Genomic DNA, 72,089 nt, shown 5'->3' on the forward strand with positions numbered 1-72,089 from the left:
AGGATTTGATTGCGACTCGTCCATTATGATCAAAAAACCTGTTCAAAGATCAGACTTGTAATAAAGCAGATTAGGGCAAAACAATAAATATCAAGATACGTCAATAATGAGATGACGGCTCAATAAATATCGATAGTTGCGGAAAAACCCTAATTGAAACCTTTTCACAGAAAAGATGTGTATCGATTACACAGCCTCCTGCTCTGATACCAATTGATGAGATTAAAACCTTAATCTTTGAAGATCGATTAGATCTTAAACAGGTAAGTAAATATAAAACTGTAAGAACACGAAAATAAGAACGAGACAAGAGTGAATCAAACGTGTCGAATGATTAAACAAAATCCTCAGAAGAGCTCGATTAAGAACATCAACTGTAGAGGATTGGTAGGTTACAAGAACGATTAAAGAAATCTGGAAATACTATCGTTATGCTCTAATCTATCGTTCTAAAATCATTCTTCTAATATGCATGCAAGCATATACTTATATAATAAACAAAATGGGCTTTCGGTTGGACAGGCCCAAACCGGAATACAAACTAAATGAATAAACAGCCGAGCCCAAATAACGCAATCTTCAACAAAACTTCAGCCCAACACTTCAGGAGATCGTGGCAAGGCGAAGGCGTGATCGTACCGCTCCTCATGTTTTACGATTTATGTGATGTGGTTCTGGGGAAATACTCTGATGTTTAAACTATTTTGAAAACGAATGTATGGACTTAATGGTTTTGAATGAATTAACATGTTTTAATTTGGCTCGAATTTTATGGGTGTTACATTACCCCTCCGAAACGCTATTCATATACATTATGGCCAAAGAAGGTTGTAGTCTTTGATAATTTTGTAACTTTAATTTCATTTAACTTTTCGGGGAAAATGACTCAGGAGGGTAACCAACTGTGAGTTTTTTCTCATTTGGTCTCTTTTTTTTTTGTACTCAATATCTCATAGAACTTGTTGTTTGTGTTCATCATAATCCTTTGACCGGCTATCACAGGTCAAAAGTCGGTCAAAAAGACTATGATGAATATGAAAACAAGTTCGATAGTGTATTGAGTAAAAAAAAAGACCAAATAAAAACAAAGGCAACAAATAGTTACCTCAACAGTCATTTTCCCATAAAACAATACAAAATCGTTTTTTGAAAAAAAAATTTCAAGTTAATTTAACCAGGAAAAAAAAACCCGGTATATTTTTGAAATTTATACATTAGGTAGGGTATTACTTCACTTCCAGTCTTCAATGATTCAGAAAACCAAAACCATTCCAGAATTTGTTCCGTTCTCTGGAGCAGACAAAAAATGGAATCAGACCCACGCAGGATACACGCTCGAGTCATCAAAACCTACAACGCCGGCACCTCTGAGTTCCGTTTCCAGCTCAACAATCTGATAACTCTCTACATCAACTCTCACCTCCTCCCCAACGCCGTTCGTCTTTTCCAACAAATCAAATCCCCCAATGTCGTCTCATGGACAACCTTCATCTCCGGCCACTCCAACACTCCCGCCGCTCTCAGCCACTTCGTCTCCATGCTCCGTCACCCCACCCTCCCCAACCAGCGCACATTAGCAATTGTTCTCAAAACCTGCGCTTCTCTCCATGCTCTTTCCTTTGGACTCCAGCTTCATGCTCTCTCTATCAAACTCTCACTTGCAATCGAACCCTTTACCGCCTCAGCCCTTATCCATTTTTACTCGAAAACCCATCTTCCCAATAACGCCCAAAAAGTGTTCGACGAAATTCCTCACAGAGACGCGGTTTGTTTTTCCTCTGTAATCGTCGGGCTCGCCCAGAACTCAAAACCCATCGATGCTTTATCTTATTTCGCTGAAATGAGAGCTTCTGGGTTTGACTCCACCGACTACAGCGTCTCTGCTGCATTGCGTGCGTCAGCAGAACTAGCTGCCTTAGAACAATCTAAGATGATTCATGCCCATTCTGTCGTCACCGGCCTTGATTCAAATGTGATTGTCGGAACTGCTTTGGTAGATGGATACGGGAAATGTGGAATGGTAAACGATGCACGTTTGGTGTTCAATGAACTTGTTTCAATCTTGAATCTCATAGGGTGGAATGCAATGATGTCAAGCTACGCACAACAAGGGGACAAAGATTCAGTCATGGAACTCTTTTCATCAATGGAGCATCATCAAGGTCTTGTACCCGATCAATACACTTTTCTCTCTATCATGACAGCATTTTGCAATGCGGGTTTGGTTGATGAAACAGAACGATGGTTCAGAAAGATGGAATCAGAATACAAACTGGAACCATGGATTGAACATTACACATGTTTGGTAGGTGCAATGGGTAGATCTGGGAGGTTACCGGAAGCTAAAAAGATTGCTTTAACAATGCCAAATCATAAACCCGATGCTGCAATGTGGAGGGCATTGTTGTCCACTAGTGCACATCATGGTGATATAGAAATGGTCAAAGAAATGAGTCAAAGGCTACAAGAACTCGACCCACAAGACGATTCTGCTTATGTGATTGCTGCAAATGCTTTTTCTAGTGTTGGAAAGTTGGAGGAAGTGAAAACTGTGAGAAAATTGATGAGAGAGAGAAGGGTGAAAAAGGAAGGTGGGTTGAGTTGGATAGAAGTTTGTGGACAAGTTCATGTCTTTTTAGCAGGAGATCGTAGACATGAAAAGACAAACGAAATTTACAGAAAGTTATGGGAGTTAATGGAGAAGATAGTGAAGTTAGGGTATGTGCCTGTTTGGGATGACATGTTGCATGAAGTAGGGAAAGAGGAGAAGATTGAAGCACTTTGGAATCATAGTGAGAAATTGGCGTTGGCGTTTGGACTGGTTGCTGATGTGGCGCCACGTGGCAAGGCGTTGAGGATTGTTAAGAATCTAAGGATTTGTAGGGATTGTCATGAGGCGTTTAAGTATATTAGTAGAGTGGTGGAGAGGGAGATTATAGTGAGGGATGTTAATAGATATCATAGGTTTTTTGATGGTGGTTGTAACTGTGGAGATCATTGGTGATTTGTGCATAGTTTTTTTTTTCAAAGAATTAAATATCTTTCAAGAATGCTTATGATATTGTTCGTATGGATTTATGGGTCTTTATAAATATATTGATAAGGAAAAGAGTGAGGGAACATCCCTGGCCCAGCCCAAGAATGGAGAATCCAATGAGCCCACAACCTGGAAGGTGTACAAGAGGAGGCAAAAAGAATGACAGCTTCATGGTGTCTCCACTATGACTAAAGAGAGAGAAAAGAGGGTAGTTTATTTGAAAAGAGCGCAATAGTATCTTTTCAGTTTTTGTCTTGTTTTATTTTGTCTGGTATGAATTTCGGCTTTTAAAGCTTGGGCAGGAAGAACCCTAGACTGATTATCCTTTCTATCATTGAATACAATTAAGCATTTGGCTCTCAAGCTGATATTTCTGATGTTCCATTGTTTCTCTTTCTGTTTTCCTTGGCTTGTTTCTTATCAATTTGGTTCCATTTGTTGGGAAATCAAACTCGTCTACCCTTCCTTCCACCATGGTACAACCCACCGAAACCCGGTTGCAAACCACAATCAACTCCCATGAAGGTCAACACCCAGATGAAGGAGTTAGCAGGCTCAGACTATGTAGAATCTACTGACCGACGTACCCATGTCCATGGAGAAGACGATGGAGAGGATGATAGCCAACATAAAAACCACATCTTCAACACCCTACAAGCAGACCGACGTGTCCGTCATCCGAAATCCAACCTTAGACTCCACCTCCGACACGACAGAAAATCCCCTTATCATCACCCCATGGCAACCCCACCCCCAAAAAAATGATGAATCATTATTCTCACTTCCCAAGGTCAAACTTCCTACCTTTGAAGGGATAGATGCTCGTGGCTAGGTAGGAAGACTGAACTATACTTCCACATTCACAAGACTCCTTTCGATCAGCAGTTGAATCTTTCCCAAATGTGCACGGATGGGTCTACATTTCATTGGTATACCAACCTTATGATTCGATACCCCGATACCACGTGGGAGTAGTTCTGATTGAAGCTCATGATCCTTTCAGTGCTACGAAGTATCGTAACGCGCATGAAGCACTTGGTTTGTTGTTCCAAGAGGAAGATGTGGAAGAGTATATTGAAGCTTTTGAAGCCATATCTATCTTAATTCCCGATCAATTAGAGGAACAATCGATCGGTTGGTTCATTAGGAGGCTGAAGAACGAAATTCGTAATTGAGTTCACACCTTGAGTCCTTCGTCATGCGATCAAGCTATGGAATATGGTAGAAACATCGAAGCGACAATGGTGTCTTTCCGTCAACGCTCGGGTCCTACTCAATTGGGCTCATCCATTACCAAGACTATTGACCGACTTTCCAACTTAAAATATACCACTCCACCCAACTCAAAACCCACTTCTATTTACGGAATCACCAATCCGACCCTTACCCGACCCTTATATAAACCTTTTGCTTCTATTCGAACCCCAAATACACACCATTTGACTTTGCAAAAGTAGGATGACAGGTGCAGGAAGGCATTGTGTTTCAAGTGTGGGATCAAATACTCTCCCCCATCACATGTGTGCAGATGGAGGGCTACGAGTACTCCTCCTTGCTGATGGTGAGGCACTCGACGATGATGGGCACGTATTTCACGTTGATGTCGTCAATGAGGTGGAAAGGAATCATCTATTGAAGGAGAGCCTCTCTCTCTCTCTCTCTAGGTGGATCTCCAACGATTCCAACCCTACCTTGTCCACAATCAAGTTTGCATAAGTAATAAATGACATACCAGTCTTAGTTCTAGTAGACAGTGGGGCTTCACACAATTTCCTCTCTAAACGATTGGCTATTTCTCTAGGGCTAATCATCCAACCTATTCGTCAGATTAGCATAAAAATGGAGGACGTTAGGAGGGTTTGGATGTCCAAACAATGTAAGGTGGTTCCAATCAAGCTTGGTTCTTTTTCTTCTAGTGTCGACGCCTTGGTAAATGAACTTAGCTCCTTAGACATGATCCTTGGAATTGCTTAGCTAGGAACGTTGGGCGATGTGCTATACAAATGGGCCTCCTTCCGGATACAATTTTGGAATAACGGTTCTCTCCAGGGGATCTCTCCCACTCATGTGGGACTATCCTCCGTTCTTACTAATATTAAGGCCCACTCCGACCACCTCTTTATAGCCGATGCATCATCGACATTATCTATGGCTCACCAAACCAACTTGATGAACTCATTTAGAGATTTTATGCTTTGTTTTTAGCTCCAAAAGGCATCTCACCATCCCGATCAATCGAACACTCCATCAATTTACTTGAAGGGCTTGGACATGTTTTTGTGCATCCATACGACACCCCCATCTACATAAAGATGAGATCCAAAGACAAGTCTAAGAGACGCTAGATCAGGGAATTATTAGACCTAGAAAAAAGTGCCTTCTCGAGCTTATGATCCTCATAAAGAAAAAAAGTCGCTTCTTAGAGGCTATGCATCGATTATCATGCCTTGAACCGAGCCACAATACTTGATAAGTACCCCATTCCCGTTGTTGAAGAGCTCATTGACGAACTCCACAATAGTTATTTCTTCTCCAAGAATGACCTCAAATCGGAATTCTTGTGAGTTTGTGAAAAGGACGTTGAGAAAACAACGTTTCGCACCTACAACGGTCATTACGAATTCCTCGTAATGCCGTTCGGGCTCACCAATGCCCCCACAACATTCCAAGCACCGATGAATAGCATCTTCCGACATTATTTCAGAAACGGAGTTGTGGTATTTTTAAACAAAATTCTAGTGTATAGTAGCACATAGGATGTGCATTTAAATCTTCTCTTTGAGGTTCTTTCAATTCTCCAGGCACATCAGCCGGTCATCAACAAGAAAAACAACACATTTGGAAATCATTCAATTGAGTATTTAGTGTTGAATCTATATGCCACAACCTTTTGGGAATAATTATTGTTTTGTGAAAATAATAATTATAAGAGAGTATAACTAATTATTATTTCATATTGTATGAATTAATAATTCATGCACAACCTTTTGGACTAGTTGAATCTTTTTTGTCTTTTACCTAAAGATAAAGTTTATAAAATTAAAAAAATCCTTCTTCTTTATCAAGGTATGGCCGCAACTTTGTTAGAGGTGTGGAGGTTGCTTGTCAACCTCTATACCTTGTCTCCCATGCTTATTCTACTAGTCATTACTTTAGAGTATTTTAATGGTTAGACTTTACTTTACATGAAGAATTTAAAGGAGTGCCTTGCATGAATTTTGATCTAGTTGTATTAGTCTTAGAATCACAATCTTATTCCCTCTTCTCTGTCACCAAAACCGTAAGATTCATGATGCATCTTCTCTTGTTTTCTTTTGAAGATTATTCAAGTCTTTGGTGGCTTAAAGTGCTTCTCCTTTAGTGCTTATTTGAGTTAAGCACTTAAAGACTTAAGAAGTACTTTATACAAGAAGGAACTAGCATACCAAGTGCCTTACTTTTTATGGTGGATACACATAGGGAAATTCTACTCTTGAATTTTTGCTATCTTCATCAACACCCAAAAACCAAATGGGTTCAAAGGCTTCAAAGGTTGTCATTCTAAAAACTGTTGGTTGTTTTTATTTCATTCTAACCTCTATAAATGGATCCTTGATGGTTTGGTTTTGTTATAAACTAAAAGTAAACTTGTTATTTTTATAAGACTTTCGTTGCGGGTTTTATGAAAAACAAACTTATATTTTATATCAAAACCCATCAGTGGTATCAAAACCATCTTTTATATGTTAGAATGATATTTTAGGTTTGATAATATTTGGTTTTTGGAAAACAAGCATGTATTTCTTTTGGTTAAGAAATATCCATATTTGTCTTCTTTGGCAACTTCTTGGTTAAAATTGTGTGTGTGTGTTTTTTTTTTTTTTTTTTTTTTTTTTTTTTTTTTGTATATAACCATTTTTCATGCATTTTGGTTATATAAAAGAAGCTTTAGAAAAAAAAATAGTTGTTTGTTATAATATTTGATATGTTGTGTATAAACAAGCCATTTAGACATTTGCGTTGTGTTTGGTTGATATTTATATATTTATAAGATGTAATAGATAAATATGTATTTTTTTCATTTGTTGATTTGTTGTAATAAATTACTTAGGTCCTGTTTGTTTACCTTTTAATTTTAAATTAAGAGGCAATGTCTTAAATTTTCAGATTCAGATTGTTTGTTTGCATATGATTTTTTACATCTTAAAATTATAAATGCCTCTTATTTTTTCAGATATCGAACAAAGTTTGAAAAATAAAAAAAGAGACGCGTTCCTTATTTGCCCTAAACAAGATCGACCGCCTCCTATTCTTTTCTTCCCTTCGTGTCTGCTTCTTCGCGTCTGTTTCTCTACACCTTCCGACGACGCCGCTGAAACGACGCCCGGCCACCCAAAACGTTGATGACGCTGCTCCTAACAACGTCGCAACCGCAAGTTCTTCTGTCTCCAACTCGTTCTTCCGCTGACGCAACAGGTTTGTTTCTCTTCTTCTTTTAAAATCGAATCCGTTGCTCTTCTTCTGTTTCTTCTTCTTTTCCCCCAAACTTGAAAATCAAAAATCCAAATCAGATCTTGATGTTATGTTATCTGTTTCTGATTTGTTCAATCAAAATCAATATTTGATGTTATGCTCGATTTTATGTGAAATCAGTTTTCAAAAATCAAAATCAATATTTGCGTTCAATAGATAGTTTATGTGAAATTAATTTTCAAAAAAATTTAAGTAATCTTTTTATCTAATTAAATTTTGATTTGAATTTGTTTGTATATTTGAAACTTCATGGATGGAATTGTCCATCGAGATCTAAAACCATAGAATCTCGTACTTTCTTGAAATGAGGGCAATTGAACACTGAAGATTTCAATTCCCGTGTGCCTTAAGAGAGTTGTTTGTGAGGTGTATTCAAATTATGTTTCATCCAACCAAACGGGCCCTTATAAGCGTGATCTGTGAAATCTGTTATATCCATTTCTATTAACTTTTTTTCTTTTCATTCTATTCATGAGATGTGAAATCTGTTATATCCATTTCATGATGTATTTGTCCCTATTTGTGGTTATGTAGTTGAGCATAAAGCTATTGCTGACAAGTGATATGATACCAGTAATTCCAACTCTGAAGTCCTCTGCAAAGGTTCTGATTCCAGCTAAAACAAAAGGAACCACCATCATTGATATGGGCTGTAATTTCAAATCTAGTTCATCGGAGATTATATCTCCAGTTCATTAATTGGGCATGTCTCTATGCCTTTTTGCGTGCTCTGTTTCCAGTTCATGAGTTACCACTCTCCTTGATACAACTTGTAAACTACTTTCAAGAATAACTATTAAGGGTTTTTTCTTTCAAGAATGTGTTTATACTTGTCATGATATGTAAGAAATAGCAATGTACTTTTATTGATTTCTTTATTATAAAGTCAAACTTTCACCTCTTTCTATTAGACCATTGTATTGTATTTTGAAAAAATCTATTTAGTTAAAGCAATGTCATCCAAAACAAAGCAACTATGATTGCTAATTGGATTAGATTTGTCAAATGTTTATGTTTGATTTTGATTTCTGTTTAATTTGGATTTTGTATGGTGTTTATATATATATATATATATATATATATATATATATATATATATATATATATATATATATATATCCAAGAAGTTGGTCCAGTTATATTCTAAACAAAAGCATTTTTTTAGAAAAAATAATACAAAAGGGTAAAATGATCATTTTTATAATTCAGACAACAATTCAGAGGTTCCAACCAAACAGCATGATAAAAATCCAGATCTTAAAAATTCAGATATCTTAGAAATTCAAACCTCTTAAAAATTCAGATCTTAAAAATTCAGATCCTACCAAACAGCCCCTTAGACCAGTTGTGTTTCTTTTTAAATGTAACAAGATGAAGAAATGACCTCCTTGTGGATGACTTAACCATTTAAGACCATAATCCTAACCATAAGCTTCTACTTTTGGTTTTGGGTTTAATAAGTAAATCATAGTCTTAATGGTTTATGTGTTGCAACTTTCACAACATGAAGATTTGAAGTCATTTTGCAAGCAAGAGTTGACTGGGCAAGTGGGAGCTTGAAGACTTTTTGAAGTGTCCCTTAAGTCCTTTAGGAAAGACTTTGTTACATCCCAAAAATCATAGAAATTTAAATTTTTTCAAAAACAACCCATTAACCATAATGTGTTTACAAAACCATTGTTTCAAAAGTGTAATCATAATCAGAGCATTCCAAGATCCAATACAATAAAAATAGAAGATGTTCACGATCACACATTCGCTTTTCCATGATCCTCTGAAGTACCTGAAACAATTAACTGAACCGGAAGCCAAAGCTTAGTGAGTTCCCCAAAAGTACCATCACACAACATAACAAACAATAGCATGCATATATGATCCTTCAACCCGACTGGACCGCCTCACAGGGCCTACAACCTATCTAGACTGCTCTACGGGCCTTCGGCCTGACTAGACCGCCTCGTAGGGCCTATAACCTATCCGGACCGCCCCTGGTATCCTGGCCTTCAGCACAAAGCAGGACCGCCTCGACCCCTCCATAATATGTCGACATATACAATAGATAAACCTAAACACATATCCAACAAATACATGTAATCATACAAATATACTAATCTATCATATAACTATCATAACATCATCCTATATACCAAGATACATAACCTAGTGGGCCGACATTGGTGCCTTCGATCCACAAGTACAGTGAGGAAAACTCACCTCACAGTCTAAAGAAATAGCTACACAGATCACTGCTCTAAATGTTAACTCTACCATCCACCTATACAATCACAATTACTTAAGCTCAAACTAGTAATCAAAATACCCAAAATGCCCCTATGTCAAACTTGGTTCAAAGGCAATGGTCAAATTCAACCTACAGCTGACCGCCACGTCATGGCTATCCAAGGCAACGTTATGGTCGCAATACAAAAAACCAGGCGTGCTCAGACCAAACACCATGCCGTGACAGCCATACGCCACATCGTGGGGATCAGTCAAAATGACTTAATTCATTAAGCTGATTTCCAGTCCATTCCATGAGTTCCCAAGCTCAAACTAGGTCTAAACCATAACCTAGATGGATAAAGTTTCCAGCTTTATCCTTTAAGCCTTGCCAAAAAGCTAAGATCCAAAGCCCTAAGTCCTTAATGAAGGCATAAAGCATATACTACTCATTAAGCACTTAATCCTTAGAGTTACTTCTCTAAAGTTTTCAGAAGGGTTTCCAACACCTTCTGGATCATAAAAATCACAGCTTTAGGGATATGCATGCCCTTTAAATTTTTAGGGAAAAACAAGGGCAAAAAGGGCAAAGATTCCATGCATGGCGTTAAAACTCAAGTCTACTTTTGATCCAAAGAGTCAAATGATCCAAATGGCCTAGAGATTCATAAAGTTGCAAGATTTATGAGATCTCACCTTCCAAAACCCACCAAGCATGAAGAAAAAGGACCAAAATCCAAGATCTAACAACCTAGAAAAGAAAAGATTGCGTCTTGAACACTCACCCAAGTCCAGAAGAGAAAATAGAAGATGAATATTTTGCTTGCAAGATGATAATCTTCACTAAAGGCTTCACTCCCTTCAAAAATGCCAACAAAGTATGAAGAATGAATTTTCAAGAGTGATGGAGGCTAGGGTTAGGGTTTCAATACTTGAGAGGTGATGGAGGTTGAATGACCTCGAAAACCTAGCCATAATGTCCTTTAAATAGGGCCCAAAGCCTAAGGGATTAGGGTTTCTTCGAAAATAGCTTCCACACCGTGACACCTTATGGCCACGTCGTGGCGAGTCATTCAAACCCGCGGTCAAATGAATTTTGCCATGTCATGGTGGGGATCAACCGTGCCTTGGCCACCTACAATAGAATTTAACATATAAAACGACTCTTTCCTGGAACGAGTGTTAGAGACTTAATAATTGTTGTGATGGATCACAAAATTTATTACTAGATATGGTTTGGTTTATATACATTAAAATGCATGCATGTGATGTTTATTTTTATGTTATGCTTTGTATATGAAAATGAGTTTTACATGTCAAACAACATTTTAATATAAGATAATATCACTTGGAGTTTGAGTAAAAAATATTTAAAAGATAACATAAGATGTTTACAAATGGATATTTATAAAAATATTTTTACCGGTTACTAGTTAAAAATCGATTTTTTTGTTGAATATAGTTTTATTGTAAAACTTATAAATACCTAAATTTAAAATATTTGAAATGATTTAAAAGATGTTTGAACATTATAAAAACTCCATGTCTTTATAATAAATAATTTTTTTTTTATTAAAAGGACTAAAATTGTTTTATAGCGCTATAATGACAAATAATAAAACTAGTGATTATTATTATTATTATTATTATTATTATTATTATTATTATTATTATTATTGTATCAGAACTTAATATATGATTTTAGTATTTTAAACATAACGCAACATGTTGATATTATGTTTTATGCATACCAAATGATATTTAAAACATCAGTATCATCACCCAAGTTTTTGTTTATCAAAATATGACTTTTATCATAAGATGCATAAAATTGAGTTAATAAAATAAAATAAGTTTATTCTATAAATTCATAAAGTCATAAGATTTTGATTGTTAAAAGGAGATTTAAAATTGTGATTTTAGAACTCTTCCAAACTCCAAGTCTTAAGTATAAAATGAAATTTTATTAAGACTATTACCATTTCTTAAAACCGATCTACGACTAAACTTTAAAATACCGAATTTTAATTTATAATTGATCGTGGTTAATGACAAATAAAATAAAGTTTTATTTGGTACCTAAAGAACCTTATAACAAGTGATATGAATTTTACAAAAGGGTACATGAATTGTTGGATGCATGCAATATTCATGAGACCATGTTTTTTATAAACTATAACTGTAAAGCATATATAAAAACTTTTTTAAAAATGCAAGTCATGGTCGTCCTTTTAAAGAACACTTGTTATCATTTGTATGATCTTAGTGGCACAACGTCACTTGGTCATTAGGATTGTCTTATAATGTTCGGGGTAGTTTTGTAGGTTCTAGTTTATATAGGGTCACCTTGTCACTAGTTAGTTACAATACTACAAGTCATTTCAAGTAGGATGACTTGATCATAATCTAGTGTGATAAAGGTAATCTAAGCATGAGAGGTCCGATGTATATCGTATGATCTCATAATCTAGGAGTTACATATTGGTAATCACTACTTAATAATGGTATCATTAAGTTGAATCTTAATGTTCACTATGAAACAACTTGAACAAATCAAAGGTTTCAACAAGAGAAAGGTTTTGCAGGGCGTAAGAGTATTAACAGTTATTATGATATCATACGATATCATAATCTTTTCAATCCATTAATAGATTTGGTGACAGATACTTAATCAATTTCACTGACGACTTTTATCCGTCATTATTGAAACCTTTGATTTGCTCAAGTTGTTTCATAGTGAAGATTAAGATTCAACTTAATGATACCATTATTAACCTTTCATTGTGATAAAGAAAATGATTTTTTAAAACCAAGTCTGTAACACCGTAAATTTGCAAACAAATTTTTCGTTTTTAAATCACCTAAAGCTCAATATCACATTTTCTCAAAAACCACAACCTATCATATGTCAAAACACAACTCAATGAAATAACTGAGAATATCCCAGAATCCTCATTCATGATCTCGAACAGGTGTGTACAATCGAACATCCGCCTTCCCGAAATCTACAGAAGTACCTGAAACACATATTACACAACACGGTAAGCACGAAGCTTAGTGAGTTCCCCAAAATACCACACACACAAATAGTTAGCCTCTCATGGTTATGTATCGATAAGAACCCTCTAGTCATGTGTCTCAGTGAAGACCCTCTGATCCCACAGCTTGGGTCGGACCCTCCAGTCCTAGTATCTCAGTGAGGACCCTCCGGTCTCACAACTCGGTTTGGAACCTTCGGTCTTAACTCAATAGAAGCACATAACAACATACCACATAAATCACAAGGACATAATGCATAATATCACAATACTCAATAATAGCATACAAGACCCTCCGATCATACAAATTACCACTCAAGGTAAGTATAGTGAGAAGACTCACCTCGCAGAGTAAAGCAATGTATCCCATACTCAAATTGCTGGTCAAATCTCCGCCCTTTCATGGCCTCCAAATCCACAGTTGACTAAAACCCTAAAGTTAACGGAAGTCAATAGTCAAAACTGATCCAACTTTAAAAGTAACCGGAAGTCCACACCCAAGTCAACAGTCCATGTTGACTCAACTCGCCAAGTACAACTCATGAACTCGTCGAGTCCCTCAGAACTCAGTAAATCGTGAAAACCCGGATCTACTCGCCGAGTTTCTAACCAACTAGTCGAGTCCATGCAGCGTCCAAAAGATCAGGATAACCCAACCTACTCGTCCAGTTGTCTCATCAACGCATCGAGTCCACTATGAATCCAAAGACGGGTAAAATCCTCTCAACTCGTCGATTTGTCTCATCAACTCACCGAGTCTGTCGTGCGTCCAAACCATCGGGTAAACCCTAATCGACTCGTCGAGTCTATTCAGTCCATTTCCTCATTCAGACGATTTTGGATAGAAATAAGGTCTCATACTTTGGATCTAGCCTCCAAAGGCTGATTCATCACGTAAAGTTGCAACCTTTACGTTCATGCATGACATATAGGGCTCAAAATGCCAAAACAAGCTCCGTAAAAGTCTTTGTGCTTGAAGACTTGCCCAAAGATTGATAAAGCTCGAATATTTGGGCTCATAGGTACTCATATAGCTCAGATCTGTAGTCTCAACTTCCATGACCAGCTCAACAACTCCAAACCAAAAGATGGATGGGATAAAGCCCTAAAACTCTCTAGAATGAGATCTAACAAAAGGAATGATCAAGTAGATAGCCTTTTACCTCCAATTGAAAGCTAGCACTGAAAGAACACTAGATCCAAAGCTTCTTGTCATTCCAAACCTTCTTGCTTTTCACCCCTCTTCTAAAAATGCACTTGAACACAAGATCTTTAGCCTTTCTCTCTCTCACAACTGCCACAGCTCGTCTAGGGTTTCTCTCAGTGTGTCTAAATGGTCAGGGAGGCGGAAATGAGGGCTTAATGTAACACCCGAAATCAGAAAGGTCAAGAAAGGAAAGGAAAAACCCTAGTTAAAGAGGGTTGACTCGGCGAGTCCAAAGAGGGACTCGGCGAGTCCGAGCGGGATCCGAGTTGAGGTGTAAGCGACCAACTCGGCGAGTCGGCCAAGGTGACTCGACGAGTCTGGTCTGAGCAAGGAAAACCGTAAATCCGGGACTTGGAGCTTATTTAAACGACTCATTCTCTCCCCTAGGGTTCCTTTACTGCCTCTCTACCACAGAACACAAAACCCTAGCCGCCATAATCGTTTTGGAGCAAGATCTACCCTTGGTGAAGCTTTTGGAGCTTGAGAGAGAAGATAGTCATTGTGGAGCAAGAAGGGGGGCCTTGGATCCAGAGTTGGTGGATCATTTCTGAGCATTTAAAGGTAATAAATCGTTACCTTCTCTCTTTTTCTTAATAGATCAACCTTGGCTATGTGATTTGGGGATTTTATGCCATGCTTAAGAACTATTTCAAGTTAGAAGCCTAGATCTGAAGTTGCTACTTCAGATCTGAGTGTATCTTGGCCTAGGAAGTCATAAAGCATCTGTTCTTGGGTTGATAGTGAAGCCTCTTTGTCTTAAACCCTAGTTTGGATTGTTTTAAGCCTAGATCTCTTGATCTACACGTAAAGTTTGCCACTTTACGTGGGGGATAGGCCTTAGAAGTATGGATCTATGAGTTGGAAGCCCTGTTTGGCTCAAAAAGCCACTGCATGGATTAAGGACTGAATAGACTCGGCGAGTTCTTCTAGTGGACTCAGCGAGTAGCTTGAAGATGAGAAGGAACTCGACGAGTGGGATGAACAGCTCGTCGAGTTGGATGAAGTTAGGCATGAACTCGACGAGTTGGAAGAACAACTCGACGAGTTGGTTGAAGATTGCCTTGGGCTCGGCGAGTCTATTCTTGGACTCGGCGAGTCAGGTCGTGAAACCCCAAACCCTTCGAGTTGAAACTCGAATCAGTGAGTCGGGTGGAGACTCAGCGAGTTAGACAGGTCAGGACTCGGAAATAGTTGACTCGGCGAGTCATGGACTGACTCGGCGAGTCGAGTCGCGAATAGAAAGACCCTGAGCATATGAACTCGGCGAGTTATTAGGTGGACTCGGCGAGTAGGGTTGACCTGGAAGGTTGACTTTGACCAGGATTTTGACCTTGACCAAAGTTGACCTAGTTGACCTTTGGAGGTCAGTTGGACTAAGTGTTATATTGACATTGGTAGCCCGAGGAGCTAGTGGAGCAGTAGTTCGGAGTCAGAGGTCAGGTAGCAGTCAAAAGGATTAGCAGCACCAGTTCAGTAGTCTCATGTGAGTTTCCTTCCAGTAGGAACGGGTCTAAGGCCACAATGCCGACCCGTTCAGTTAGCAGTGGTTTTTGGGCTTCGGTCCAATGTAGTAGTTAGTATGTTTGACGCCTCCGTGGCTCAGACAGGAGTTATGTGCCTATGCTAATTGATATGTGATGCTATGATCAGTCAGCTTCAGACTTCGGTCCGATGTAGAGGACAAGGTCCCAGTCAGTTAGCTTCAGACTTCGGTCCGATGTAGGGGACAAGGTCCCAGTCAGTCAGCTTCAGACTTCGGTCCGATGTAGGGGACAAGGTCCCAGTCAGTCAACTTCGGACTTCAGTCCGATGTAGGGGACAAGGTCCCAGTCAGTCAGCTTCGGACTTCAGTCCGATGTAGGGGACAAGGTCCCAGTCAGTCAGCTTCGGACTTCGGTCCGATGGAGGGGGCAAGGCCCCAGTATGTGCTTTATATGTTATTGCATGGTATGTGGTAGTTTGGGGGAGCTCACTAAGCTTCGTGCTTACAGTTTCAGTTTTGGTTTCAGGTACTCAGTTTTCAAAAGAGGAGCTCGGAAAGATTGCAGTGCACACACCGTTTGTTCAGCCTGGGATGTTTATATTCTGATATATTTGACAGTTGTTAAGATATTTTGAGATGAATTTTTTATGACTCTTATATGACGTTTGATGAATATGGTTTTATTACTTATTTTAAAACGAAATTTTCAGACTGTATTTTTTGGATGTTACACGTAAAGGCCTTTAAATAGGGTGCAAGTCCTAAAATTAGGGTTTTGTCAATGCAGACTCAACTCATCGAGTCCAGCCCTTCGACTCAACGAGTAGGCTTCATAACCCATGTGGACAACTCAACCCTTACACAACGAGCTAGGACCAACCAAATCGTCGAGTAGGCCATCCAAAGTGCATTATAACTCTTAAATTTCTCATCCAGGATTCGGGGTGCTACAATTCTCCCCCACTTGAATTAGATTTCGCCCTCGAAATCGCTCCTTGACAACACATAGATCAAACCCAATAACTCGAGAAGCACCACCAAAAATCTCATATCATACAACAATCTCCCTTCCAAGACACTCGAACCTAATCAGGAACTCCTAATCCCGAAACAGGACGAACCCCTCTGCCGTTGCGTACCATTTCTGACTCTCCAAAACCTGGAAACTCTAGTGGTCTGTCTCCCTGCTAGACCGCCCATGCAAGATATCATCATGTTACTCGCACACTGCCAACTCTGATTCTCTTGTTGCGAATGATGGAAACAGGTCGTTGACCAATAATTGGCTACCGATCGCTCATGTCAGATATGCCAATCGATCCACATCATAGCTCAAAAGGAACGAAAGGGTCACATCTAACCAAAGACCCACCACCTGTACTGCTATCAAAACCTATCTGAAAAATGAAGCTCTATACTATGTCCTCAGACACAATAAAATGATCATGCCCGCTCAGAACTATCCTCTGTCCAAGGGCTACTTGGTGCCTAAGTAAGGTATTAGGGTTTACACCTAAAAACCCTAGCAACCACGTCTATTTAAAGACCCTCTAGTTAGGATTTTCGACTCTAAGCATTCTAAGAAGAACCTTGGCCAATTTTTCTTACCTCTCTAAGTGTTCATTTGCATTGGGTGTTTGTGACTCCATTAAAGGTGAAACACTTGGGGCACTAGGCTTTCAGAAGTCAAGATCAAGCAAGGATTGTACTTGTTATTACAATATAACAAGTGAGGTAATGAATAAACCCTAATTTATATGTCAATTTCGAAATTGTGTATGCTAGTCATAGGGTTTATGCTTTGGATGATTATTTGCATGTATAACTTGAGAAAAACCTAGATCCAAAGCATTATGGTTGCATGTACACCATAGGCATAATGTAGTGCTCAAAACCCATCATAAAGGTGAAGAAAACCCTAGCCCCCCCCCCCCCCCCCCCACTTCCCTTAAATTGTTTCAAAGCCCGAAATTAGGGTTTCATGAAATCAGGTCTCACGTTGTGACACCTTAAAGATACAACCCGCACATTATGGCCATGCCACAACGTGAGGGTGCTACCTTCACATCGTGACCAGTCCTAAATCCGGAAAATGTATAATTTTTCATACCTTAAGGATCTGGATGTTACACTTGATGAGATAAAGTTTGAAACTTTATAGCTCACCTTGGTCCCTTGGTCTTATCTTTTGGATTTGAAGTTTGATTTTATATTGAGTTCCATGCATGGGATTTTGGTCTCATTTCACCATTTTGACCTAGTTGGAGTTCTAGACTTTCATTGGACATGAATGTCCATAAAGTTATGATTTTTATGTTGGAATAGAAGTAAGAAAGCCTTCTGGAAGTTATGGATTTTTGGCTTTGGTAATTAAGAGCTTAATGGTTGAGTTCATGCCTTAAGTTGTCATTAAGGATCTAGGTTTAGAGATCTAGATTTATTGGGATGTATTAAAGTTAAAGTTGGAAACTTTATCTATCAAGACCTTGGGAAAGACTAGATCTGAGCTTTGGAGTTCTTGAGGTTGAAGGAAAATAGCTTAATCCATTAAGTTATTTAGACCCAGTTCCCATGACGTGACATTTTGGCCGCCATGACATGGTGACTGGGGGATGCCCGACTATTTTGTCACTCTTTCTTCCACAACGTTGCAAATGGGAGGCCATGACCTGACGACCTGCTAAGGTGGACTTTGACCGTTGACTATTTGACCATTTTGACTTTTGGTTTAATTTGGAGAGGTGTTTAGCTATAGTATGAGATTTAGCTTGTGATTGGTTTAGGAGGTCCGTCTAGTTGATTCTACGGGACTATGAGTAGGGGATTTTAGCTCTTCATTCAGGTGAGTCTCCTCACTATAGTTGCTGACCAACTGGGTCTTACATGCCGTTTGTTGTTATATATGTTATGGAGTTGATAATAACTATAGGGCATGTTGTTAACCCATTGGGACTGCTAATAGTCTTCATGGTTGCTGATAACCCACATGACATGCTATTAGCCCGCTGAGACTATTGATAGTCCCCAGGGTTGCTGATAACCCATAAGACATGTTATTAGCCCATTGGACATGATGTTTGTCCACCTAGCGTGCTGTTAGCCCATTGAGATTGTTGATAATCCTCATGGTTGCTGATAACCCATAGATGTTTACTTATGTTGTGTTGTATGTGATATTTTGGGAACTCATTAAGATTTATGCTTATGGTTGTTGATTAAATATTTTTCAGCTACTTATCGGAATTCGAAAGCGGGATTGTACACACACATCAACAGTTTTATGATTCAAGATTTCGCATTGAATTCTTTATATATCTGATTTCTGAATAATGGTTTATGAACAAATGGCCAAAGTGAATGTATTTTTTTTTTTAAAAATAGGTGTTTATTCTATTTTTAAAATGAAAATTTTATTGTGGAATCTGGGACGTTAAGCCATTCCTTTAATGAATTCATGAACATCAACTTTTTTTTTTTTTTACTTTCATCTATTTCCATTCTTTTCCTTAGTTAAGTTGAACTCGAGAATATGACAAAAAAAGGATAACCAAAGGGAAGAGGTGGAAGCCCAGCTTTAGCTAGAATGTTTGTCACTAACTACCAACAAAGTTTTCTGCTAGAATAAATTACCGATACGTTCTTACAAACATATTTTTTTCCCATTAGAAATTTGTCTTGTGGCCATTTCCATTGGATTACCGACGGATATGGTCGTAGAAGTGCGTTATTATTTAGTAATTTGGATCAAAATGCAAAGGCAAGAAGTTTCATAAGCAAGAGAGTTTCCTAACTCAAGTTTATATACTTAAACACTTTTTGGATACATTTCGTAACTCATGATTCATTAACCAACTTATTTTTTATATTTGAAAACATAACTCAAAAGCAAATTAAGTAAAATTTAAATTACTTTTACACAACACTTGTTTTTCTCATACTAAAAGAAAACCACGCAAAAAACTCTTCCAAATTTAAAAGAATATGTAAGCGCTCTAACATGGAGGCATGTCGGGAGGTGGAGGCAAGATTCTAGCATTTGAGCTCTTTCCATTCCTTACTATAAATACCATTCCCATTCCCCAGCTGACATGACGTTCTAGATGACAATGCATGAACCAGACTCCTGATATCAATACCAATAGTACGAAATTTATTAGTATTATACTATATTTTAAATAATAAAAAGAAAAATAAATGAAAAGAAAGCTTACCAGGATTATCTGCCTTAAATCTAATGGCAGTCCAACCATTCTGAGGAACTGCAATGGTTTGCATAAGAGGAGGATCTACCAAATTATAATTCAACGAGTCTCTTTTCCTGTTAAAGTTACCAAATCCCGATCCCACCACGTAAAAACTATGCCCATGCAAATGCATCGGATGATCAACTCCGGCAACCAAATTCGTCCCCTGAAACACCAGCTCCACCGTCTCATTATGCTTCAACATCTCCACATCCGTCCCAGTTTCCGGAAACTGCAACGACCTATTCAAACTACTAGCCGTGTAGTTAAATCTGAATGGCGGAACATCTGGAAAATCATTCCCGTATACACCGTTTATTCCTCTGTAGTAAGCTCCGAGAACCGACGTCGACGGCATATCAAAAGTTATGTTGTTAATGCTCGCTGCAAACCGCCGCCCACCTGGCCCTAAACATGTCTCATTGACGCTACATGGCACTGTGTTTATGGAGAGAGTGTAGAGGAGTGTCTTTTTTATATTTAATGGAACGTCGATTGGATGTTCAGGGGTGGCTAAACTTCGTAAACTTGAAGTGAAGTTAAATGATGCGTTACTGTCGTTGAAATCTGGAAGGGAAGGGAACACCGGCGCCTGGGACGATGGGGTGAAATTTCCGGTGTTGTATTCAAGAATGGCGGTGGTTGTGGTATTGTCAAATAGGCTGCTGGGTTGGCCGTTGAAGAGCTTGGCCGCCATGTAGTACCGGCCGCCGGCTGGTTGGTTAGCTGTTAGGAGGAGGTCTAGGGTTTGGCCGGGGGCTATGGTGATGTAATTGGATATGAGTGGTTTCATGTAGGCGCCGTCGCCTCCAACGACGGTGAGTGAGTGGTTGGCGATGGCGAAGAAGGCAATGTTGTTCATGGCGGCGTTGACCATTCTGAGCATATATGTCTTTCCTTCATCGACTTTTATTTTCGTTGTTTCTACACACACACAATTAATTCAAGAAATTTATCAATAATATATTGTTTATATATTAAAAGTTTAAAAAAAATCCATCTATTAAGAATGATAATTAGGTTTTCTCGTTTTTATTGATAATTCCTTTTACTTCAAGAAAATAAAGAATGTCAATCTCTTTTTATTGTTTAAATGAAATATTAATACTATATTGATTTTACTATAGAATTGAAAAACGGAATTAATGTATCATTTAAATTTGATAGTTTTAGATAAATTAATTTTATAGTTTTGGTTGAAAACTTTACACTCGTGTTTAATTTTTTGTATGGGTGTTAATGGATAAATATAGTTGATCAGATGGATTTTTACCTTTCATATATGTATTCTTTTATGTTTGGAACTTAGACTTAATTATAATTAATCTTTTTTTATAAATTATAGCCCAAACAAAACAAAGTAGGTTCATCAATATTGTGTTAGTTTCTTCCGATCATCATCATGCAAACTAAAAAACAATTATATATATATATGGTATTAGAACAAACTTAATTTGACTATATATAACAATTATTTTTAAATCATAATTAATAATCAATAATCTAATTTAAATAAATAAAATACCTGAAGAAGAGCAATTGTAAAGATCACCAGGCTGACCGTTGATAGTAAGAGCATCAGAGCTGGCGGGATCTCCTCCGCCGGTGATGAAGTCTTCGAACACTGTTTGTATATCGTTCTGCCACCATTCCCCTGCACACATTTTCGGTTGTCACTTTTTATTAACAAACTCATTGTTAATTTCTAAATAATTAATATAAAAACAATTATGTTTTAAGTATAGCATCTTTCTAGATAGGGTCTACAAAGAATAATAAAATAAGAAGGTTGTTTAAGGAAGTGGGAATCAGCTAAAAACGTGTTTGCACGTATTAAAATAAACCAAAGTATAATCTTTGGACTTTATTTTACTTAAAAACAGTTATTTAAACCAAAAGTCTTTGATCATAATTACTATAAAATAGAAAAGGGTAAAAGACTAAAATTAAACCTAAAACGACAGGGACTTCTGCGTCAGGTTTGGTAAAAGGGTAGGTAGTTCCCAGCCGAGGTAAAATGACAAATAGGCCGTGTATGGTGGCGCGTGACCAATCGCTATGCGCGTGCCACCACAATGTCCCCTCTTCATCGGAAAGCAAAACCCTTTGGCTGAAGTTAGCACCCGGTTGGATCGGGCATTGTGTCACAAACTCCGGTCCATCTGACCATGGGTACCTTGGTTGTTTCACTCCATGCCTATATATATACGTACAATATCATCATCTTATTCATCGTTAAACATCATATTATCGACTTCACATGGATTAACTTAAGACAAAAAGATGAAAACAAAGCTTTTGAATATTAATGCTTATTATATTAATTTTATACGTACCAATGGATTGTGATATTGTGGTCGCCCCCGTTGATAACGTCAACGATGACAGTGTCGCCTCTGCGAGCAGTGATTGTTGGACCTGGGAATTGTCCATTAACAGTTAAAATGGTCTTGCTACTGCATAGCCTCGTGTAGTTGGTTTCTTGAATCTGAAAAAAAACGAAACCAGATTTACTAATTGATGATTTTCTGGTTTATAGAAATTTAAAACTTTACCATAAAAGTGTACTGAAGGACAGCAGCTTGTGAATGGATGAATGAAAGAACCAGAAGAAAACCTAGAGCTTGAAAGCTCATCTTCATCTCCTTGAGTACTAATGGTGTAATCATGATAAACCCTAGAACTAATTGGCTTCTTTCAATTATGTTTTCGCATGCATGCATGTATTTATAGTATGCTAGAGAAGATAGAGGCTGCTAACTGTTGGCTGGTCGTCGGATTTCTTAATAGTTCAATTAACTTGTATTTCCTTGACCCATGTGCCTATAATCTATATGTATACACACGTATATTAATTTTAAGGCACCTAATTAACATGCATGTCTGTGGATGACATAGTCTTTGGATCAGTTATACCAGTCTTAATTAGTTAATTATATATTTTTCAATATAAAATGTATTTCTTGTATTGTAATTTGTAAGGGTATATATAGAAAATAAAGACGTGAGGACAGGTATTGTTCATTTAGGTAAAGAAGTAAGGATGGAGATCACACAAAATCTCAAATGAATAATTAATAAGATTGAGAACCAAGAAGGAGCCAACAGTCGTACGTTAAGACGACAAATTGTTCAAGTTACTTTAGTTCTTACAATCATTGAAATTAATTAAAGTTTATTCTGGTATTGTACCACTTTCTATATAACGTCGTGGAGAAGCATAAACCAAAGGGCTTCTACCTTACCTTAACGGCAACAGGTATTTTCTTACTTTTTTTTAGGTCAAGGGTTAAAGGTGAAATTAAAGTAAATTAGATTTGTTGTTAAAAAAACATATAATAAACACGAGGTCTTCAAGAAAATGGAAAATTAGTTGCAAATGTACGTAGTAGGAAGCCTGATTATTTGACCTGCTTATTATTTTATAGACCACTTTCATTCTTTTGTTCTTAGCTAGAAGCCAGCTAGAAACAAAGAAATATAAGAATATTCCTATTTGCATTTGGTTTAAATAACTGTCTATGTAATTGTTTTTCAATTTTTCAGTTTGTGTAATACAACAATTTTTCCGATAATGCAATCACATTTTATTATATCATCAAAATATACGATATTTAAATATGATTATATAAATTATATAAAAAACCACATTATAAGTTGGTAAAAAAAATCAAGCATGAATCATATTTGCTGTATAAAATTTTATTTATTTATTTGATTATTTGAAATAAGCTATAACTAATTTCAACTTAAATAATGTCTAGTGAAATGACTATACAGAATTCAATAATTTTTCTCTCGCAAATACAACGTCATATAAGATTAAAATTTATATTAGATAAAGTCGGTTAAAAGTTTATTTAATATGGGTGAAACTAAAGTTATTCTTTCTTTAACTTGTTAGTTAGACGTCAACAATAAACGGGTGGAAGGATGTCGATGGAGGATTGGGAAGACCAAGAAGAGAACAATGTGACATGAGGTGCACATGAATAAAGGCCGGAAGATAGTACATAAACCCTAATCTAAGGGTAGGGGAGGACTTATCAATATCGTTCTTTGTTATAAATTTTTCAAAAAATGCGAATAAGAAAGAACTTTCAGACTAATGTGCTAAGCATGAATATGTGTAACATTCTAAAAATACGGTTTAAAAATTTCGTTTTTAATTTATAATAAAACTATAGTAATCCAAAATCATCTCATAAAACCATAAAAGATAGTATCTCAAAACATCATATCAAAACACTATATCAAAATCACATGTTTAAATAACATAGTATATCATCCCAGGCTAAATGTTGTGGTGTGTGCAATGCAGTCATTCCGAGCTCTTCCCCTTACTAGCGGAAGTACCTGAAACCAAAACTGAAAACTGTAAGCACGAAGCTTAGTGAGTCCCCTAAACTACCACATACCATACACATAAACACATATAACATACATTGGGCCCCGCCCTGCTACATCGGGCACGGCCCGACATCGGCCTTGTCCGGCATCGGGCCCTGCTCGGCATCAGACTGCATTCGGCATCAGGCCCCGCCCAGCATCGAGCAAAGCTCGGCATACATATGAGCATAACTACAAATACACATAACATGAGCATAATCACCTAATCATAGACAAAAAAAGTGTTCCTCGGGCCCCGCCCGACATCAGACTGAAATCCGGAAAGCATACAAACATTCCTTAGGAACCGCCCCGACATCGGACCATAGTCCGGAAACATACAGATACAAACACATGCAAGAATCACAAAGACATCAAGCATACTAACATTATTCGGGTACCGCCCCGACATCAGATCGAAACTCGGAAACATATAAACCTACATCGAGCCCCGCTCGGCATCGGACCTTAGTCCGGAACATACTATCATACATAAACGGGCCGACCTTGGTGCCTTAGACCTGTTCCTACTGGAGGAAAACTCACCCCGCAAAGCTAATTGTGAAATCCCGTGTGAGGAATCTCTAACGACTGCTCCAACGACTCCTCGGCTATCATTATCACAATAACACTTAGTCAAAATTCAATAATCTTTCTTAGGGTAAAATGACCATTTTACCCCTGGTCAAAGTCATAGTCTGCTCAAAGTCAACATTTTGGGTTGACTCAACTCGCAAAGTTAACCCATCAACTTGTCGAGTTCCATAAATCAAAAACCCTGAAATCGCGATCCAACTCTTCGAGTCATCCCCCTGACTCGCCGAGTTCCCTAGCTATTCATAATCGCGATTAGGCGAGTCCACTTGTCAAGTCATCCTCAGATTCGTCGAGTTCTATCATGTTCAGCATCAGGACAAATTGACTCAACTCGTCGAGTTCCTCTATGGACTCGATGATTTCCTCTGTCTGTTTAGGCCATCTTAACAGGTTAAGCCCCTACACTTCAAATCTAAGCTTCTTGCTTCTTATACACTCTGAAAACGTCCTTTTAAGGGTAAAGTTTCCAACTTTACCCATTAATACCCTCATTTAACGGGTTTGGCTCAAGCCCTAACTCTTTAGAACTTAGATCTTGTTCCACAAGTCATTCATACTCCAAACTACAACATACAACAGAGATCTAGGCCTTAGGCATCATTTGAACACGTAAAGTTTATACCTTTATCTCCATGCATGGCCTTTTGGGGCTTAAAAGGCCAAAATTCATCCTAAAGATTTCGTGGGGCTTGAATGGCCATAAAGTTTGCACATTTATGCCATGATAGCCCTCTAAGGTCCTAGATCTGGAAGAATACCCACTTGGGTCATCCATTTCCCAAAAGCTACATTCTTGGACCAAAAAACTCCATAAAAGTGAAATGAAGAGATCTAAGAAATCATTAAGCAAGTATGAGACTTGCTTACCTGAAAATGCTGCAAATGAAGGGAAGTTTCTGGATCTACTCTCTTCTTCTTGAATCCTCTAGCTTCCTCTTCTTCCATAAGCTTCAAAAGCACAAGATTTCTCTCAAAAAGGTCTCACAAGCTTACACAAGGCACTAGGGTTTTGTGGCTAGAGTTTTAGGACTTAGAGGCTGTAAATGAGGCTGACATAAGGGGATTAAGATACTTAAATAGGGTGCAAAACCCCAAAAATAGGGTTTCACTCTGGCAGTCCTACTTGTCGAGTTGAGGCTTCCAACTCGTCGAGTAGACGTCAAAGCCCGCGTCCAAATCCATTTCCTACTCGACGAGTTTGGGCCTCCAACTCGTCAAGTTTTAGACTAAAATGAATAAAATTATAATTTAAAAACATACCAGGAACCCGGTGTTATAGTATGTTTCAGACGTCTGCATAGAGAACAAATTAATGAAACAAGGCATGAGGTTTGCTTTTGTTAGATTTATGTGCTAGGTATGAAGTGGAATTAGTGTTTAAGTTGCATTCAATTTAGATCGGGAATTTCCATATGTTTGTTTGTTGTGGTTAGATTTGGATGGGACCAGAAAGTAACAATTGGGGTTATAACAATGATGATGAAACAAAGTCCCCTAAAAGTGGACGTTGGTGCTAATAATAACATGTTGGTTGTTACGTTTGCTAATGTGTTGAAGGGTGGAGTGGAGAAAGACATATATGTTCCGGCTACAATGTAAAAGATTAACTTTCCTGATGACATGGTTGTTACGAAGTATGAGGGGGAATTATCCTTTTAGGTTGTTATGAAGGACCCGAAGGCTATTCCTTATTTTTTGAAACTTTGTTTAGAATAAGGGTTTAGGAATGTAGAGGTTCAATATGTTGGGGGACGTTGACTCGTGATGGATTTTGTGAGCCATCAAGCATGGGAAGGGTTTAAAAATAACCATGTTATTGTCAATGTGATCAAAGAAACGGAACCATGATCGAAAGACTTAGTGGTGGATAAGAGAGTTGTGTTGGTGGATATTAGGGGATTACCCTTAGGAGTTTGGTCTGATAGAGTGTTTACGCTTGTCGATCGTGTGTAGGGGGTGTTGAAGTGTAACACCCCTCACATGCGCTATTTGAATTAGCCTTTAATAAAATCTTTTAAAATAAATTATAGTTTTTGTTTGCGGAAAATGATTCTGAAGCTTGAATCAAATGTTTTGTAGAGTTCAAACACAGATAACGGTCCCAAATAAAATTTTCTTAAAACGTTTAGTGGTTGAATAAAACATTTCATGTGACAGTGTCACAACAAATATAAAAACCAAGGTTTTAGAAGTCGACCTCAACACCTATTGTTTGCCAGGTGGTCAAGGTAGAGCCTCAGGAAATCATTGGTATGTAATTGGACCTTTATTTTATCTAATGTGGGCATGTTCTTGGTTAGTAGGTTAGAACTATTATTGGAACATTAGTAGATTTCAATGGAACTGGGATTCAACCTCCTTCGTAGTGCCTCGTAAAAAAGGTGGTGTATAGATCGCTTACGTCGGGTTTGAAACTATAATATTAGAAAGTATCATATGTTACCATCTAAGGATTGTAGTTCTTTATGATTTCTTTGTTATTACTATCAAAGGATCGTCCTATATCATTTTTCATACCAAGAGTCATGCTTGAAGAGTAGCCAATTGATTTGGCGGTAGGCATCCGTTCAGGAGGCGGTGGGCATCGATGGTGTGAGCAAAGAAAAAAACAATCTGATTGACCTGCTCGGTGGACTAGCAGTCAGATCGATGTGTTAGATTCAACATGATGGGTCGGAAGGAGTTACATTGTAAGTTCATTGGATCAGTAGAATTCAAGATGGTTTGGATCTTTCAAGATTGAGAAGTGTAACGGATTGATCAGAATGTGAGTGTAGGGCAAGATGCTACTAGGTTCATGTTTTCAGTGGCATGCGTATAGACCTCTCATCATAAGACTTTAGGCTAAAATCTCATGGTAGTTGGTTGTCCCTTCCAGGTTAGCGAAGTAAGAGTTCCAGGTACTTATGTTGCTTGATTTGGATGTCAGTTGATGGTTGATTAGCTCGTTGAGCCAATCACTACCATTAGCGAGGTAAGAGTAGTGATGACCTAACACTCCTAGGTGTGAGCGATGCATCGTCCGTGTAGTTTGTTCAACCATCGGAATGGTAAAGAGGATTTGAATTGTATATGTTGGCGGCATTCCGAGTGACACATGGTTGATATGTGATTAGGTTCAGGTTGAGGGTTGTGTTAGAGCCTCTTGGCCTGTTGTTGTCTAATAAAGGCTTTAGGGTTGGAAGCATGACCCGAGCACCTGATTAGGATACAGTCAGGCCAGGTTTCAAATCATGATTGATAATTGTTTGGTATGGTAAATGAAGGGCAAGACCATGTGTTGGACCCATGGCAGTTATAGAAGTGTTATAAAACTACATGTAGCCATAGCATTCACAATGTTGATAGGTTGTTATGGAAGTGTTGTAAGACTACGGGTAGCCATAGCATTCATAAGGTTGATAGGTTGCCGTGAAGTATTGTAAGTCTATGATGAGACTCATAACATACACCAGGATGGGTGACACCCGTGGGCAAGGCCCGTTCGATTATGTAAGTTGGGTAAGACACCTGGGTAAGGCCCAATTATCAACAAGATAATTCATGGTCGGATTCGGGTCGCGTAGTGGACTCATTTAGGTTGTGTTTCCGAATGACTCTATATGTTTGGGAATCAGACAAGGTATTGGATTTTCGGATTACGGGCACAGTAGTGATAGTCGTTCTTCCCTGGTTAAAGTTAGTAGGTCAAGGATTGTTATTCGGTAGGGTATATGAGTCCTGTTGAGTTAGGTTTTTATTATAGTAATGGGAGGCAGTCGTCTGCATGATATGATTTATTTGATCTAATTAGAGGTTAAGAAGTTCGTGCAAGGTCAACTAGTGTGGCAGAGGGAATAGTAAGGAGTGATTTCGAGGATGAAATGTAATTTAAGTAGGGGAGAGTTGTAACACCCATGTGCCAGATTGGTTAAGCTTACTTTTATCAGGAACCAAAGATGAAGTTTTGGAGGAAACCCCGTGCCACGATATGGTGCAAGGATGCTCACAACGTGACACTGATTAGGTGGATTAGGTGTCTTAGTGGACCACCAAGGCATGGCTAATGATGGCCACGACATGGCAGACGTTCTTGCACAAACCCATGATAATTTTAGGGTTTACTTCATATTTAGAACCATCTAAGCCATTTATAGGGTTCATTACCAGCCTCCGATACCCTTATACCTCAGAGAAACCCTAGTTCTCGTTCCCTTGGTGATTTGTGGCCTTTTTAAGCATTGTTGGCATGGAGAAGAAGAAAAGAATGAAAAGAATGCGCTCCACTGGAACTTGCAAGGAACCAACATCATCATAATCTTTCATAGCTTCTAGATCTTTTTAAGTGTCAAAGGCTCGATCTTTATGACTTAAAGTGGTTAGATCTAGGATATTGTCCCATGTTCTTCATGTTTGATCAAGTTTGGAAGGAAGGAATTCATAAAGTTGGCAACTTTATGACTCTCTTGACTCCCAAGAGCAACATATGTTGTAGATCTAGACTTTGGTTGGAGTTTTTTATTGGGTTTTGAGCATTCTAACACTCCTAAGTGTACATGCAACCCTAAATACCTTGGATCTATGTTTTCTCTATTATACATGCAAATATGAACATCCAAGGTATTATCCTAATCTAGCATACAAAACAATGAATATAACAAGATAGAATACATACCTCTTTCATGTAGAATGTCTTCATGAAGCTTGAGTGCCTAGTACCCCAAGTGTGACACCTCAAATGTTTCACACAACACCAAATACACTTGGAATAACTTGAGAGAATTCTACACTTTATGAAAATCGGCTAGCCCTTTCTTACTCTCTCTAGTGGCCGATTTTGGTGAATAATATGATGCTTATATAGTTAGGGTTACACCATGTAAACCCTAATTGACATGGCCTTTCATTTCCATGATCCATGGGTACAAATACACCATGGAGCATCATATGGGTTTTATCCTAACTAGATAATCCATGGAGCATTAGCCCACTATATAAGTATGGATGATTTACACAATCAACCCATATATTTAATTAGTTTTCTTTTGATCACTTAATTAATCCTAGATTAATTCTTGATCAATACTAATTAAATAATCTTATTATTCTTATTATTAATATACTAGAACTTATAATATATTAATAATCATAAGTGTCTTATTTCTCTCATTATAGTCTATCCAAATGCATGATGCCATGCAACCCAAATGGACCACGCCGGGTCGGGTCAAGTCTTACCAATTATAGTTATGGACTTAGACATTAATCCAACAGTCTCCCACTTGGATAAGTCTAAAACTATTATTGCGTATGACTTCAGGAACCGATCAGCAATCGTAGCTCTCAAAAGCTTCTGTCGAACTCTGACCTTGTAGATGAACTCTAACCTTTGTTAATGACTTGTCCATTAGATAAGGGATCATATATTCCTCCATTATAGATATCATATGGACTGAGACATGGATTATAATCATTCTCTCTGTCCATTTGTTGTTTCCCGATTTCCGATTTATGACGACTGACTAATTGAACAAATCAAATCAGTCCTGGCCCGGCCGAGCACTTCCATTTGTCATCATCAAATCATCGAGGGGCCCACAGATATCGTTTTTATCCCGAAGATAAAAGGAATGGATAAACTTCGACTCATATGGCTTGTTCTACTACTTGTTGAATCATACACAAAGGCACGTTTTATAGCACCGAGTTACCGAATGCGTTTTCGTGCAATCAATGTACAACCAACTCATAGTAACAACTCATATCTCTGTGTTTTAAGAATATAAGATATTATCGTCTCATGATCACTCATGATAAAATCCATGAAGTGATTCCAATGAGCGCGGGTTGAATCCAATACTCAGAACTTATGAGCACTCATGAGTGTTGTAGCTCTTTGTCCAACACCTTAGACCTCTACAAGCCAACCCATGACAATCTTAATTCATATCTACTTCCAACATATGACCAACTGTGGATAGCTTGAATAACTTAGTCATTCCAGAAGAATAACCTAGTTTATTCGGGAAGTCAAAACATGCAAAGTGAAACACAATAATAATTGAATCCAATATGGTATCAAAACCTATGAACATAAATAAAACACCTTTTATTTATCACCATATGATTACACATTATACATTGTATACTGTTTCAGCTATAAACTTTATTCTTGAATTTAAAACAATAGTTATCCCATGCTCCAAGCATGTACACTATGTTTTCTAAACACTAGTCATGCCACACACCAAGTATACATACTATGTTTGTCTATGATCTTTACTTTGTGAACTAGATCAATTGAACATAACTTCAATGATTCTCTTTTCACACTCCCAAATCCTTACTGCAAATGCAAGAATTCCAAATTCATGTCATTTACTGAAATCTGTTAGATTCTAAACTTATATGCATTGATCATCTTGTAATGATTATGCACAAAGTCACAAGGACTTGACAACAAACATTACAAAGTATTCCAAAGGAGATCAACTCCTTGGAAACATCCTTCTTGCATTAAGTTTCCTTAATCTTACATAGATTGAAAATTCTAACTTTGAAACATTTCCAGATTCCATTTTGACTATCACTTCTGAACAAGAGTTGCCTCCTTACAGATTATGTCAATATGGTCTTTCCAAAATTATCACTATACTTCCAACTGTCCTTGAGCAACCAATCTTTGGTAAACCTTAGATTGTCCTCGACAATTGTTTAATCCTTTTAGTCATATCCAGTTCTAAACCTTTTGCCTTCTTAATGCCCCAGGCATTTGGAAAATTTTAGAAAGGATGAATATAGCACATGTAATCGATCCTATATCTGAAACATATGGGACATGATTCATGATGTCTCACATAAAGACTAAACCAGTCTTTTGCTATAATATTTCCACTTCTATTTGCCAAGTTCTCATAATTCAGATTATGAAAAGGGATGCCGTAATCATAATCGAATTTTAGAACGCAAATAATGGACCCATATACAGAATTTCCTTATGTTGAGCCATTCCAAAATGAAATTCATATATATATCCTTGACTAAATGATTAAAACCTCACGATCTAAGCTTATAGATTTGAGATGAAGTATAATTTCCTCTCCCTTAATTATAGCAAAACAACTCTTTCCCAATTGAAACTTTTGTTTTCTATAATTAACATTGCTAACTTGCAATACTTATCATAATTATCATGCTCCCACTAACATGATGATTATTAGCATAACACTTATGCTCCCAATAGCTTTGACATGTACTCAGAAATCAGCTGACTTTCTTACCAAAGTTCAAATTTCTGATACTAGATTGTTTTGATAAGACTTTATCAAAATCATACACCTTCCCTTAGATAGCACACTTGTGTGTCTAAACAATTATGAAGAGGGATGCCGTAATCATAATGGTTAGACCTTTTTGCCACTTCTCACAAGTCCAGGTTAGTGTGCCGGTAAACCACACACGCTCCACTAACGACTTTGAGAATGCAAATATCACAATTGCTATCTTAGCTAAAATCTACTTACTGAAGGTGTTTCCTCACCATCATTTTCATGAATCAGAGAGAAACCTTATAACACTTAGATTTAATGGTGTATGTGTTCTTATCCATGTGAATTTTCAAAACCATAGTCACAAGACAAGGATAATGACAAATCCAAACTCATATGGACTTAACTCAATCTTAATTTCTTGCCACCTGGCAGCTCAAGGGCTTGCCATTACTTCCAAGTTGTTGTGCAACACATTGAGAACTCTAAGAACTCATATGCAAAGCCAACTTTAACTGGAATGGGCACAGAATATGTCAACACGATAGGTTATAAACCTCAAGTCGTGTGCTAGTGAAGAACTCCAGGTTCTATTCTTGATTAGTTCTTGAGACTTTTAATACTCCCACTATCCTCTTAACCTATAAGACTCCCTTGTCAAATATCCAAGAGATAGTGTGGATTCTAATCAAGACAAACACTTCACACAATTGGCCTAAGTTGGTCTTTGTTTTATCCAAAACATCACAACTTACCGATTTCAAATGTACAAGAGTAGAAAACTTTTACTCTTACATTTAACAAGTGTTTTAAACCTTCTTTGAGACATGTCACTCAAGTTACAATCTTGGAGTATGACTCTAAGACTTGTATTGGAACGAAATATGACTCATCTTCTTGATTTAACCACTTCAACAATTCAAGTTCCTCTTCTTAGTCATAAGAATGCACTAAGATTTTCCTTAGAGAACTAATTTTGATATGGTTTCTTAATCATTAAGATGATCACAAAAATGATACTAAAGTACTCTCCCATCTTTTCAGATTTGAGAAACTTTTATCCTTCTGCCTAATTTGATTCTTCTTATTCGCTCTGCCATACATTGGAACCTTTTCCAATGTCTCAGAGTTACACTTAAGCTTGTAAGTATAATCATATTTACTGAGCTTTAGTAAACTATGACGAATAGTCTTATCAATCTTTTGTGGTGGACTTAATCAGTGCACAAGAATGTGTACTCGATCCCTTAGTCCTTTACTTGACTCACACATCCATGTGACCGAGTAATTAGTCTTAATTTTTCCAATACTTGAAAGTTCTCATTCATCATGCTATACAACTTGCATGATTCCAAGTTCCGGTCCAATTGAAACTTGGGTGATGAGAATCTTTCCTTATTTGGTAAATTTAGACATTACCACAAATGAAAGAATCAATTTCATATTTCCACTCTTGCTATTAATGGAATCATATAAGCAACAATTTTTCCTCAAATGCCATTGTAAGGATATTTTAAAATAAATAAAATCAAAAAAAATTCTTTTATTTTAAAACTTTGCAGAAAAACTTATCCTTACAATCCATATGAAAACTTGTTGTTATCTATTCCTAAGCAATATCTCATAACTCCTAAGAAGTAGCTCAAGAATCCGATCTTCAAACTACACGATAGAAATCCATCTATGCGATCAGATTCAACATATTCTTTCTTTAAGTTTCTTCACTTTTCTTTGATTCTTAAAACATCACCATGTGACCCAGTCACATCATGTATCAAGAATCTCATAATAGAAACTTAACAGAGTTAGATAGTGGACTTTACCTGAAGTAGAGTCAAACTTATTGACTTTAACATCCTTAGGTAAATTTGGCAGCTTCGCAACCAATGCCCCTTTCTTTGGCAATATAAACATATGGACCCTTTGATAATGGTACACGAGACTATCACAGACTTAGCTTTTCTCTTTACCATTTGGTCAACCGAGTTGACTATGGCCGATCCCTTTCCATTGGGAAGAGAATGCTTTCCTGGATTTCCTGTGTCACTATTGTCAATGTCCATCAAGTTTCAAGGAAGTTGATCTTAACAAATAGATAAGATCATTAAGGGTCTTGTCATAGTCTGTTTCATAGGTGTCCCAAAGGAACTCACTATGTGACTTAGAAAGTGATTGAACCACCAACTTTCTCAAGACTTTGACACCCAACTCTCCCGGCTTGTCAATATGTGACTACATCTCCAAGATGTGACCACACCTAGACCTTGCCTTGCCAATTGGGCTTGAGTGACCTTAAACTTTTTCAAGAACTTGTGGGTTGGGGAGAATAATTAGAAGAAGTGAATGAAGTATGATTTCCAAGGGACATCATCTTCATTTAGGAAAGCTTGTTTCAAGAGATTTGGGAAGATCATAAATGTCTAAACCAGACATCTTTTGGGAGATATTCAAGATAGTTGATCTTAAGTCCTTAATATAACACCCAATATGAAATATTAAGGCTAGGACCCAACAAACTATTTTATAACTTAGAAGAGGGATGCCGTAATCCCAACTATAAAATATTTGAAGGTAGGTGAATGATGATTCACCAATTTCCACCAAGATAAACGAAATGTATTATTTGGTTTTAATTGGATTTGAAACTCCTAGATCTTTTGAGATTTATTGAACTTTTCAATGGCATGTTTCAATCTCAAGTGTGCCCTTCAGGTTTTGTGACTGGGATGCCGAAGATCACAAAACAAGGTGTGAAGTAACCATGCAAATTACTTGGTACCCTTAAGTGTTTACCCCTCAATCGATGTGCCGGTTAACCACACACGCTCCATCGATACTATGATAAACATTAAGTTACCCTTTGCCTACCTTGTTAAATACGAGTTAGTGTGCCGATTAACCACACACGCTCCACTAACCAACTTAAAACAAAGTGCAAAGTGTAATTTCATGGATTAGCAGCTTATTCACATTTTTCCTAAGTAACTAAGATTGGGTATTATTAAGAGTTTAGTTACTTAGTATTTATCATTAATACTTTTAATGAAGGGAGAATTATAGTCCTTTCAAACCCGTTCGTCTAACGACCCTCCACCAGTCAAGCAAGCGGTGGGTGAGAGTGGACACCCATTAAGTTGCCATTTTATAGGCAAAAACCTTATACCCACCTTATAGACCGACTTCGTGAATGACGCATACTAGCGGTAAGACTAACTTTACTCTTATATATATATATATATATATATATATATATATATATATATATATATATATATATATTAACTTATAATATTATAAAGTATAAGGGTTGAATTTTAACTTTTAAAATTCTAAGGGCTAACTTGGAATTAAAGTATTCATAAGAGAAAACTTTACAAATTCCAAAACTTGAGGGCAAGTTTTGAAACTATTCAAAACTAATTAATTCCATAACTTATGTGTTTAAAGTAGTTTTAATCCAAAAACTCTTCAAGTTCCATAACTTGAGGACAAGTTATGGAAGACTTTAAACTAATAAAAGAATTAACTTTTCTTTATTTTATAACTTATGAAATTAATTAAGTTTACACTTTTTTTATTTATTTATTATTTAATGAAGAGACTCTTGGTCCTCCATAACTTGAGGACAAGTTATGGAGTCATAAAATCGTTTAATTAGAACTAGACTCTTCATTTTTGTAACCTTTGCCAACTTTTATGAATTTTATGAAACTTAAATGTGACTTTTCATATAACTTGAGGACAAGTTACAAAAACACATTTTAGAATCAACTCTTAGATTAATTAGGATTGAAAACAACTATTTCACTCAACTTTTCTATTAATCTAAGCAACTCATAAGAACAAGATAATTCAAATCAAACTTTTTCATGTAATTAGTCTAAACCTTAAACTAATACAAAACATGAATCAATTGACAATTATCTTTGAAATTGGATTAACATGAACATTACCACATCAAAAACAAATTTATAAGTCCAAAAACATCTTAGGGTAATGTTCCTAGTCCAATTCCAGCCAAAAAAGTCGAATTTATGTTGTCTGGGGGTCCAACTCGTCGAGTGCACGAACCAAATCGGCGAGTTGGATGCTTTTTGCCTTGGACTCGGCGAGTCCATTCATGGACTCGGCGAGTCTGCTGGGCAGACAACATCAAAACTCGTTTTTTCAGCTACTTTTGCAAGTATAACAAGAAAACAAGCCTAGGCTCTGATACCACTGTTGGGTTTTGAGCATTCTAACAAATCTAAGTGTACATGCAACCCTAAATACCTTGGATCTATGTTTTATTTATTATACATGCAAATATGAACATCCAAGGTATTATCCTAATCTAGCATACAAAACAATGAATATAACAAGATAGAATACATACCTCTTTCATGTAGAATGTCTTCATGAAGCTTGAGTGCCTAGTGCCCCAAGTGTGACACCTCAAATGGTTCACACAATACCAAATACACTTGGAATAACTTGAGAGAATTCTACACTTTATGAAAATCGGCTAGCCCTTTCTTACTCTCTCTAGTGGCCGATTTTGGTGAATAATATGATGCTTATATAGTTAGGGTTACACCATGTAAACCCTAATTGACATGGCCTTTCATTTCCATGATCCATGGGTACAAATACACCATGGAGCATCATATGGGTTTTAGCCCAACTAGATAATCCATGGAGCATTAGCCCACTATATAAGTATGGATGATTTACACAATCAACCCATATATTTAATTAGTCTTCTTTTGATCACTTAATTAATCCTAGATTAATTCTTGATCAATACTAATTAAATAATCTTATTATTCTTATTATTAATATACTAGAACTTATAATATATTAATAACCATAAGTGTCTTATTTCTCTCATTATAGTCTATCCAAATGCATGATGCCATGCAACCCAAATGGACCATGCCGGGGCGGGTCAAGTCTTACCAATTATAGTTATGGACTTAGACATTAATCCAACATTTTTATCATCCCATGAGTTTTTGGGTATTTTTAATTTATTAAGACCTAAAATGGATTCTAGACATGTTTTGTATATGCATGTCTATAAAGCTTCCACGTTTATCATAGACCTGGTATTATAAACCCTTCTGGAGTGGTTGGGTTAAGGATTTGTTTTCAGATTAAGGGCTTAATGGTTAAGACATTGGGGTATTTGTCTTTCTTTAGACCTAGGGTTGGAGATCTTGATCTCTTTGAGTATCCTAATGGATAAAATTGGCAACTTTATCCATTTAGACCATAGAACATACCAGATCTGAGCTTTGAAGCTCTTGGAATCAAAGGAAACTATAACACCCTTGTTCCATACTGGTTAAACTTACTTTTATCAGAGACCAAAGATGAAGTTTTGAGGAAATCATATGTCACGACGTGGCCAAGAAGGGCCACGACGTGACAATTGTTCAATGGATTGCGTACCACGACATGTCATTCTATAAACATACATTCATAAAGAACGCATGTATATAAAGATCGTAAGTAAAAATATAATAATTTTTAATGTGAATAATCTAAATGAAAGTTGTAGTACACTTAAATAAGAACGTGTGAGTATAAAGATTGTTAAAATATGAGATCGTATTAAGAAGTTACGACATTTAGAGCACAAGACCTAAGCAACCAAACAGCTTAGATGTGACATCCCCAAAATCTCGGCCAGAAAAGACCGATTTTCATTTATGCTTTTAAATATTTTCAGAGTAAATCCTTTTGATTTGAAAGAGTTGCGGAATTTGTTCCCAAAAACAAAACATGATAAAACATTGTTTACCGAAGCATTTCATAAAAGAAATGTATTTTCATTATAATCAAAACTCGGGGTGTCATGTTCCGATTCAGACCAATAAGCATAAACGAATACATTACAAGTCATATAACAAATATAAACATATGCAGACTTGTAAACAAAACAACTTGATGGTTCATCCATCTCATGCCCTTCCGCCACTACCTGTAATACAATTTAAAACTGAGTGGGTCAGGCTTGGGAGCCTGGTGAGCATATAGGGTTTTCAACCCACAATAAATATCATATTTAATTTTCACCAACCAACAATAACCCAATTACCCATTCCCGTTATTCTCACTTTAATGTCCCTAAAACAACTAACATAAGGGACCTAGTCTAAGAATATTTCATCGGGGTGACAACACATGCTTCGGGGGTACCTCAGCAATATAAGTCAAATAAGGCAACCATGAGGGGGATGGAGTACAACGAATGAACACCCAAGTTCATTAACACCTACAGGTGGCGAACCTGCTAATGTTTCCACAAGACTGTCTAGAATAGCCAGTGGTCGTCATCTAAACTCCGCTAGATGACTCAATCAAACAACAACGAGGCCTCTCATCTGTTTATTACACACCAACGGTCTACCCATGTTCTACCCAACATATTAGTAGATAAAAATATACATTTGTATACATAGTTTAAAGAAAACCTGCATAGCATGCTTTAATCAACACATATATCACATAACAGATGAGGCACACACACACATAACACATATCTCATAAAGAAATAAGCAGATCTATAAGATAGAAGAGAGTGAATACTCATTCACACATAACACAACCAAATATATACACATAGCACGTATTTTTATATAAAATACTTCGTATTATTGTATTAGAAGAAATAACTACACACTCACTTGATCAGAAGATGATCGGACAGCACTACGGCTTATAGAAGTAGTAATCCACAGCAGATCTGGAAGATCTTCTCGAAAATCGAACTTCTCGCGGGCAGAGCTTCGACTCGGGAACCACACTTTTCGGGATCTTCAGGATCTCGGGACTTGCCTCGGGGCTAGAGTATGATACCGGGACTTCGGGGTAGCTTCGGGGGTTTTTGCACAGAGCTTCGACACGAAAACGAGAGGGAATTGGCAAAAATACCCGGAACCCTCGCATCCTATTTATAGGAGGCTGGAGCCTCGGAGTACGCGGGGCGTACTGCCCAAAACGTCATTGCTTACGTATCCGAAGTGCTCGAGTGCGAGTGTCGACATCCCTCGGAGTACGCGGGGCGTACCTCGGATCAGATCGGTGACTCCTTCGGATAATGCTTCCGAATTTTGATTTAAATATAAATACAAAATGATTAATAAACTTCGGAAATTCATAACTTCTTCATACGAACTCCGTTTTCGACGTTCTTTATATCCACGGAAAGGTGAGACCATGCTCTACGACTTTCGTTTAGACTCCGTCGGCTAATTTTGACTTTATTTTTATTAATTATTTTTAATAGGCCGGGACAGAAACTTTCGTTATAAATTCATAACTTCTTCGTTTGACGTCCGTTCTCGCCTAACTTTTTATCGTTTCAATACCAACAATGAGATCTTCGATTCTCATTTAGATTGCTTCGGCTAACAACCGCTCGATCTCAAATCGAGTAAAACAGGCTGTATATCGCTAAGCCGGAACTTCGATAAATCATAACTTCCTCATACGAAGTCAGATTTGGGCGTTCTATATATATTCGGAAACCTCGTTTCAACTACTACAACATTAACCAAATATATTAAGTTTATTTTACACTTAAATTTTGACGCTTATTTTTATTCTTAATTAATCAAACCACATAATTAAGCAATTAAGCACAAAACACACAATACTCAAATAATACAATCTTATTATTTCAAAACGGGTTACAGAGGTTAACCTAGACTATTACATTGCTACAAATGGCAAGCCCGAAACACAGGCGTTACAATTCTCTCCACCTTAGAATGATTCCGTCCCCGGAATCACACATCAACAAACAAATGCGGATAGCGACTCAACATGTCACTCTCCGTCTCCCAGGTGAGATTCGGCCCATTCGTGTGTTTCCATCGGACAAGCACTAACCCAACCATTTTGCGTCGCAACTTCTTAGTCTTTCGGTCAACAATTGCCTCTGGTCCTTCAATCAACCTTTTGTTCTCATCAATTCTCAATTCAGAAATTGGAATTATATCGGGAACTTCTCCCGTGAACTTCCTCAAATAACACACATGAAAAGTGTTGTGAATTCCATTCAGCTCTTCGGGTAATTCGAGCTTGTAAGCTTGATTCCCAATCCTCTGAAGGACTCTAAACGGTCCAATAAACCTTGGACTCAACTTTCCCCTTTTACCAAATCTTATAAGTCCCTTCCACGGCGAGACTTTAAGCAAAACCGAATCTCCAACCTCAAAAGTCATCGGTCTTCGCTTCTTGTCAGCATAGCTCTTTTGACGATCTTGAGCTGCTAACATTCTTTCCCTAATTATTTTCAACTTTTCAGAAGTTTGATGAACCAACTCCGGTCCCATAAACTGCTTTTCCCCAGCCTCAAGCCAACAAGACGGCGTACGACACTTTTGTCCATACAAAGCTTGGTACGGTGCCATCTTAATGCTCGAGTGAAAACTATTATTATAGGAAAATTCTACCAACGGTAAATGTTCATCCCAATTACCTAGGAATTCCAAGGTACATGCTCTCAGCATATCTTCAAGTGTTTGTATTGTTCTTTCACTCTGACCATCAGTCTGCGGATGGTAAGCTGTGCTTAAACATAACTTGGTACCCATTTCCTCTTGTAGACTTTTCCAAAACCTTGAGGTGAAACGGCTATCACGATCCGATACAATCGTTAACGGAACACCGTGAAGTCTCACAATTTCCTTCACGTAAGAATTCGCAAGCTTCTCCATAGACCATTTCTCCCTGGCCGCTATGAAATGCGCACTCTTAGTGAATCGATCAACGACCACCCAAATCATGTCGTGACCATTCTTTGTTCTGGGCAGTTTAGTGACAAAGTCCATAGCAATGTCTTCCCACTTACCCATAGGCACAGGCAATGGTTCTAAACTCCCATAAGGTTTCTGATGTTGTGTCTTGACTCTCGCACAAGTCACACACTCGGCCACATACTTTGCAACATCAAGCTTCATCGTCGGCCACCAGTAGTAGGGTTTCAGGTCCCCATACATTTTAGTGCTACCCGGATGAATCGAGTACATGGTCTTGTGAGCTTCTTCCATCAGAAGATCCCTAATTCCTCCTGACTTAGGTACCCAAATACGATCTTGGAATACCTTCAGTCCATGACCGTTAGTACCAAACACCAACGTTTTACCCAAACGTTCCTCCTTTCGGTCATTTTTCTCAGAAGCTTCCTCTTGAGCTTTCCTTATACTTTCCACAATAGTCGAGACAACTTCAATTTTCAACGCTCTTGGCCTCTTCCTTTCAAGATTGACTTTCCGACTGAGAGCATCAGCAACAACATTAGCTTTACCGGGGTGGTAAAGTATCTCGCAGTCGTAGTCTTTAAGTAATTCTAGCCAGCGTCGTTGCCTCATATTCAATTCTTTCTGATTAAAGAGGTATTGGAGACTCTTATGATCAGTGAAAAGTTTGCACTTCGTGCCATAGAGGTAATGCCTCCATATTTTCAGAGCGAAAACTACCGCTGCCAACTCCAAATCATGAGTCGGGTAATTCTTTTCATGCTCTTTCAACTGTCGAGACGCATATGCTATCACCTTTTCTCTTTGGGTCAAAACACAACCCAATCCAACACCAGACGCATCGCTATAAACAGCGAAGTCTTCGACTCCATCGGGTAGAGAAAGTATCGGTGCCTCGCATAGCTTCTTCTTTAACTTCTCGAATGCTTCTTTATGCTTCTCACTCCAAGCATAAGTAGCTCCTTTGTGGGTCAAAGCTGTTAATGGAGTAGCAATCGAAGAAAAGCCTTGGATAAACCTTCGGTAATATCCGGCTAATCCTAAAAAGCTTCGAATCTCCGTGGGACTTTTCGGTTGTTCCCACTTCATCACAGCTTCGATCTTCGCTGGATCAACCATTATCCCTTCTTGGTTGACCACGTGACCCAAGAATTGGACCTCACGAATCCAAAAATCACATTTGGAGAACTTCGCATAAAGCTTCTCCTTCTTCAAAACTTCTAACACTTCTCGCAAGTGTCTGCCATGCTCCTCCTGGCTTTTCGAGTAGATCAGAATGTCGTCTATGAACACTATCACGGATTTATCAAGGAAAGGATTACAAACCCTATTCATCAAATCCATGAACGCTGCTGGAGCATTAGTTAGTCCAAACGACATAACCAAGAACTCGTAGTGTCCATATCTAGTTCTGAATGTAGTCTTCTCGATATCTTGCTCTCTTACTTTTAGCTGATGATATCCTGACCTAAGATCGATCTTCGAGAAATAGCTCGAACCTTGCAATTGGTCAAACAGGTCATCAATCCTCGGCAACGGATATCTATTCTTTATTGTTGCCTTGTTCAGCTCTCTGTAATCGATGCACATTCTCATACTTCCATCTTTCTTCTTTACAAATAACACCGGAGCTCCCCAGGGCGATGAACTAGGTCTAATGAAACCTTTGTCCAACAACTCCTGAAGTTGCATCATCAGCTCCTTCATCTCCGTCGGTGCTAATCGATAAGGTGCTTTTGCTATTGGCGTGGTTCCTGGTAACAAGTCTATTCTGAACTCCACTTGTCTATCAGGTGGTAATCCAGGAAGATCCTCGGGGAACACTTCCGGAAAATCACACACCACTGGAATGCTCTGCATCACCTTCTTTTCCTTCTTAGCATCAATCACAAATGCTAAATATGATGTACATCCCTTGGTCAAACACTTTCTGGCTTTCATTAGAGAAATGATTCCAGAATTCACTCTGCGTTTGTCCCCATACACCATAAACGAATCTTTTCCAGGCGGGTTTACTTTAACTATCTTCTTCTTGCACAAAATTTCGGCATCATTGGCGCTAAGCCAATCCATTCCCAAGACGATGTCGAAACCATTAAGTTCGATAGGCAATAACGCCTCGTGAAACTTATTCCCATTCAGATCAATCAAGACGTTTTTCATACGATGGCTAACAGGTACAAACTTGCCACTAGCTACTTCGACTAATAAAGCATTATTTAGTCTATCAACAGGCAAAGCTAGCTTTCTACCAAACTCATGCGAAATAAAGGAGTAGTTGGCTCCAGAATCAAACAATATATGAGCAGGTAATTCGTTTACGAGAAAGGTACCTGAAGCGACATCAGCTTCATCTTTCGCAGCCTCAAGTGTCATCTGGAAGGCTCTCGCCTTCGGCTTTGGTGGAATGTTGGGCCTAGCTGCCTCCTTCTTCTTCGGACAGTCTTTCAAAATATGCCCCTCTTCATTACAACCAAAACACATCCTTTTGTTGTTCGGACATTCATTGGCAAAATGTCCAACCTTTCCACACTTGTAGCAGGTTACATCCTCGCTACATTTCCCAAAGTGCTTTTTCCTACACTTATCACACCACTTCGCTTCGCCTCCTTTTCCTCCAAACTTTTTCGAATCAAATTTCGAAAATTTACTCTTCTTACTGGAACCAGATGTTCCTTCAAACTTCCTTTTCTCACCAACCTCAACCTTGACGGTAGTTCTCCCTTTGATCATGTTCTCCACAGACTTGGCAGCCCAGATAGCTGCCTCTAGAGTAAGTGCCTGACGTACCGGCACCTCGTACTCCCATGGAAGTCCCTTCGCATACCGATCCACCTTTGTCAGCTCGTCTGGAACGATACGCAAGGCAAACTCCATCTTATCGGTGAAGTTATTGGTGTACTCATCCACTGACATGCTACCCTTCGTCAATGTCAAAAACTTGTTCTCCAACTCCAACAGATTTTGAGCCGAGCAGAACTTGCGCTTGAACTGCACCAAGAACTCTGCCCATGACAATTGCAGTGGCTCGCTAGGGCTTAAGGTCTTCCCTAGAGTGTTCCACCATCGAACAGCTCCACCTCGGAATTGACGCACGGCATAGATAGTTTGCAACTTACCTCTGCAGCCACACGTCATAAAGGCTAACTCCATTTCGGAGATCCAATCCATAACCCCAATCGGATCCTCCTTTCCATTGAAGGTCGATGGTTTGCAAGTCAAAAAGTCCTTGTACTTGCATCCCATTCCATCATTCCTTCCTTCATGGTTATCTTGCCTAACTATCGGTGGGTTGGCTTGACCAATAGACCCACTGAAGTTTCCTCCTTCTGAGTGCCCTTCATTCAGTTCAGGCTCTTCCACACGAATCGACAGTTCTTCACGATTTTGTTGAAGCAACCGTCTAGTTTCATCCATCTGACGATCCAACATCGTCTGAATCATCAATTGCACACCAGCCATGGTTATTGGCTCTGGTGCTGCTGCTACAACAGGTATTGGCTCAATCATTGGTGGTTGATTCCTGTTTTCGTCAGCATTTCCAACTCCACTTCTTGTTCTCACCATTTTGATCTACACCGAATAAGGTGAAATTAGATCCTCAATCATGATAGATATTCAAATCATCCTTATCACTCCGAAACGTTTACATGCTAGTTCTAATATCGTAGACGTACGCTTAGAATCCTACACACATAAGGTTTCTAGATCCGGTCGGCAACAGACCATAGATCCGAACAAATAATATCATATATGGCAACATATAACATTTAGCACATAAAGTATTTTAGGCAACTTTCCTAAAATAAACTAGTGCTCGTGTCTAAATCACAACAGACACACATCTCAGAACTTCACTTAGCATTCTAAGTTTAAGTCTAGAAATCCTACAAATTCCTAGTTCGCTTAAACTAATGCTCTGATACCAACTGTGACATCCCCAAAATCTCGGCCAGAAAAGACCGATTTTCATTTATGCTTTTAAATATTTTCAGAGTAAATCCTTTTGATTTGAAAGAGTTGCGGAATTTGTTCCCAAAAACAAAACATGATAAAACATTGTTTACCGAAGCATTTCATAAAAGAAATGTATTTTCATTATAATCAAAACTCGGGGTGTCATGTTCCGATTCAGACCAATAAGCATAAACGAATACATTACAAGTCATATAACAAATATAAACATATGCAGACTTGTAAACAAAACAACTTGATGGTTCATCCATCTCATGCCCTTCCGCCACTACCTGTAATACAATTTAAAACTGAGTGGGTCAGGCTTGGGAGCCTGGTGAGCATATAGGGTTTTCAACCCACAATAAATATCATATTTAATTTTCACCAACCAACAATAACCCAATTACCCATTCCCGTTATTCTCACTTTAATGTCCCTAAAACAACTAACATAAGGGACCTAGTCTAAGAATATTTCATCGGGGTGACAACACATGCTTCGGGGGTACCTCAGCAATATAAGTCAAATAAGGCAACCATGAGGGGGATGGAGTACAACGAATGAACACCCAAGTTCATTAACACCTACAGGTGGCGAACCTGCTAATGTTTCCACAAGACTGTCTAGAATAGCCAGTGGTCGTCATCTAAACTCCGCTAGATGACTCAATCAAACAACAACGAGGCCTCTCATCTGTTTATTACACACCAACGGTCTACCCATGTTCTACCCAACATATTAGTAGATAAAAATATACATTTGTATACATAGTTTAAAGAAAACCTGCATAGCATGCTTTAATCAACACATATATCACATAACAGATGAGGCACACACACACATAACACATATCTCATAAAGAAATAAGCAGATCTATAAGATAGAAGAGAGTGAATACTCATTCACACATAACACAACCAAATATATACACATAGCACGTATTTTTATATAAAATACTTCGTATTATTGTATTAGAAGAAATAACTACACACTCACTTGATCAGAAGATGATCGGACAGCACTACGGCTTATAGAAGTAGTAATCCACAGCAGATCTGGAAGATCTTCTCGAAAATCGAACTTCTCGCGGGCAGAGCTTCGACTCGGGAACCACACTTTTCGGGATCTTCAGGATCTCGGGACTTGCCTCGGGGCTAGAGTATGATACCGGGACTTCGGGGTAGCTTCGGGGGTTTTTGCACAGAGCTTCGACACGAAAACGAGAGGGAATTGGCAAAAATACCCGGAACCCTCGCATCCTATTTATAGGAGGCTGGAGCCTCGGAGTACGCGGGGCGTACTGCGTTACGCGGGGCGTACTGCCCAAAACGTCATTGCTTACGTATCCGAAGTGCTCGAGTGCGAGTGTCGACATCCCTCGGAGTACGCGGGGCGTACCTCGGATCAGATCGGTGACTCCTTCGGATAATGCTTCCGAATTTTGATTTAAATATAAATACAAAATGATTAATAAACTTCGGAAATTCATAACTTCTTCATACGAACTCCGTTTTCGACGTTCTTTATATCCACGGAAAGGTGAGACCATGCTCTACGACTTTCGTTTAGACTCCGTCGGCTAATTTTGACTTTATTTTTATTAATTATTTTTAATAGGCCGGGACAGAAACTTTCGTTATAAATTCATAACTTCTTCGTTTGACGTCCGTTCTCGCCTAACTTTTTATCGTTTCAATACCAACAATGAGATCTTCGATTCTCATTTAGATTGCTTCGGCTAACAACCGCTCGATCTCAAATCGAGTAAAACAGGCTGTATATCGCTAAGCCGGAACTTCGATAAATCATAACTTCCTCATACGAAGTCAGATTTGGGCGTTCTATATATATTCGGAAACCTCGTTTCAACTACTACAACATTAACCAAATATATTAAGTTTATTTTACACTTAAATTTTGACGCTTATTTTTATTCTTAATTAATCAAACCACATAATTAAGCAATTAAGCACAAAACACACAATACTCAAATAATACAATCTTATTATTTCAAAACGGGTTACAGAGGTTAACCTAGACTATTACATTGCTACAAATGGCAAGCCCGAAACACAGGCGTTACATTAGATTACTCCCATTAGAAAAGTAATATATTTGTACTTACGATTTTATAAAAAAAAACGCCCATGCATATATTTATAAAGAACGCATGTATATATAGATCTTAAGTAAAAAATATATTACTTGTTAACGGGATTAATCTAAATGAAAGTTGTAGTAGACTCAAATACGAACGTGTGGATATAAAGATCGTTAAAATCCGATATTGTATGAAAAAGTTGCGACGTTCAGAACACAACAAATACGAACGTGTGTATATAAAGATCGTTGGAATCTGAGATTTTATGAAGAAGTTATGACGTTCTAACACAATACCTAAGCGAAAGACAAGACCTAAACAACCAAGCAACTGAGGTCGTGGTGGTCATAAACATCAACTAACCCGAATGTATACAAAAAACAACAATGACTTATTTTGCAGCAAAAATAAATGGACTAAATGTGCAATATATATATATATATATATATATATATATATATATATATATATATATATATATATATATATATATATAAAGCTCTAAATGTGTACAAAGTGAGAAATATATTATTCTATTAAGTTATTTTTCCGGTTTAGCTGGAGCAGCTTGTCATAAGGACTAAATATGTACAGTTAAACAAGTTGAAGGAGCAAATATGGACAAAAAAACTCATTGATCAAATGTGTACAAATCAAAAAGTCTATTACCCTTTTAAGTCACTATCTCTAAAAATAATCCTTAAGAGTGATCGGTATGGTCTCGTTGAGAGATCTACGTGGCCTCCCTTAACGTTGTTAAGAAGAAATGAACCCTTGAACGCCTGTTTTCTTCGCGTTGCTAGTCCACCGCCCCTCAATGCCTGTTTCTTTCTTCTTTATCCCTGCATTTCGCCTCTTTTCATGGACAAATATCATCTTCACAACACTGTTGAGGGATTGATGATGATATAGCACTGTGGTAACGAGTATCCCTACCGATCGGTCTAAAATAATACAAAATAACTTTAGGCTAATGGTCCCAGTAAGCTTTATGATTTATTTTTCATGCGCAAATAAGTATTAGTAACTTGTTTAAAATTTGATGAAGCTTAGCCGCCTCCATATTTAATCTTTAAGATGTACTTTTAGTAGGTGTGGAATTTTGTTTGGAAGGAAATCTTGGTTCGCATTATATGCGATAATTTTCTTCAAGTTGACCATTTCTTTAATTATGTTATTTTCTTAATTATAAATCTACAATTTGCTTTTTTTAGATTCAATAAAATCATATAAGCAAATCCGCGTTTATTGCAAGTATGGACATTCCCAACTTTTGACTTTTTGCTCTAAATGTTCAGAAATTGCAGCCTCATGGCAACAATTGTTTCATTAATGCAACACGGGAGCTTCGTGTTTCATTTTTCAATCATCATTTAATCGTAAGGTTGAAGAAAGTAAAATGCAATTTTTGTGGTTCATCGTAACGAAATAATGCCTTGGATAATAAGTTCAAAAAAGATGAGACAAGATTTTGGTTGATTTTAGAAGTTACTACATTGTTGTGACATGGAAACCAAAGTTCTAAAGCATTGTGTTTCAAGTGGTCTTTGGTTAATTTTCAAAACAGTAGTTCGTGTTCATTCTTGGTTCGTATGGAGTTCTCCCAATTACTAGATTTTTAAAAGTTCAATGCAATTTTGACATATGAATCTCATCATATATGATGGTAATTATATATTAGATTAGATATATAAGTAAAATTTAAACTTTCATACAAAAAAAAAATTATAATTATAGAAGTTTTTGTCAAATTTCAAAAGCTCAACTTTAGACAAACGATAAAAACAAGATTATATTTTATTTTCAAGAAGTGTCAGGTACAAGCTTACCATGTTCCATGCTCCCTTTTATGAAATTAACTGTTTTTTTTTCATAGATAGATGTTTATCTTCTAGATATTTATGTTAGAAAATAACTGATAATATTTCTAATTGATGAGCCTTTTGATAGATGACAAAACGATGGCTTTTAGAAAAGTATTTGCTTCTTCCACCGGTTTTAACCTATTTTCCAATGGACGAAGTGATTATGATGTTTGATTGTTTTCTAATATAATATAGTGTTAGTATTAATGTAGGGACTTTCTTATGAACAATTTAAACCAATTCATAGAAGTTTGACAAAGAGAAAAAATAGTTTAATAAAAAAATATCGGTAGATCACAAATCTAAACAAGAATAAATCAACAACCAATCACACGACACCGATAATGTACACGGTTACTTCAACCATATTAAACATAATAACTCGTCAACATCAACATGACATCGACATCCAAGACAACCTTTCTTATAGATTCTTCTGATTTTTGTCTTCAACACAAAACCATTCTTGCACTCACAATTACAAAGCAATGACATAGATAAACATACTTTCTCAAGACTACAATACAAAAGAAAACAGTAAAAATGCAATCACTAATTACTTCACAATTGGTTGATTTATCAAATCAACTTATGAAATAATGTGTGTGAAGTAACCGGCATTCTAACTACTAACAGTTGCCTACATCTTCTCTTCTCTTATTGCCCAAATCGTATGGAAAACACTGAATCAATTGAAATGCAATAGAATTGCACAAGGAAATGATAGTGATCCAAGAATATTGATGAATCTTTTTGCTTGTTAAATTAAACTTAGGTTCGTATCTATTTTGCTTCTAACTTGACAACATCAAAATCAAATTAAACAACCATATCATTAAATCTATTACAAAAAATGCATTACTTAAAATAGTTCAAAATCCAATCTAGCCTCTCTTCATCGAAAAACAAAAAACAAATAATCAACTCAACTCAACTAACATACATAACATAACATAGCATAACATAGTCACCTTCTTGCTTCTAACCATCAAACAAATTAGCTCCTCATTTTTTTTTCCATCACAACGGTTGACTAATCGTGTTTATCAAGTGGCTTGAATGGATTCAATAATCTTAAAAACTCGGGATTTGACAAGCGCTCCACCGGGAAAATTGTTCGAACAATCGAGTCCACTTCATCTTCATATCGATCGTAAATGTAGAACACGACAAACACAAACGGAACTACTGCAACAATTAAACACGCGATATTAATAACAGTGACAAATCATCTAAATTGATCAGTGTCAGTGTTATGACTATTATTCAAGTATCTAAAACAACCTCACAAACCTTTAACGAAAAAGCTTTGAAGGGACATGGACCCCATCCAGCTTATCATAAAGAGAGACAGAGCCATCTGTAAACAAAATTCATCAGATATTTAACAAGTAATTTACAAAACCATGTTTAGTCCAAAAACAAGACCTTTTCCAATTTGGTTCTTATTTCAAGGTTTCATATTAATTTGATCATTGTGACTTCAAGGTAATCGATATGAAACCTTGAAATAAGGACCAAAATTTGAAAGCGGAGGGACCATTTCTGTAAATTAGTGTTAGATATATGATATATATATATATATGTACCTTGAAGAATAGCATCCAATCGTTCCCACTGGAAATAGATTTTAAATTATTTACAGCATAATTCCATGTAGAAACCAGTGATAATGCGGTTCTACGTGTCATATCTTCTGAAAACTGAAACTTTGATTCTGGAATCTTCTCAATTGAATATCCCATGCTGCAACAGTAGTAATAGGTGGAAACTATGCGTATTTATTTACCAGATGTATTAATTTTTATTAAAAATGAAAAATAATAATAATAATACTTACAAACGCTGTGGCAATTTCCTATGAAGAAACAGAAAGATGGATCCCCACATGAGGACTTTACAAATTGCAGTCATCATAGTACTTCCGGGTAATACAAAACTCAAGTAGAATACAAACAAACCCACCATGGCAGTGTATGTCATCTTTTTTTCTCTCCATAGAAGTATATCCGCAACTGCAATATTAACCAAATCTCACTTTATAAAACTAATTTACATTTTTAGTCCCTCGGTATAGCTCACTTTTGCAAATTTGGTCCCAAAAACATTACAAACCAAAATGTAATTTACTACTTTATTTTCTTAACCCATTTCATACCCATTCCATTTCCAAGAAATACAGCAGCTTTAGAAGGCCCTTCCTTTCTAGGCAAAAGCTCAGCCCTAAGATCTGAGTATGATTCAATCGTCCGTTTCAGACCCTCCTACAATCAAAAATATAACAAAAAGGGTAAATAAGTCTTTTTACATGGGTGAGGGACTATTTGTTAAAAGTTTTGAAACCACAGGGACCATTTATGAGGTTTTGTCTAAATTACATTTTTGGTCCCTGGGTTTGTTCAAAAATTGCAGTTTTGGTCCCAAATAGTTTCCTTCCTCTTGGAATTTTGATGTCAAAAACGTTACCAAAACTGCAAGAGGAAAGAAACTATTTGGGACCAAAACTGCAAATTTCGAACAAACACAGGGACCAAAAGTGTAAATATAAAAGTAATTGTATGTATGATTTTAAAAATTGTAAATTACCTGAAGGGGGACAATGGGGACATAACCAAGACGATCATTTGCTTTTGCTGAACTAAAAGTTCTGTTGCAAGTCAAAAGTCTGATTCTTGAAGGGGTTAATTGTGGAACTTTCATACCAAAAGGGGCAAAAATATTGTAAGTGCGTTCCACCATTTTTGCAATAGGCATCATCACAGATGCAGGAATCTTGATTCTTGGCCTGCAAACTACATAAAATCAGAAATAAAGACAAAGTGGAGCCTTTAATCTTACCATGAAAACAAACCAAAAATCAAGAATATACCTTTCATACCCAAGCCCTACAAGAATAAGTGACATGAACTCCCAAAACTTTATTGGTTCCATATTCGTTATAAAGTAAGCCTGAAAATTTTAAAAATAATAAAAACTCCATATATTATATTGTCTCAAGTAAAATTGAAAAGGTTTATTTAAATTACCTCTCCTGCAGCTCTCTTTGATGCAGATCCATCTGAAGCTAGAGCTCTTTCAGCACATACATGAGCATGTGCAACATTCTCAACATATGTGAAATCATACATGTTTGTTCCATCCCCTATAATAAACTGGGAATCCAAAAATCAACCAAAGAATGTAAAAATTAAAATCAATTTCAGTTAAATAGAGATTCATTAAAAACTTATATAATCGAATTTCAGATTACCTTTGATTTCCCTGCCCTTGCTGCAGCAACTAAAGAGGGAACAAGTAACTTATCTCCAGGGCCAAAAATACTACTAGGACGAATGCAACATGTTAAAAGACCATTCACCCCATTAGCCTTGATAACTAGTGCCTCTCCCTCAGCTTTAGTTTCAGAATACGAATCATTATGCTTAGAAGGATATGGCAATGATTCTTCTCCATTATGTATTCCATGTATCCCATCAAAAACCACACTAGGAGAACTTGTATAGATAAGCCTCTTCACATTAAGTTTAGTACAAGCATCAATTATGTTCTTAGTACCTGTAAATCCAAAAACAAAAATTAATACTCTCTTAGAAATTAACTAACTTTGTTTATTATCTTTCTTTTTACCTTGAACATTGACTGAATGATGCAGCTGGTAGTTATTAATGGAGGAATCAGGTGCAGCCATATGGAAAACCACTTCTGCCCCTTCACAAGCTGCATAATGAAAAAATCACACATCAAACCAAGTCAAATGCTAGAAACAATGATCATAAAAAGTCTATATCTATAGGAAGGATGGGATAAAGCTGAATTACAATTTACAAAACTAATTAAGTTACCTTTATATACTTGAGATTTGTCACGAAGATCCATAGATACATATTGAGCACGACCTAATCTTAAAGCTTGACCAAGATTTCCCCTCTCCTCATGGGTTTCCAGTTTGATATCAGGACCCAAATCAGCAATCCGAACTGAATATATTTCATACCGAATCAGCATATCTACTAAATGTCGTGCAGCAAAGCCTCTTCCACCAGTGACAACACACCACCTCTCTTGAGGAACAGCCATTTCTTAGTATAGATTGGCCCCTGTGGTAATAATGCAGTTAACAATGTGTCTTGAAGTCTTGAATACTACTAATTTAAAACTTAGAAAGAGTTGCGTTCAACATTCAGGATCATGATGTAGTTCTTAGTGGTTAGCTAGAGTTGCCTAAGCATCATTGAAGATGATGAATACTAATTACTGTTTTTTCAGCATGAAAGTTACATAAACGGCAGATCTGATTCAGTAATTCTTGAAGAAAACATCGTCTGATTGAAAGTGATGCATTCACTCTTAGAACTAGACCTATGGAGAAATGGCTGATTATAATATGATCATTACGAATCTCAGTTTTCAATTGTTGTGAAATTAGTTTTGCTGGAAAGACGAAGTGTCATTTCTACGATGTCGTTTGCAATTTCTAATGGATTGAAGAAAATACCTAAGAGGTTTCTAATTTTAATTACAGAAACAAAATCCCCTTTCTGGTTTTAATTCCAAAGGTTTTGTACGTGCTTCACAAAATCAAACATCTAGGTTAATAAGAATGAACATTACGACTGTGCAATAGTGTGGTGTACCTTTAACTCGGAGATTCGCCGGGATTTGGCCGCCGGAGAATCGCACGGCGGTCTAAATGACAGATGTGCCGAGATGTGGTTATTTGTACTCCCGATCTGAACAACTATGGAATATAACTTCCAACGCAACGTACAACTCTGCAAGCACGTGGTACAATTGTCGAACGTGGAGACAACCACACTTGATACCCCAAAAAAACAAAATAAATGAACACTGAAAGATTGTTTTTAGTTTTTTACGCTTGTTTCATAAAATATTATTAAAAGAGTGATATAGATCGAAAATTATTGAACTTTTAAAAAAATTATAATCTTCATATATTCGCTCAAACATAAAATGTCAACTCGATTCCAACTTAATCATGACTGAAGAGCCAATTTGCAAATATTTGGTTGCCATAAAATGTGTTTTCTAGGTTTGTTTTGAGATATTTGTTAGCAAGGTGATTATATGTTTTTTTAACTATTCAGGATCTTTAACTCAAGTTTTTATTGTTCAAAATATACAAATATCACCAACTACTGTCTTTATTATACTTAGGTGGCATAAGATGTCCAGTATTGTGCTATATACGATATTGGACTCAATATACAAATATTGCCAACTATTGTCTTTATTATGCTTAGGTGGCATAAGGTGTCCAGTATTATGCTATTGTGCTATATAGCATTCTTAGGGTTTAGTTCAAAAATAGTTTCAAAAACTTAATATTTAAACAACGAAAGACTTATAAATTTTGAATGAACATAAATAAATTATACCCACAGATGATCATTTTGTAAGAAATAGAAAGAAAACACCAACCATAGAGGAGTAAAAGAATAAGCATCCTTTGTTGTCTTTGGATCTTAAATGGTAGACTAGGAAGTCGATAGAGAACGTAGATGAACATTTACTTTTGAGACATCAAGAAAAAGACAACTTGAAGTGATGTTAGTCACAACTTTTAAGCTTTAAGCCAAAACCAAACTTTAACTTAAAGATAGCAAGTACTTCTTCTAACACTTTGAAATAACAATGAGAGAGTGAGAGATGGAAGGCTACGGTTTTTCCACAATAACAAGTATCATTCATAACAACTATCCATGAAGTGATCTTGAATGGGCCAATCCAATACTTGCTCTCTAGTAAGTACCTACGAAACTGGTTACAACATTTTGTCAACCATTCATATTCATATTAGTCTTACTTCATCATTTTTTCCACAATAATAACTGACTATGGATTTTAGAGTGAATAAATTTACCCAAAGATTAAACATGTTAATATAGAACTTAAACAAGTAATTAATGAGAAAGATCATATTTCATATATATTAAAATCATCACATTACTTGGTGTCTTAGATAGTTCTAATAAGCAATACTAAAACAAAGATCAAATCCAATCACTAAAATAGAAAAGTCTGATCCCTCAGGCATAAACTTCAAACTTGGCTTGAGGAAGAGGCTTTGTGAAAGGGTACGCCAAATTTTGATACGTGTGTACTTTGTGAATACTGATTTCACCATCTTCAACTTCATGTCGAATGTAGTTGAATCTCCGGTTAATGTACATAGTCTTCTTGTGTAATTTGGGTTCTTTAGCCAAAGCAATAGCACCCTCATTGTCATAGAATATTTCTAAGGGATCCCGAATGGAAGGAACAATGCATAGATCTCCAATGAATTTCTTCATCCAAGCAGCTTTGTGTGAAGCTTCTAAAGCGTCGATGTATTCTGAATATGTAGTTGATTGCACTACAACACTTTGCTTGGAGCTTTTCCAAGACACTGCACCCCCATTGATTTACAATCATCTCATTTTATTGTGAATGAAACATCAGTGTAACACTTTACACTTACTCTTTCTTCCATACCTCCATATACGAGGAACATATATTTAGTTCTATGCAATTATTTTAGGATGTTTTTAACAGCTATCCAATGAGTCTCCCCTATATTTTGTTAGTACTTTGTTGTCATGCTCATAGCATAAGCAAGATTAGGTCTAGTACAATTCCAAGCATAAATGATGGATCCAGCTATCGGAGCATATGGAACATCTTTCATCTTGTCTAGCTCGGCCTTTGTGCTAAGACATTGGGATGAACATATTACTGTGTCATGTGCCATTGGTATATATCCTTTCTTGGAGTTTTCCATCTTGAACTGTTTCAAGAATTTTTCAATATATGTACTTTGGCTTAAACATATTAATCGGTTGGATCTATCTCTGTAGATCTTCATACCGAGAATGTATTATGCCTCACTAAGATCCTTCATTGATAAGCACTTTCCAAGCCAAGACTTTACACCTCCTAAAGTCAGAATGTGATTTCCCATGATAAGTTTGCTATCTACATATAGGACTAGAAAGGTCACCGTGCTCCCACTAATTTTGCGAGTTGAGCAAATATGTCACAAAATTCAACGAGATTAAAAGAATTTGCCAAGTCAACAAAAAAACGGGGAAGGCGATGAACAAATTTTACAGACGATCCTTAAAGTTTTTCTTGTTGATAATAATAATAAGTTGGTCAAGTTTCTCAATGTTTGGATGTAACATCCATAAAAATCATGCCAAATTTAAACTTTTTAAAACATTTCAAAACCAATGATTATTACAAAACTTGTTTTCAAAACAGTATAATGTTAGAGTATCCCATAATCAAATCATAAAATCATGAAATATGAGGAGTTGTATGATCACGCGATCATCAGAAGTACCTGAAACAATAATCGATAAATGTAAGCTCAAAGGCTTAGTGAGTTACCCCCAAAATACCAACGCCGTAAAACATATCAATAACATATAAGCAAACAGCATGTATAATAAGCCTTCAGCCTGACTGGACCGCCCTGCAGGCCTTTATCCTATCTGGACCACTCTCCGAGCCTTCAGCATGTCTAGACCGCCTCGCAGGTCCTACAGCCTATCTGGACCGCTCACTGTGCCTTCGGTCTGACTAGCATGCCCACCTGGGTTTGTAGTCTATCTGGACCGCCCTAGATATGTTGGCCTTCAGCACAAAGCATGACCGCCTCCACCCAACCCCCAATCAAACAAACATGTGCACATAAATATCATACGCTAGCATATATAATAGTCAAACCGATCTAACAGATCACCAATCATAACGACATCCTATAACCAGGATACAAACCTAACCGGTCACTAACATAGCATCATCCTACATACCAGGATACCGACCTAACCAGGTCACTTAGTATCACCATCCTTACTACCAGGATGTAAATCAATAAGCAGATCATGCAATAACCTGGATATAAATCCAAAAAAGGGACGACATTGGTGCCTTAGACCCTGTTGATATAGTGAGGATAACTCACCTCACAAGTAGCTCGAAGTGATAAAGTCAAACTCCACCAAATGCAGCTCTAAGTCTAACACCTACATCCTGTTAGATTAGGTGTCTAAGCTCATAACTACATTTGGTATTACTTGACCCAATAGTAGCATGGTCCTTTTGGGTTGCCTTTACCAAACCAACTTAACTGGATGAATAATTGAGAAAGAGGATAAACGTGATTTATTAGTATATTATGTGAATAATATATTAAAAGAGAAATCATATTATTTAATTGATACTGGTCAGGAATTAATTTAGAATTAATTTTGTGGTCAAAAGAGATTAATTAAATTTAGGGGACTGGACTGATATTGTAATTATGTGATAATTGCAAAATGGGTTGAGGACCTCTTGGATAATAGGTGGATGAAATCTTATGGAAGCCCATAAGGATTTCGTCCAAGGCTAGGGATTCTGGAAGATTCCTATGGGCTGCTTAGAGCCTAAGCAACCAGATTAGGTCTTTGACTGAAACCCTAATTCCTCACCTATATAAAGACCCCTTAGGCATCTAATTTTCGGACACTTGAACCCTAAGGATCTTAGAGCTGATTTTAGTATCCCTCCTCCCTCTCTCATATTCTCCAACTTCTTTGTGGTGTTTGTGATCGATTAGAGGTATTACACTTGTGATACTAAGATCTCGAAGGCAAGGATCTTCAAGCTACAATTGAAAGGTAATATTCTTACTTGTTTAATTATGTTGATTTCGATTTCTATATGATAAATTTAGGGTTTACAAGCTTTGGATGATTATTGCATGTACAATTAGAAAAACCTAGATCCAAAGCTTTAGGGTTTGCATGTGCACCATAGGATTGTTGTTTTTCTCATAACCCAACACATCCAGCGGTGATCCTTTTCCATAAATTCCCAATTTACCAAAATACCCCCAGAAGTCAAACTAGTCAACCCTTTGTCAAATTCAATGTCAACGGTCAAAGTCAACAGTCCATGTTGACCCAACACGTCGAGTGTAGCTAGCAGCTCACCGAGTTCCTTAAGAACCCAGAAAGTCATAAAACCCTAATTGACTCGCCGAGTTTCCAACCAACTCGTTGAGTCCATACGTGTCCAGATGTCGGTGAAAACCCTAACTGACTTGTCGAGTCCTCTTACTGACTCCCCGAGTTCATGCAAAATCAAATACGGGCAACCTTCATCTGACTCGCCGAGTCGGCTAAGCAACTCGTTGAGTTCAGGCAGTCCATTACTTATACAGGTGTTTTTAAGCCACCCCAAAGCTCCATATTGCAGATCCAACCTCCTAGGACATGGTTTCCATGTAAAGTTGCAAACTTTACGTACATGCATGGTCCTAAATGCCAAAACTAGACCAAGGGAAAGGTTAACTTAAAGGGAAAGGCCCAAGCTTGCAAAATCTCATAACTTTAAAGCTATAGGGGCCAAAGGGAGTCCAGATCTGAAGTTACAACTTCAGATATTGTCCCAATACTCGAAATAACTCCCAAATGTGCTAAAGATGACCCTAAACCCAAACATGAAGAGATCTAGCTAAAGATAAGCCAAGGTAATGACTTGTTACCTTCAAAATGATGTCAAGATGAAGTAGAGTCAGATCCACAAGCTCCTCTTTGTTCCAAGCTTCTTATACTTCACACCTTCTTCACAAAATGCACCAAAATAACTCTTTAAGCCTCACAGTCACTTAAGAAGAAGGTTAATAGCGATTAGGGTTTCTCTTAGCCGTCAAGGGGGTGGTAAAGGACTGGGGAAATGGACTTAAGGTCCTTTAAATAAGGTCCAAACCCTAAAATTTAGGGTTTCATCTCCCAGCTCCTACTCGTCGAGTCCGGGTCCTCCGACTCATCGAGTAGACCCAATAATCCACATGGGCAAACTCATTCCTACTCGACGAGTCAGGGCATCCAACTCGTCGAGTAGACCTTCCAAAATGAAAATAAAACTGTAAAGTTTATACCTGGGAGTTGGGGTGTGACAATGGAGGTTTTTATTCGTATCTTCGAAATGGGCAAAATATTTTGGTAGCGAAGAAGGTGGTGAGAAAAGAACCAAAGTTTCTGAGATGAGTTACATTACTTCATCGGATGCATATTTCGAGGTTGATTTGAATGAAGTGGATGAACTCGAGCTTGAAGAGTGTAACGTCCCAAATTTCAAACCACAATTTTCATTTTTCTAAAACGAGGCAACCATACCATTAAATCATAAAGAGAAACATTTAGTTATTTAAAACATAAATCAGAATAATAAGTTCATAAGTGCGGAACATATCAAAATTTCAAAGCAGATGCATGCAATCATGTTGTGTTTTTCCCCATACTGCCAAAAATACCTACAACAATTAAACTTAAAATCGTAAGCATAAAGTTTAATGAGCTCCCCAAGATACCACATACATCACAAGTAATGGGCCCTGCCCTGAGTAATGGACCCCGTCTAGTATAATGGGCCCCACTGTGAGTAATGGACCTCATCCTATATAGTGGGCCCCGCCCTGAGTAATGGACCCCATCTAGTACAATGGTCCTCACCCTAATTAATGGACCTCATATAGTATAATGAGCCCCACCCTAAGTAATAGACCATGTCTAGTATAATGGGCCCTGCCCTGCCCATCAAATCATATCAATGGGCCCTGCCCAACAAACATATAACATACAAGCAAGAGTCACAAAGATAACAAACTTATAATGAAACCCCGTACCCAACATAACATAATGAGAAAACTCACATGTGTCAAGAGTTAATCCGACTACTCGAAGTTCCAAACAATCATCTACATGAACTGCCTAAACCAATCACAAGCTAAACCTTAAGACTACAACTTAAAACCTCCCAAGTTTGACCAAAAGTCAAGTCAGTCAAAAAGTCAATGGTCAAAGTCAACGGTTAACCAACCACATCGTGGCCAACCCCATAGATGTGCCATGGTAACTAAACGACAAAACTGACACGAGAAAAACCTCGTCGATGTACTACGACCACCCACTCATTGCACTGTGGTGTGCATCCAAAACAACTTAATCTATTAAGCACTTAACCCTTAGCTTCCAGAGCTCAAAAGCTCAGATTCGATTCTTCTAAAGGTCTTAATGGATAAAGTTTTCAACTTTATCTGTTATGACACCTCAATAAGCAAGATCTAAAACCCTAAGTCCATAAGATATCCTACAACTCACTTCTCTTCAAGCATGGAGTAAAGATACCTCTTTCATGCACTCTCTACTTCATCAAATAACCAAATCTAACCCAAACAACAATCCAAAACTAAAGAGTTCTTCAAACTCTATGAAACAAGCCTCAAAGGGACCAAAGCTCAATAAAATAGACCAAAACACCAAATACTCATAGATCTAATGATGAAAAACCATAAAGCTTGAATCTTTTATACTTACAAGGGTTCAAAAGGTTAATGACGGATGATTTATTCAGTTGTCAAGCTTTAAGGATCGATCTTTTATGAATGCATCACTCCAAAACCATAAAAACACACTAAAATGGATGAAAGGAGAGATGTGAGGCACAAAGTTGTGAAAGGGAAGTTAGTTTGATCATATAGAGTTTTTGATGTGACGGAGACTGAAAATGACATAAAACACAGAACAATGCCTTTAAATACGGTGAAAAACCTAATTTTATGTGCTTAGGCTGCACGACTCACCATGGCGTGATGACCTTCTCACCATGCTGTGGTGATGGATTTCATAGATTTCAATCCAGCTACAAACAATCATAACTTCTTCATTTTAAACCCACTTTTTGAAACATCCCAAAACTATGGTCCAAAAATTTCGTTTTCAATTCATTATTAAAAACCATAAAATTACTACCATAGTATAATATCATAAACCATATGTCTCAAAATTTCATAATCATAAAGAAAACCATGTATCATGTATCTCAAAACATCATATCAAAATATCAGAGTAAACTCCCAGGATAAAGACTGTGGTATGTGTCATGCGATCACCCCGACCCCTTCCCTTTGCTAGTGAAAGTACCTGAAACCAAAACTGAAAACCGTAAGCACGAAGCTTAGTGAGCTCCCCCAAAATACCACATACCATACACATATAACATGCAACTAAGAGATACGGTCCCCTCCCACACTCATGGAGATACAGTCCCTGCCCACACTCCGCTAACTGGAGATACGGGACCCGCCCACACTCTGCTAACTCTGAGATACGGGTCCCGCCCACACTCAACTACTTCGAGATACGTACCCTGCCCACACTTGACTGCTATGATATACGGGCCCCGCCCACACTCAGCTACTAAACAAACATACAAGTATCACACAGACAACAAGTATAACTAAATCTACCAGTCAGGCTGTGACGCTCTAAAAATTCCAACCAATTTAATCTTTTCAAAAACCACTCAATTTCATTAAGTTATTACAAAAGGTTTTCAATACATTTATTATCAGAGTATTCCCAGAACCATATCATAAAACATAAACATGAGGAGCGGTACGATCATGCCTTTGCCTTGCCACGGTCTCCTGAAGTACCTGAAACATTTAAACCACAACTGTAAGCCCGAAAGCATAGTGAGATACCCCTAAAATACCAACCACATATACCATACACATAACATATCACAACATAACAGAACAGAACAGTGACATCCCCAATTTCACGGCCAGAAAAGACCGATTTGTTTATGCTTTGTTTTTTAAAATCAGAGTAATATTTTATAGAAAACGGTTGCCGAATTTGTTCCCAAAACAAGATATGATAATAACTTATCAAAACAATTCTCAAAGAGAATGTACTTTCATTTAATAATAAAACCTCGGGATGTCATGTTCCGATACAGACATATAAGCATAAACAAAACTTACATTTAATTACACTAATGATTTATATCTCCTTTAAATCTCTCTATGAAATATGTCTTCGTATCGATACCTGTGATACAAAGAAAACTGAGTGGGTCAGGCTTAGGAGCCTGGTGAGCATATAGGGTTTTCATCCCACAATGTTATATCATATATTTATAAATATAGAACATTCAAACTTGTACATTTCCACCATATAAAGACAACTCTTATCCAACCCCATCGATCCTCACAACGACACGATCTAAACTCTCATATCTAAAATTTTCCTCTTTACCTGATCCCTACTCACAAATCTAGAACTAACATTTTCACCCGATCCATACTCACAAATCTAAAACTAACCTTTTCCCCTGATCCATACTCACGGATCTAAAACTACCTTTTCACCTGATCCATACTCACGGATCTAAAACTACCTGATTCATACTCACAGATCTAAAACTAACCTCCTGATCTGATCCATACTCCCGGATCAATAATTGTACCCATTCCATACTCCCGGAATAGGGACAATTAACTATACCCTAATCCTGATCTGATCCATACTCCCGGATCTATAACTGTGCCTAATCCATACTCACGGACTAGGGACAATTAACTTAGTCTTAATCCATATCTGATCCATACTCCCGGATCTATAACTGTGCCCAATCCATACTCCCAGACTATGGACAATTAACTTAGTCTTAATCCATACTCTCAGACTAATAGCAAGTTTATCTCTTTACTTGATCCATACTCTCGGATCTAAAACTAACCTCTTGGTCTAATCCATACTCACGGATCTAAAACTAGCCTCTTGATCTGATTCCTACTCACGGATCTAAACTAATCTCTTGATCTGATCCATACTCACGGATCTCATATACCCATGTCCTACCCAACATATTTGTAGTTACAAAATACATATACAATTTAACTCATTAAAACCTATATAGTTCATGTATTCCACCAACATCTCAAATAAACAAAAATATATAAACACATAGCACGTATTTCATAGCAAATACTTAATATTTATGTGTTAGAAGAAAGTGACCACACACTCACTTGATTAGAAGATGATCGGACAGCACTACGACTCTTCAAGTAGATATCCTTTGGTGAAACCGGGATCACTTCACACACCGGGTTTCTCATGGGCAGAGCTTCGGCTCGCAAACTCTTTTCTTCTTGGGCTCTTCGGACTTCGGGACATGCTTCGCGTCTCGGGAATGATACCGGGGCTTCGGGGGTACTTCTTTGCACGTAAATTGAGGTAATATGGGTGAGAGATGAGAGAATGAGCAACCAAACTCGCCTGGCCCTTCAAATCTATTTATAGGGCAAAATCTGCCCTTGCCACGTCGTGGAACCTTTTTCCACGTCGTGGGCTTGGTCGTCACTGCATGCATCATCGCAAGTTGCATCTGGGGGACTCCCGGAGGTGTCAGAAGACTTGCCACGTCGTGGCACTGCTTGCCACGTTGTGGTATCTGACAGTTTTGGGGTTTCACGCCCCGAGCTTCAGAAATTCATAACTTTCGCATACGAACTCCGTTTTCGACGTTCTTTATATCGACGCGTAGGTGAGGTTATGCTCTACAACTCTTGTTTAGACTCCATTGGCTAATTTTGACTTTATTTTTAATATATTATAAATATATTACTTATATATTATCTTTAGTAGGCGGGGGCAGGAAAACTTCGTTCGAAATTCATAACTCCTTCATCTGACCTCCGTTTTCGTCTGTCTTTTGATCGTTTGACTACTATCGAAGACATCTTTAACTCTCATTTAGATCACTAAGGATAGATATATAAGTACCTTAAATTCACTATTTACATCGCGTTGGGTCGTGTCGATTCGGTCGCGAAACTTCGACAGGTCATAACTTCTTCGTTATAACTCGGATTTTGGCGTTCTTTATATGCACGGAAACGTTGTGACATATACTACAACTTGGTTAAGATTAATCCTTATAAATAATCTTCCATAAAAAAGTCATTTTTGATGCTTATCGTCTCTAAATTGACTAGCCCGGATCTACGGGCGTTATAAGAACAGCCATGCACTTCGGGTCTACTGTGTGACTGGTCCGCCGCACCGGGCCTACAGTCCACCTGGTCTGCCCTCCGAGTCTAGCCATATACACCGAGTCTACAGTGTGATTGGTTCACCCGCACTGGGCCTTCAATCCACCTGGTCCACTTTCTGAGTCTACAGTATGACTGGTCCGCCCGCACCGGACCTTCAGTCGGCCTGGTCCACTCCCCGAGCCTCAGCACGTCTGGTCCGCCCTCTTGGGGCCTACAGTCTATCCGGACCACTCGCTGGGCCTTCGGGATAACCGGTCCGCCATGGGTATGTTGGCCTACAGCACAAAGCAGGACTCGCCTCAACCCAACCCCAGTCCAACAACCACGTGCACATAAACATATAATCATATATTTATTCACAAATAATCAAACCGATCTTAGCAGATCACATACATAGCACATCCCTACCAGGATTCCGACCTAACCGGTCACTAGCATAGCATCATCCTATAAACCAGGATACCGACCCTACCAGGTCTCTAACATACACCATCCTAACTATCAGGATGCAAACTTAACATAGCAATAACATAACAAACAAGTACCTGGATTTCCATTCGATAAAGAGCCAGCCTTGGTGCCTTAGACCCTGTTGATATAGTGAGGATAACTCACCTCGCAACTGTTGACTGAAAAGATAAGATCACGCTGCTCCAACCTCCGACACGAACTCCACCACTGATAATACCAAAAGACTGAACTCAATAAATACTAATAATTACCAAAATACCCCTAGAAGTCAACTGGCCAACTCTTGGTCAAAGTCAAAGTCCTCAGTCAAAGTCAACCTTCCTGACTGACTCTACTCGCCGAGTCAACCAGCTGACTCGTCGAGTCCCTATACTTAGAAACTCCCAATCCACGAATCAACTCGCCGAATCCAACCAACTCTGAGTCACTTCCTGCTCAACTCACCGAGTCGTCCCTCGACTCACCGATTCACCGCTCAACCAAAAAGGTTAGGCCCTTACGACCAGACTCGCCGAGTCCAAGAACAGACTCGCCAAGTCTAAGGCAATCTTCAACAGACTCGCCGAGTTGTTCTTCCAACTCGCCGAGTCCATGCACATATTCATACAACTCGCCAAGTGCACCCATGTGACTCGCCGAGTCCATACGTGACATCTTCATCCAGACGATTTCAGGCCATTCCAAAGCTTCCAATACATAGATCTGGACTCCTAGGGCCAGATTCACACGTAAAGTTTCCAACTTTACGTGCATGCAAGGTTCAACAAGCTCTAAACAAGCTAAAGTGAAGGTTTAAGGCAAGGACACTCTCAAAAAAGCCCCAAAGCTATCACTTTCCAGATTCATGAGTCAAGACCAGTCTAGATCTGTAGTAGCAACCACAGATCTAAACCCAAAACTCAAAAAGAGACTCATATATGACAATTTGGCCCTTAAAACTTCATTCATGAACAAACTAAGCACAACCAAGCCAAGGCAACAACTTTTACCTTTAATCTGATGCCAACAGGCAAGGAAATCAGATCCACTTTGCTCCTCTATGATCCCACCAACTCTTGTTTCAAGTATCCTTCTTCTCCAAGCTCCACAAAACACTTAAATCCCTCTCACTCTCAAATTAGGGTTTGAAGACGATGGGGAAAGCTTCGGGACATCAAAGGGGTGCTAAAGAGGTTGGGGTGGGGATTAAGGTTCCTTATATAGGGTGTAAACCCCATGAATTAAGGTTTCTCATTCCAGCACGGACTCGTCGAGTCTAGCCTCTGACTCGGCGAGTCCGGTCACTTAACATGTGCTCAACACCCGCTTAGACTCGACGAGTTGCAGCTCCTACTCGCCGAGTTCCTTTCTTCCAACTTACACTTTTACCCTCTGAACTCTTGATTCTGACTTTGGGATGTTACAATTCTCCCCCACTTAAATTAGGCTTCATCCTCGAAGCCGGCAGTAACACATCCCAGATGAATACTCCCACAATACAGCTCTTGGTCTCAAACGACCCAGGTTCCTCCAAACACTGCTATCAACCCCCTATATAGTCCAACCTCAAGGTCACTTGGGTCTCCCCAACCTCAAGGACCAAGGATCTTGAACCAAAACTTCCATAAAATAGAAATAAATAGATCTAAGAGAAGAATGATCAAGTTGGAAACTTGATTACCATAAAATGTAGCAAAAGGAGTGTAGTTCCTGGATCTACTCCTTCCATCTTGAGTCTTATATCTTCTACTTCTTCCACAAGCTTCACAAGGTACAACTAACACTCAAAATGGCAAGAAATAGCTCAAGATCACTTATGGCGGATTAGGGTTTCGATAATAGGGTTTAGAGGTGATGGAGGCTGGAATGGAGGCCAGAAATGATGCTTAAATAGGGTGCAAACCCTAAAGATTAGGGTTTCATCCAGCTTGTCCTACTCGTCGAGTCAGGGTTGCGACTCGTCGAGTAGCTCATTTAAACCCCGCGTCTAAACTGCCTTCTACTCGACGAGTTAGGGCTACCAACTCGTCGAGTTTTTCTTTCAAAATAAATAAATATTTAATTAAACACATACTAGGGAACCGGGTGTTACATTTTTAGTGATATTTATATACACATGAAGTTATTAATAATTTCCATAATTATCTGATTACTTTTGACTTAAAGTATACCGAACTTAGCTCATTAATACATGCACAAGTCCATAATTTCATTTTTTCCATTTTACCCTTTTTGACTCCAAAACAAGATTTGTGACATCCTCATTTTCACGGCCAAAAAAGACCGATTTGTTTATGCTTTGTTTTGAGATTCAGAGTATCCTTTTAGAAAAAAAAAATGTTGCGGAATTTGTTCCCAGAAAAACATGAGAAATACGTTATCAAAGCATTTCCGAAGAAATGTATTTTATTCATTTTAAAACTTTGGGATGTCATCGTCAATATAGAAACATAAGCATAAACAGAACTAACATTCATTAACACTAGTGATTTACATCTCCTTAATCTCTCCGTGTAATGTAACTTCATATCGATACTTGTGATACAATAAACTTGAGTGGGTCAGGTTAGGAAACCTGGTGAGTACATAGGGTTTTCAACCCACAATAATATAATTATTATGTTTAATCATCAACCAATTAACCCAATTACTCATTCCCCTTATCTTCTTTATTCTTAAGGGTCTACCCTAAGAATTATTTATCCTGTATTCGTTAATTCCGAAGCCCATTGCTTCCAGGGTTTATATGACATGCACTAGTCCATAACTGCCAATGTTCGTTCGTAAAGCACTAATTCCATAGCTGCTAAAGTTAATTCATCAGGTACTAAATCCATAGCTACCAGTGTTTATCTAATAGGTACTAAGTCCATAGCTACCAACGTTTATCTAACAGGTACTAAGTCCATATCTACCAACGTTTATCTAACAGGTACTAAGCCCATAGCTACTAACGTTTATCCAATAGGAACTAAATCCATAGTTGTCGGTGTTATTTATTAGGCACTAAGTCTATAGCTGCAATGTTCACTCATATCATCTTTCATTTCTCATCATTCATCTACCCATGTTTTACCCAACATATTCGTAGATATAAAATACATATACAGTTTAAATTATTTAAAACATATATAAATTCGTTCATCCAGCATAGATAGCAAGTATACAGGGTATATGAACACATAACACGTAAATTAGATAATATACTTCGTATCTATGTGTAAGATGAAAGTAACTATGCACTCACTTGTTAAAGTGATGATTCCAAACTCGGGCAGCGCTTCGCTTCTAACGATTCTATTTTCCTTCGACGAAACCTAGCATTATTATCGCTAAGTTTCAGTCTAATCTTTATTGCTACTAATTATTAGTCTAGATTCATCATTAGCTCAAAGTCTACTTTCATGATCTATCAAGTAAGGAACAACCAGGTATGATCATATCGGATGTAGGGTCCGTTTGGTATACGAAGTATACTGTTTGAAAATCCCATTTTAAACACCTCGCTAAATCACAACCTATACATCATCCCCATAAGTAGATCAATCAGTATAATGACTTGGAATCACTAATAAATCTTGTTTATAGGTTCATAATAACGGTAATGAACTTAAACATAAGTTATACTTAAATTAGGGTAAGCATAACTCACTTACAAGGGTGTTTAGCGAAGAAACGGGCTTTGCGCGGGCAGAACTTCTGAGCCGAAAGCTCTTCTTCTCGGGGCCTTGTGGCACTTCAGGACTCGCTACTAACTCCTAAGAAAGGCTGGAGAAAATACTTGAGGCTTTGGGGGTATTTGGGAGAGAAGTTGAGAAAAAGTGTGAAGAAAAATGAGGAAAAACGCCTCTATTTATAGGTTGCCAGCACCGAGTACGCTGAGCGAACTCAAGAATTATGCTGAGCGTAATGGGTTTTTAAGGGTTACGCTAAGCGTACTCAAAATTACGTTGGGCGTAATGTGCCACGTGTCGCAATCTCATGTAAAGTCGTGGGGAAGAAGGTGGGGCTCAGATTGCGCCACATGTCACTCCCTGGTCACTCTAAAAACTAATTATCTTCTTCATACGACTTTAGTTTAGACCTCGTTGGCTAATTTTAAATTTATATTTTTAACAGGCCGTGACAGGAAAAGTCCGTTAAAAATTCATAACATCTTCATCCAACGTCCGTTTTCGTCTGTCTTTTTACCATTGAGCTAATATTAACGAGACCCTCGATTCTCGTTTAGGTTATATCAACTAAAGATCGGTCGATCTAATATTCGAATTTCGGGCTGTATACTGTTATGCGAAATCTTAGAAAAATCATAACTTCCTCATACGAAGTCAGATTTTGACGTTCTTTATATGCATGTGATCGGTTTAACGTATACTACAAGTTTCATTTTGATATATAAGGCTAAAAAGTAGTTTATCAAAAAATCACTTTTTACGGTTCCCGGTGCCATGTCAGTTTTGCCGTAAAACTTCGACAGGTCATAACTATTCGTTATAACTCGTATTTCGACGTTCTTTATATGTACGGAACCTTTGTGACATATACTATAACTTGGTTAAGATTATTTATTCTTATTTATTCTAAATAATCTTCTATCAAAAAGTCATTTTTGACGCTCATTGTCTCTAAATTGACTAGCCCGAATATGCGGGTGCTACATGATTCAAGGGCTTAAATCACTAAACCAACGTTATTAACATCTAATAAGGTTTAAACTTAATTCAGTTGAAGCCCAAGACCTTTACTCGATCAATTTGTGGTCCGCAGTCCCAAAATTTGAAACATCCTGAAACTGGATGTTACAAAGAGGTAGTTCGACGATGGGTCGAGATAAGGCGAGGAAGAGAGGTTCTTCGTCGAATACATTGGAAACGGGAAGAGGAGATGGTATTCAGAGAGTTGTTAGTAATTTTGAAATTTATAATTTGAATTTTGAAAAGAAAAAAAAGAAGTTAGAGGAGAAAAAGGAAGCTAGAAAAGAGAAGCAAAAGAGCTCGAGAGGAGAAACAAGACGTCACCATATGAAATTTTTAACAAAACCATTTGATCATCTCATCGGAAACGAGCTCGATATGGTTTTGAGGGCTAGAGCAGACATCATGAAAAATATATTACAAATAGAGTTTTAATTTAATTGTCGTTTTTAGATAGTGTTTTTATTTAATTAGAGTTTTTAGCTATGTAATTGTTTTTAATTAAATTATAAAGTATTTTTCCTTTTATTAATTTTATATAATTACATTTTATTCAAATAAAAATATAAAAAATAAAATAAAAACATGGTAAAATATGATATAACACCATAAATTTTGTAAAATTTGATATAACACCTACTAATCTAATTGAAAAAAAAAATCGATCCCTACCTCTGTATTGTACTTCCATAGATGGAAATAGGTTTATATCACGTATCATATTCAAATATTCAATGTGGTGTGTAACAACCTCATTTCTCTTCAATTTATGAATCTAAAACTCTCATGGTTTGTAACGCCCGTAGATCATGCCTAGTCAATTTAGAGACGATAAGCGTCAAAAATGATTTTTTGATAGAAGATTATTTAGTATGAATAATCTTAACTAAGTTATAGTATACGTTACAAGGATTCCGTACATATAAAAAACGCCGAAATCCGAGTTATAACGAAGAAGTTTTGAATTTATAACGGAGTTTTTCTGTCCCGGCCTACTAAAATAATATAATAAAAATAAAGTCAAAATTAGCCGACGAAGTCTAAACGAAAGTTGTAGAGCGTAGTTTCACCTACGCGTAGATATAATGAACGTCAAAAACAGAGTTCATATGAGGAAGATATGAATTTTTGAAGTTTATTAAATAATTAAAATATTAAATTTAATTATAAATGTCCGATATTATCCGAAGGGGGGAGTCACCGGACTTATCCGGGTTACGCCCAGTGTAATCGAAGGTTCCAGCCCCTATATAAGGAAGTCGAGGCTGCCGAGTTTCTTTGCTCATTTTCTCTTCTCTCTCTCTCTCTCTCTCGTTTTACCTCGTTTTTTGTGCGAGAAATATCTCGAAGCCCCGATATCATCCCCGAGACTCGAAGTAAGTTCCGAAGCTCCGAAGATCCCGAGAAGTAAAATTCCCGAGCCGAAGCTCTGCTCGCAAGAAGCCCGGTTTTTGTGAAGATCTCCCTGTTTCACCGAAGAATACTACTTCTACAAGCCGTAGTGTTGTCCGATCATCTTCTGATCAAGTGAGTGTATGGTTACTTTCTTCTAACACATAAATATGAAGTATTTGTTTTGAAATACGTGTTATGTGTATATATATTATTGTTTATTTGGAGTGAGTGTATAGTCCCTTTCATAAACACAATTTTAATACAAGTATTGTCTGAATGTATTAAGTATATGTTTTGGGTGAGAGTGTAGTCACTCTCTTTTAACACATAAATATGAAGTATTTGCTATCAAATACATGCTATGTGTTTACATACTGTTGTTTATTTGAAATAAGTGTGGAATGGATGTTTTATATGGTTTTTAAATGAGTTAAACTGTATATGTATTTTATATCTACTAATATGTTGGGTAGAACATGGGTGGATGAGATAGTTGGTATGTGATAAAATGATGAGGTATGTAAGATGATTAAGAATGATATTGGCAGATGCACCAAATAGAGAATGTCATAATACTAGCAGATGCGCTTATAGGATAATCCTGGCAGTTGCGCTTATAGGATAATGTCGGCAGATGCGCCTAAAAGAGAATGTCATAAACCTGGCAGTCGTGCCTCATAGTGTATGACGGAATCCTGGCAGAGGCGCTTAAAGGATGATGTTGGTAGATGCGCCTTAGCAATAGATTTTGTGCCAATTCCTTAGGAATGAATGAATGACGGGTAGTTGAATTCTTAGGGTAAAATCCTAAGAAATAAAGAAGATAATGGGGATGGGTAATTGTGTTGATTGTTTGACGGTTGAATATAATAATTATATTATTGTGGGTCGAAAACCCTATATGCTCACCAGACTCCCAAGCCTGACCCACTCAGTTTTCTTTATATCACAAGTATCAATACGAAGACATATTTCTCTGGGAGATTAAAAGAGATGTAAATCACTAGTGTAAATAAATGTATGTCCTGTTTATGCTTATGTGTCTGTATCGGAACATGACATCCCGATATTTTGTTATATAATGAAAATACATTTCTTTAAGAAAGGCTTTGATAAATTCTTATCATATTTTGTTTTGGGAATAAATTCCGCAACCGTTTTCTTTGAAAGATTACTCTGGTTTTTTTAAAACAAAGCATAAACAAATCGGTATTTTCTGGCCGTGAAATTGGGGATGTCACATGGTTTTTTTTGGACAATATTAGATTTGATGTAAATTATGCATTTTCATCAACATTATAAAATATGTGATAAATTTTATGAAAATTAAAGAAAACATATTATATCATAAAAAGTAGAAAAAATTACAAAGTTAACCTAATATATTAACTAGAAAGGTTACCCCCGCTACGCGGGGGCCAGAAGATTTCAATGTTGTTTCCGAATCGATAAAATGACAGACGTAGAAGTGCAAGAATGAAAAGCCCAGGCTTTATCCCAGACCGTTTTTTTCATTTTCATGAAAAAATGTAAAAGTTTTTACTGCAAGGACCAGAAGTGTCAAAATGGCTAAAGAATTAAAGGGGTAGGAATCAGCAACTTTTTAGAAAATGGATCAAAGTTGTCAAACCGTTAAAGTTTTGTGGCCAAACTTTAAATATTAAAAGGTTCCTAAAAAGTGTAAAAATATTGATTGCAAAGAACAAAAGTGAAAAATGTAAAAGTTTGGACTGCAAGGACCAGAAATGTCAAAATGGCTAAAGAATTAAAGGGGTAGGAATTAGTAACTTTTTAGAAAAAGGATCAAAGTTGTCAAACCGTTAAATTTTTATGGCCAAACTTTAAATATTAAAAGGTTCCTAAAAAGTGTAAAAAAATTGATTGCAAGGACCAAAAACGTCAAAATGAGTAAAATAGTACAAGGACCAATTCTGCCAAAAAAATTGCAAGTTTACTATTCCTTTTCTTCATGACTTTAATATATATATATATATATATATATAT

At 37.4% G+C, this 72,089-nt stretch overlaps 2 protein-coding genes and 1 pseudogene across 3 annotated transcripts; 1 reads left to right on the forward strand and 2 right to left on the reverse strand.

Moving 5' to 3' along the window:
• The first annotated feature begins 1,306 nt into the window (after positions 1–1,306).
• Positions 1,307–3,004, forward strand: LOC145075667 (pentatricopeptide repeat-containing protein At4g33170 pseudogene; annotated as a pseudogene).
• Positions 3,005–19,279: 16,275 nt separating this feature from the next.
• LOC145074716 (laccase-15-like) lies at positions 19,280–22,516 on the reverse strand. The gene is made up of 6 exons (XM_079021048.1): positions 22,297–22,516; positions 22,078–22,229; positions 21,694–21,938; positions 21,267–21,395; positions 19,709–20,665; positions 19,280–19,620 (listed from the first exon to the last, which is right to left on the reverse strand). The coding sequence occupies exons 1-6, from the start codon at positions 22,462–22,464 to the stop codon at positions 19,490–19,492; spliced, it is 1,782 nt and encodes a 593-aa protein (XP_078877174.1). The 5' UTR covers positions 22,465–22,516; the 3' UTR covers positions 19,280–19,489.
• A 26,945-nt stretch (positions 22,517–49,461) lies between these two features.
• Positions 49,462–53,430, reverse strand: LOC145073309 (3beta-hydroxysteroid-dehydrogenase/decarboxylase-like). 2 transcript variants are annotated; one of them, XM_079019855.1, is made up of 12 exons: positions 53,282–53,430; positions 52,490–52,744; positions 52,275–52,364; positions 51,898–52,202; positions 51,674–51,799; positions 51,517–51,596; positions 51,234–51,432; positions 50,806–50,911; positions 50,488–50,662; positions 50,237–50,393; positions 49,941–50,007; positions 49,462–49,835 (listed from the first exon to the last, which is right to left on the reverse strand). In XM_079019855.1, the coding sequence occupies exons 2-12, from the start codon at positions 52,722–52,724 to the stop codon at positions 49,681–49,683; spliced, it is 1,695 nt and encodes a 564-aa protein (XP_078875981.1). In that variant the 5' UTR covers positions 52,725–52,744; positions 53,282–53,430; the 3' UTR covers positions 49,462–49,680. The 2 variants fall into 2 exon arrangements, with proteins under 2 accessions (XP_078875981.1, XP_078875982.1); XM_079019856.1 differs by having other exon boundaries at positions 49,633–49,835; positions 49,932–50,007.
• Between the last annotated feature and the right edge of the window lie 18,659 nt (positions 53,431–72,089).

Source organism: Lactuca serriola, chromosome 9, assembly GCF_051521515.1.
Source record: "Lactuca serriola cultivar US96UC23 chromosome 9, Lser_US96UC23_V15, whole genome shotgun sequence".
Classification (NCBI taxonomy): domain Eukaryota; kingdom Viridiplantae; phylum Streptophyta; class Magnoliopsida; order Asterales; family Asteraceae; genus Lactuca; species Lactuca serriola.

Bases quoted from the DNA above. Each gene is read 5' to 3' on its own strand.
- LOC145074716 (XM_079021048.1), bottom strand. From the start codon at position 22,464: ATGCATGCATGCGAAAACATAATTGAAAGAAGCCAATTAGTTCTAGGG. The intron at 22,230-22,296 runs GTAAAGTTTTAA...GTTTTTTTTCAG, and splicing joins TCCTTCAGTACACTTTTATG to ATTCAAGAAACCAACTACAC. The intron at 20,666-21,266 runs GTATTTTATTTA...GTGTGTGTGTAG, and splicing joins TTACAATTGCTCTTCTTCAG to AAACAACGAAAATAAAAGTC.
- LOC145073309 (XM_079019855.1), bottom strand. From the start codon at position 52,724: ATGGCTGTTCCTCAAGAGAGGTGGTGTGTTGTCACTGGTGGAAGAGGC. The intron at 51,433-51,516 runs GTATATTCTTGA...TGTAGTTTGCAG, and splicing joins GTAGGGCTTGGGTATGAAAG to GCCAAGAATCAAGATTCCTG. The intron at 50,663-50,805 runs GTATGAAATGGG...TTAATATTGCAG, and splicing joins ATTTCTTGGAAATGGAATGG to TTGCGGATATACTTCTATGG.